The 61,495-nt window shown below is 43.3% G+C and overlaps 2 protein-coding genes across 3 annotated transcripts; one reads left to right on the top strand and one right to left on the bottom strand.

The window, feature by feature from the left end:
* Positions 1-23,803: 23,803 nt before the first annotated feature.
* On the bottom strand, positions 23,804-51,401 carry PRCP (prolylcarboxypeptidase). The gene is made up of 9 exons (XM_084226912.1): positions 51,201-51,401; positions 35,527-35,667; positions 34,313-34,414; positions 33,820-34,001; positions 32,984-33,141; positions 32,210-32,382; positions 30,685-30,849; positions 29,369-29,556; positions 23,804-25,039 (listed from the first exon to the last, which is right to left on the bottom strand). The coding sequence occupies exons 1-9, from the start codon at positions 51,324-51,326 to the stop codon at positions 24,835-24,837; spliced, it is 1,440 nt and encodes a 479-aa protein (XP_084083038.1). The 5' UTR covers positions 51,327-51,401; the 3' UTR covers positions 23,804-24,834.
* A 380-nt stretch (positions 51,402-51,781) lies between these two features.
* On the top strand, positions 51,782-60,717 carry DDIAS (DNA damage induced apoptosis suppressor). Of its 2 annotated transcripts, XM_084226175.1 has the most exons (7): positions 51,782-51,858; positions 51,961-52,061; positions 53,991-54,119; positions 54,873-55,034; positions 56,128-56,245; positions 58,005-58,673; positions 59,252-59,460. In XM_084226175.1, exons 3-7 carry the CDS (start codon positions 54,007-54,009, stop codon positions 59,315-59,317), a joined length of 1,128 nt encoding a protein of 375 aa, XP_084082301.1. In that variant the 5' UTR covers positions 51,782-51,858; positions 51,961-52,061; positions 53,991-54,006; the 3' UTR covers positions 59,318-59,460. The 2 variants fall into 2 exon arrangements, with proteins under 2 accessions (XP_084082301.1, XP_084082300.1); XM_084226174.1 differs by having other exon boundaries at positions 58,005-60,717.
* The last annotated feature ends 778 nt before the right edge of the window (positions 60,718-61,495 follow it).

Here is a 61,495-nt window from a genome sequence, read left to right on the forward strand (position 1 = left end):
GCTACGGTTTAGCGGGAGACTTTATTACCTCCTAAAACTTGGAGAGTATTAAAACAATTGTCAGGCATGCAAAGGAAAGTTTGCATTCAGTTGTGCTAAGCAGCTGAATTTACATATTCTCAACCAGATCTGGAGATTTAGAAAGCCTTCATAATTGCATTAAACATGCTTATTCTCCGTGTTCTCTCAGGCAGAGCTGATTACCCCGAGTTGGGCAATGCCTGGAGGGAAATTTGCTAAGCCACATGATGTCAACAACTTGTAAAGAAACTTGATTTTTTTTCAAGGAAATAGCAGTTTGGTTATTTATGAAAAACATCTCTTTTCTAGCAGCTGTATGAGACTGCTTGTCTTCTGCCTGTGCTCTTTCAGGATGCTGATGCTCAGTCCACTCGTGTTGACTCTCAGGCCCAGCTATCTACCTCAGGTCACTAGCAGCGTCTAATGTCCAAGAAATGCTGGGTTTAGACCCACAAAATAGCCCCAGTGCCGAGCAAAATTTTGGACCAGATGTCCTTTTCCCTGCACTTTTCCCCTTAAAGACTGGGGTGAGTGAAGTGGCTGCAGAATTGCTTCCACCACCCCAAACTTTCATCCCACAGGAGAGTACTCAGTGCTTAGCAATGGGCTCTGGGGGTTATACTGCTATTTTTTTGCCCACTTTTGCATAGGGAATTTATCTGATTTTGTTCATTTTCTTGCTTGTTATAGGGAGCAGCATCTCAACCACCTGTGGGGGTTGAACCAAGGCTTCTGAGAGCAACGCCCTTGGCATCCAGCTTGGCTTTTTTAGAATACCAGGGCAGAGTCACTCTGAGAATCAAAGGGAGTAGGAGCATGCCCTGATCACTAATGCTTTGCTCTGGCCATAAAATGAGCTCATGGCCACACCATCGAGCCCTTCACAAGAAGAACAATTTTTTATCCTTGCAGACCAGGCTGGACAGACAGGAGAGCAGTTTCCACAAGCGAGGAAGCCTTGCACAGCCAAGGGCTGCGTTACAGTGCCAGCACTTCTGTGGAGCAGCTGCTCACTGGAGCCAGTTGCAGAAGCTCTGTCTGCCCTCCTGAAGCTCATGGGGCGCCCACCTCAATGTCCAAGCGTCCCAGGGATGCTCTGCTGGTGCTGAATCCAGTAGGATTCAGCCTGAAGGAAACATCTCACGCTGTGCCTCATCACTAAAAGGAAATAGAATCAGGCTGATAGAAGGAAGAAATGTCTTATGATGAGAGTTGTGAAACACTGGCACAAGTTGCCCAAGGAGGTGGTTGATTCCCCATCCCTGGAAGTGTTCAAGGCCAGGCTGGATGAGGCTTTGAGCAAGCTGGTCTTGTTGAAGATGTCCCTGCTCACTGCAGGGAGTTTGGAACCAGGTGATCTTTGCAGTCCCAAACTGTTCCATGATTTTATGATCACTAGCAAAACCTTCTCCTAGGGAAGGCAAAGCAAATCCAGCGTTGAGCCCAGCTCTCACAATTCACAGCACCCATTTTCCTTTCATCATGGCATCAGGGGGGCAGCGTGAAAGTAAGAAAATCTCAGTGACAGGGGAGGGAGGGCTCTTTTTTTCTTTCCCCCCCCTTTCCTGGTTGGATGGCCCATATGGTTATCGAGTTCTGGGAAAATCTGGCTGCCCAAACAGGTGTCACCGCTCCCAACCTACAGACTCATTTCCTGATCGCGTCTTAATCGGCGAGTTGGTTGTGAAAGTTGATTTCTTGCACATTCTTATATCAGTGGGAATTTCTGCCCTTCCCTGACAAGTATTATAGGCAGCCTTTGACATACAGCCCTACAGGACCTAAATAGGCTGCTATTCTTTCCCTACACTGAAAGGGAGCTTTGTGCCAGGGATTCATTAAACTGCACTGCACAGCCCTTCATAAATGGGCTCAATAATGAACAGTCGATTTAACTGGAAAAGCTGCTGGAGCTGTTAAATTAAAGGGAAATAAAGTGCACTTCAGGCTCAGTCTGCCAGAAGAAAATGTTGACCTAAAAAAAAAAAAATCTTTATTTTACTCAATCTCTTGCAAACAGGCTAAAATCTTCAGGAAGTTTATACTCACAACAGTGGGAACAATTTTAAAACACACTGATTTGCTTTCCCACTAATAAAGAAAGAATTGCACTAAAATCCTCAGTAAAATCAGGAGAGATGAAAGGCATATTCCACTTAAGCCAAATTTAGTCCGCTTAACGTGAATTTAATATTTGTATGTAGATCCCTCATCCCATCAACTTTATATAGGCAAAGTTTCCACTGGAACTAAGCTCATAAAGTCATGAGGGAGACACTTCATTTCCAGTTTGCCAATATTTTCTGAAATTCGGCAGTGCAATGCAGTCCAGTCCTTCAGTGCCCAGGTCTGCCATCATGTTGCAGTGGTTGTTTTGCCCATGTGAGGTGTGCAGGACTCAGCTGAAAAACAGGCACACATGGGAGACTCCATTTAATCTTCTGAATGGATGCAAAAGTCCATCGTTCAGCTGAGCCTGACTCAACTCTTGGTTTTGGAGGAGTGAAATTCCTTACTTCAGTGAGGTTACTCCAGTACAAACCTAGAGCAGTGAATCAGCTCTTCCGTCACAGCCATCTCACTCTCCTTCGTCTGGACAGTTTAAATCCTGTTCCTCACCTGTGTTCTGTACTTTAGATATGAAATATTGTGAAGAGAATCTGTCTGTGTGAAGATAGACTGGAACCTTAAGGACGAGTAGATCAGAACAAGCATGCAGTGGGGAAGGGACCATGTCCAAATCTAACTCCTGGGGTAGTTCATCCAAAGGAACCTCAGGACCAGCTTAAAAAACTTAGTGTTGCTTTTACATTTCACATTGCAGCTATTTTTCCCTTATGTAAACTTCCTGATTGAAGAAACCCTCATCTTCTTCATACTGCTGTGATTTTTGTTCAAATCTTGTGTATATTATATAAGGTGGTGGCAGCAGGCTTTGAGCTCTTCACTGAAGCTACCTTCAGTGGGCTTAATATTTTTTCATACTCTGAAAACATGGAGCGTTCAGAAAGAATGCTGAAATAGCTGAAATAGGTCAGTCTTCCACCTAAATTTTCTATAATTATTTGAAGTTTGATTATTAATTACCTGGAGTAGATCAAAATCCCACAAGAATTGCAAAATCATGAACCTGTCTGTCAAAAAAATAGTGCATTTAATAAGTTGATAAGCCACCTCTTCTGCTGGTGACTCACCACTGCAAGAGCTGCGCAAGAAACACCACTGGCATCTTCAGGAAAGAGACTTGTGGCTTGAAATTGTAATTTTGTTTTTCATTAAGTCCTGCTCCTGGTAGAAATATCCTATGAGGAAACATTTACTAAAACATATAATTAATTAGAAAATAAAGCAGTTTCCATACTATTGAGAAATTTTTTCTTTTTGTTTTTTTTTTTTTTGTCCTCAATTCTTGTGTATTCCTTTCAATTTTCAGGGTTTTATCTTCACTCAGGGACATTTCTGAAGGTAAATGTGCAGGGATTAGGATTGAATTCCTTCCTTTATTTATCTAGTACTGCACGTTGCTGCTGGGAAGAAATGTGAAATGCTATCAGACAGCAAATAATGTCAAGCCCTGTCTTGTTTGCTGCAGACTATATTCCCTGAAATGTTTTGGGTTTTTTTGCTTGGCAGGAACCAGCTTGTTTGATCTCCTGGTCCCTGACAGGCTTTGAGGAGGTGCTACATGGCTGTGTGGCTTGGGGGAGGACAGGAGCTCCCCAAACCTTATCTGGTGCAAAGAGGGAGGATTTAAAAACGCTGCAAAGGATCCTTCATGTACCTGGGCATGGCCACTGACAGCACAGGCGCTGGTGTCCCCGCAGGTGTGGCTGTGCACCATCCTCAGCTCAGGGGACAGAGCGTGGCAGGGCCAGGCGCCCTGTGGGCTGTGATCCTGGCCACACGCTGCTTGGCAGCGCTGTTTCAGAGAGAAGCCTTCTCTCTCAGGATTAATGCTCTGAAGTAAGGACCTGGTCCCATTCCCAGTGAAGCCATTGCCTCTGGATGTCATTAGGGGATGGATAACTCTGCTGGGTGGATCTAGCGTTCACTACTGCTGGCCATCAGCAATTCTCCTGACTCTGGTCAGCCACTCCCTGTCCCTGCCCTCTTTGGGAATAATCCGTGTTCTTGAGCCAGGACACCCCATATCAAAATCCCTGTATGATTTGTAGCATCTTTGCTCCATGTAGCTATGAGCTGAGCTCTGCTTGTCCTTCCAGCTCTCCCGTGGCCTGGGATCAGCGCTCTCCCCGCACTCTCTGCCCCTCTGGGCAGCTCTCAAATGGCACTTCAGCCAGGCTGGCTTGGAGGTGACTTCTCTCTGACTTGAAGGTGATTTTCAGGTACCTCTGACCACAGCAGTGTTATCATAACTTTTCCCACTCCTTTGTGTCTCTCAGACAACACGGTGCAGCTCAGCTGATGGATCAGCCTGGAGAGGAGAAGGCTCTGGGGAAATCTTCAAGCACCTTGCAGTACCTAAAGAGGCGACCAGAGAGACAGAGAGGGGCTTTTCACAAGTGCCTGGAGTGACAAGACAAGGGGGAATGGCTTTAGACTGAAAGAAGATAGGTTTAGGTTAGATGTAAGAAAGAAATCCTTTATTGTGGGTAAAGGGTGGTGAGGCTCTGGAATAGATTGTCCAGAGAGGCTGTGGATGTCCCAGCCCGGGAAGTGTTCTAAGCCAGGTTGCATGTGGCTCTGGTCTAGTGGAAGGTGTCCCTGCCCATGGTAGGGGTTTGGAATTAGACTTTTAAGGTCCCTGCAACCCAAACCATTCTGTGTGACCCCATGACAGACAAGAAGAGAGCCCAATCCTTACAGATATTTACCCTCAGGGAAGCTTTTCCTGGTGTGTTACAATTGTTAAGAGGTATTTGCAGTGCAAGTTCATCTGTAAAAATACTGTTCAGCAACATGTTCCAGTATTTAAATAAAAATAATTAGTTAATCAACTCACATAAATGAAAGCTGGTTAAACCTCATTTCTTTACAAGAATCTTTTTCTCATAAAAAGAAAAACAACTGTGGGAATTTTAATTGTTTTACTTTTAACTTACAAATCTATCAAACCTATGTCCAGTTTTGCCTATCAAAAATTGCCTATTAGGAAATCTCAAATCATCTTTAACTCAACAGGCAAATGTGATTTTCTATTCCCAGCCTTGCCACCCATCCACTGCAGCACTGGGCTGCTCTGAGGCGCCCTCCAAGATCTGAAGCCCGACCAGGAATACATTTTTGCCAGGGTGACATGAAGATCCATGTGAAAAATTAGCAGGTGCAGGACAGCTGATGTTCCTTGTCTGAGCTGCTGCAGGGAAATCAAAATCCCAAATTAATTTCACAGTCTTCAAATACCAGGATCAATTTTATTAACTGGTTGGTTTTTTTTCCCCCTATTTATTTTTCTCCCTTGCTGGGGTATGTCTGCAGGGAGTTTAATCTCATCAGGAGCAGGAATTGGTCCCAAGACCCTTTTCTTACAGCAAAGAGAATGTTCTCAGTGGTGCAGCACTGGTCTGCAGGACGTGGGCACGGCAGGAGATTCTGTTCTGCACAAAGAGCTCCCTTGGCCCACGAGATGTGGCCACAATGTGTTCTCCCATGGAAGCCCCAGGCCCTAAATCACCCCAAGACCAGGCCAAGCTCTGGGTTTCAGTGGGCTTGCTCTCCTGCTAGATTTGGGCATGTCTTGCAGGAGGAAAGGCTTTGCTCACAGCAAGAGGGGTCAGAACCAGTTCGTGGGGCACAGCTGCCTTTTAAATGGTACCTGTCATAGGCTTCATTAGGAGTTTAGATTCTAATATCTTATTTGCCTATAAATTGTCTAGATAGACATATAATAAAGACATATATACCCAGAGTGGGAGTATACTGTGGTTAGGAGCTTTGCATACAGCCAATACTGTATATAGACTAAAATATAGACTAAAAATGCTGTTAAGAAAAGGCCTCTTTTTTAAAGCTATAGCTGATGTAAATATTGGATTCTTGGTTACCAGAAATGTTTTCTTAACCAGATGTTTCAGTCTTTTCTTAAAAGAGCCACTCACAGATTGTTCCCTGAATTATTTCATGTTTAGAAATGGTGTCTGGTTAAAAGAGAGAGGGAGACTCGCACAAACTGCCATTATCATGCAAATTGCTCCAGAGGAAAAAGGACAGTGAAAATGATAGCACTGATCTAATTATCTGCAGGCCAATATAGCTAAGTCACTGAAAGAGGCCCACAGAAAAGGCTGCCACAGAAACACAAAAAACAGCCAGAAAACAATAAGGAACTTAGCAACAGTATAAAAACGGACTTCTTTCTGTGCACAAAGACTAGTTTTATGAGCATTTTTCTTGCTTTCAGTTTGCAGAAAAGGTTAGAGCACATTTTAAATTCTATGCCAGGATATTCCCCCCCTCCAGCTCCCAAAGATCCTTTGGCACGCCGTCATATCGCGCCCGGCGGTGGGAACGTCCTGCTCCTGCCCGGCGTGTCCGGAGCGCCAGGCGGGATGGGGCAGTGGGGTCCCTGCCAGGTGGGGCCTGGCAGCACCATCCTCCATCCCTGGCGCCTCCATCCCCAGGTTCAAGCCTTGCCCTTCCATGTGTTGATGCTCTCACCTTCCCTCCTGCGCTCTCAGGGGGTCCCAGCTGGAGGATGCAGGGTTTCTTTGCTTCCCACTGTCCTGGTTTAGGGCAAATTTGGGAGAAAACCTCCAAAAGGAGGCCCCTCCAGAAAGCAGACCCACACGGCCCCTTCCCCCAACCTGTTCAGGAAGAATTCCTCGGAGAGAAGTGGAAAGAACCTGTTTATTTAACAGGCACAGCACCCCCAGCACACAAAATGAACAATACCAGATGACACCATTCTTTCACCACTCTGAAAAAGATGACAAATTCAGAACGTCTCTCTTGGGGATGGTCGCTCTGGTATCACTCCCTCCGGCGCTGGGGCAGCTGCTGCAGCTACAGGGTGCAAACTCTTGGTGTTCCCAGGTCCCAGTCCGGAGCAGGTTTGAGTGGTTCCAAGAAAAGGGAAAGGAAAAGCAGTCCAGGGAAAATTCAGACTGTTTAGCTAAACTAGCTAATGAACAGAAGCAAAAAGCAAGAGCAAGCAGAAGCGAAGCAGAAGCAAGAGCAAAGCCAAAAGCCAGGCAAAAAGCAAAAGCAGCACTATGTACTGTCCGTCTGTATGTCCCGCCAGCCGTGGGGGAGCAGCTGATAGCAAAACCAAAACAAAATATTCACTCTTCAGAGGCAGTCTTGAAGGCACAGAACATAATATCCAGCACAGACAGAAGACATGAGTGGGAATACAAGCATCCCAACGTCAGCCCAGGACAGCCGCCCTCCCTGGGGTGAGCTGTGCGAGGGTTTCTGGTCGTCCCCTCCGTGCGGTGCCAGCCTGAGCGGGCACAGCCATCGCCACAGCCCTCCTCCAGCTCAGCAAGCACCTCCACAAGGACCACAAGGCCCTGCCCACCAGATTGCCACATGACAACCAAACAAGAAATACTCAGAAGCCATTGACTGTGGCTGTCAAAGAGGACCCTACGTGATCTCACCCCAAATCTCTCAGTCATGGGGAGAAACAGGCAGCTCCAGAGTAACTTCCCTGCCCTATTTCAGTGATGCTGCTGACCTTGTTTTCCTGCTGACCATGAAAAGGGCCCCATTATCAACCTAATCAAACTAATCTCAACCACATCTGGAGAACTGCCAGACTTGTCCCAACATCCACTTGAGCTACAAGTGTCAAATCAGTGCAGGCAGTTGCCCAATACGTCCTGAAAATAGTTTTTAGAAATCCAGAGGTCACCATGCTCCTTTTTGAGGGGGACACTCCCATCCAGTAACTACTTTTGTTCATTGCAGGTTTAAACTGGACTGGGAACAAAGCTGGAAAGGGAAGAAACAGAGAGCACCTCTCTCCAAAATCTCCAAGTCATCTAATCCCTCCTACTCCCATTTTTAGGTTTAGAAAGTCTACTAGTATATCAAAATATCCATAATTACCTCACGCCAAGAATGCACAGACACTACAACAAATAGTTGCTAGATGTAGTAAGCCTTGTTCATAGGACTGAATGCTCAGGAAGATGAAAGTGAGGAAAGGCATTATCTTCCAAACAACTTCTAATTATTTCTTGTGGGTCTATGAAAGGGACTTTTAAGAAGGATCTGAAAGGGGATATGGAGCTGTCATTCAGCTTGGATGGGGAGACTCACCAATATCGACAAAATTCAGTCTCCTAGTGGTATCACAAGGAGGAAGAATAGAATCCACTGGAAAACCCTGAGGGATGAGAGGATTCAGACTATGTCCTCAGACACAGACAGGGTGGGCCCTTTTGCCAATGACTCAGGCCAGTTCTGAGCCTGTCACCCTCACAAGCAGCCAGACCTGAAGGTATGGAAATACAAACATGATGCACTCAATGTTGCCAGAGGAAATTATGTATACCTGTTTTGAGTACATCTGGTGATATTTTTTGTGCAAGGTACCATCTTTGAGCCATCTCTGCAGTTTGGAGCCTTCATCTCTGATCTTCAGGTGGGGACCACGAGGTGTGGACCGCTGCAGAGGTAACTCATGGCCTAGATGCACTGTTTAAAGTGCATGATTCTGGTTCATGGGATGGTATGGGCTTCAAGGAGGAAGAATCAGGAGAAGGAGGGCAGAAGGACTGTTAACAGAATTTTGGAAGGGTGGGCAGATTCACTTGAAGAATTTCGTTCTTGATAAAGACAACTTAATCAGGTGCTCAAAAAATCATTGTGGATGAAGTGTTCCAATATCTATCCAGCCATGGCTCCTTGAGATCCTGCCCAGTCTGTGTCCCAGAGGACAGACTGGGGATTTGTCATGCACATGACTTGAGAGGAGACCTATGGAAACTTGGGTCCCTTTCAGAGGAAATTGGTCAAGGCAGCAGAAACTTGTTTAGAATCTTGATTAGAAATCTGCTAATGAGCCACCGGCAGACCTGTGCACATCTGTTGTGGTGCTTCCTTTTTCCCTGTCTCAACCCCAGCTCCCACCACTGTCTGTAGCCAGCATCACACACAGCCCCATGGTGAACAGCCCAGATTGCTGCTAAAAGATAAACCTGTCCTTTATCAATCTTGACAGGTTCACCTGAGCCCTGATTGGGCCCCCAGAGCCCTTCACTGCATTGCCAAACCCTTGTACCAGCTTTTCCGACCTTACAGACCTCCTGGAAATACAGAAAATCACAGAGGGAGGAAGCCCAGAAGTCAAGCTGGCATGAAGAGCATGGCAAGCAGCTCATTCTCCAGCGTGGCCATGTACCTGCACAAGGTCTCCCTGTGTCTGAAGATACAACAGACAACAGCAGAACAAACAAATCTGATGAAGGAAACCACCACTAAGACAGAGAAATAACAGGCACTCAGCCCCTCCATCCAGCTCTCTGGCATTCATTACATCTTATTTTGATTTTGCAGTGCTCACAAAACCAATATATTTTCTAGGAGAGCTTTGTTAGCATTTATGCTATTGTGGGGGGAGCTGTCATGTTTGTGAATAGTCAGCTAAGGTCAGAAAACAGATTTTGGTGGCAAAATTGGCTGTGTCAGATAAATGTTAGTCATGGCAATTATCTGCCAGGGAATGTGAGCAGGCTACAAAATGATAAGAGGAGCTGCTGACACCAGAGATCCAGTTTAATTTTTTTTCCATGGAATTTAATTTATGCTGTCTTTGCAAACAATACCTGACTTCTGGGTGAGATGGTCCAGCAGCAGAACAGCAGCCACCAAACTGGTACCCAGCTGAATTGACCTCCTTGTTTGCTGCACCAGAGAGAGATTGGAGGGGGTCTGAGCCTTCTTCCTCACAATTCTGTGCATTCTCTGATCTTCCACATCAAAGTCTCTCCCCACCTTATACTTCAGGGAGGAATTAGATCGAGCACTGCTTAGGTTAACAAGGGCCATGCAAATGAGACTTTACTGTCAATGTCCAAACCACCCCCTTAACATTTCAGGAAGTGATGGGTTTAATTCCTTTCTGTGTTTCCCAGCTGCAGAATACACACCAGTAATCAGCTTGATGGAGGTGTGCAGACAAGCCTCACAATGATGCCCACCATCCATGATTTTCTCCATGACAGGAAGGGCAGTGTAGAGAGGTCCAGCAATAACCCAGTGGGGTATCAGTCTTTAGGGCTCTGAGACCAGAAGCATTTGGGAGGATGCGCCAGGTCAGGCACCATCATTAAGAGCTGTCTGTCAAAGCACTCTTCCCATCACCAAGGAAAAAAATATGGCCTTTTTAAAAGTGTCTGGGATACACAGATCCCTTTCTGAGAGCATGGAAGATACGTTTGTGTTGGCAGCCCAGGGAAGCAGTTTCCAGCTACTTTGATAGTCTGATGTCTGACTTGCCCCAGCTGATCCTGCTGGCCCTGGTCCACAGCTGCTTGCCAAGGAGGTGATGGTTACACCTCTATAGTGTTAGTCAAAGTTGGGCACTTGGGCCACAGAGGCTGCCTGGGATGTTCAGACTGATGCTTAAGGAAACATTTCCAAGTCACCATTACTTGCTTTCCTCTGGGGATGGCTGAATACTTGCCTGCCCATAGGAAAGTGGGGAACAAATTCCTTATTTTGTTCTGCTTGCGTGTGCAGCTTTTTCTTCACCTATTAAACTGTCATTATTTCTCACTTCTACTCGTCCCATTCTCTTCCCTGAGCTGCAGTGGGGGTGGAGGGAATGACTGCATGGCTGTGTGGGGCTGAGCTGCTGGCTGGGGTTAAGCCACAACAAAATGCTAATTTCAGAACACAGTGCAGAAGAAGTTGACTTGCACCCCTCACACTGGTGTCCAGTAATTGAGGACCCATTGGGACAGCAAGATGAAGAGCTCCTGTAGCTTTGTGCCAAAGGCTCCTGCTTGGAGCTGGGGGTTCAGGTATTGGCTCCCAGTGCTGCTTTGGTGTTTAACCTGACAGATGAAACTGCTGCCCACTTTCCCTTCCATCCTCTCCATTTCCTCCTCGATTAGCAAAGACCGATGTGCATCTTTGTATCTCCAGGAAGGACCACCATGTTCCCTTTATTGTCACAGCAACCCTCTGCCTTGAGGATGAGCCCCAAAGACAAGGATGTTTCATACACTGGGGTCTTGGCTGTAGAGAAGATGCAATTTGCTGCATTTGCAGGGACTTTCCTTGCTAGGCTAAATCTTGAGGCTCAGTCTCTAAAGGTGTCTAATCCCTACCAAATTTTAGCACAACTCAGGGAATATTGCCTAAGGCCGAAGATGATCTGTGGTGGTAACTCTCCAGAGTTGTGAGACTTTAGGGAGAGAATGTGACACTTGGTCAGGTTCAAGCCAGCTATACTTTGTGAACTTTAGAATTTTATTCGCATTTCCCAGTTTTCCTTTTCCTTTTTCCCAGTTTCCAGTCTATCCACCACACACATCACTGTACTTTTGCTTTTGAAAAAGAGAAAGAAAAATAGAAAAGAATGAAAAAATAGGGAAACAGCAACCCCAGCATAAAGAGTCAAAATGTTTTATTTTAAGAACACTTGGCAAAACAAATCTCATTTAGCAATCTCAGCCAACTCTTGGTAAGAAGTTGCCCTAAGAGCAGTGCCATTTTCCTGGTTCTATTCCTGTGGCAGGCACATGGGCACACCATTCACACTGCCACTGCTGCCTTCCTCCACTGGCCACGGCCTTCTCTGGTCAGGGCCATCATGGAATTACAGAATCATGGAATACTTTGGGTTGGAAGACACCATTAAGGCCATCTGGCCCAACCACCCTGCAATGAGCAGCAACTCCTTCAACTACATCAGGCTGGTCAGAGCCCCATCCAAACTGGCCTTGAATGTTTCCAAGGATGGGGCATCCACCTCCTCTCTGGGCAACCTGTGTCTCTATACCTCATTGCAAAAAACTTCTTTCTCATACCTGATCTGAACCAACACTCCTTCAACCCTTGGCTGCATGCTCTCAGCACGTGTGTGCTGCAGTTGCATTTTCTCTCAAGATGTGCCCACCTCCCAGCTTGCTGCTGTCACTCTCCTCTTTTTTTTTTGATATAAAACCTTGCCCAAAAGCAGTTGTGTAAAGATTTAATCAGACAAGTGCCTGTAATTAGGGTAACTTGGAAGGAGAAAGGCTGGAGGACTGGTAATGTGGGACCCTTACCCACCTTGAGGACACAGCCTACTCATGGAGCCCGAAGCCACCAGCAGATTTTCAGGACTCAATCATTTCCTGACAGGAGTTACCTGAGAGTAAGAGCACAGCAGTCACTGTGCTAAAATCCTGTTCTTCCTGCTGGATTTAAGCCATGGGTGCCAGCCCCAAAGCAGCAGACACCTCCAGAGTCACCCTCCCAGGCTCTCAGGGCTGTTTCTCCAGGAGCCACTTATTGACTCGCCTCAACCCAAAACAACCACGTCCATCATCGTTCCTCTTCCCAGCCCGGTGCCCCGCCCCGGAGCAAGGAAAAGTGTCAAACAATCCTCCTCCTCCTCCTGCTCCGTTCGGTGTGTGGTCTGCTGCTCGGTGTCGTCATGCAGACAGTGCAGAGACAGGGGGTCAGGCGGGTCATCAGAATGCTAATAAGAAATCTGATTGATGAGCCGGTGCCTCGGGGATGAATGGGATACTTAATTAATGACTTCTGCTCTGTTTAAGAAAAAGTTTCCCTTAACTTCCATCCCTCTTTTTCTAAGGGGGAAAAAAAGAAGGAAAAGAAAAAAAGGAAAAAAAAAAAGAAAGAAAAAAATCTCTATAATCCCAAGTTTTCCAAACAACATAAAGGGAACTTCAAAGACAGACGTGGTCAGTTTTTATGTGTTGGGTTGGTTCAGTGATTCTTTCCTTTCTTTGTTTACAAGGGCAGCCAGGCTTGATTCCAAGGCTGAAAAATAAAAGGCCACATTGTTCAACCAGATTCTGGATTTTTACAAGAAATTTCCTCCTTCCCAGTAGGGCAATTAACTGCTTCATTTCTGGCTCTGCCAGTACCAAAACATGCCGCCAGGCCTGTGAAACTCAGCAGAGGTTGGTGCCTGCCAAAACACTGCTCTGCTTCGGAAACAAGATGTACTATGGAGATGCTATTGTCCCATTAAATCCAACCAGTGATCCAGGACTGGTTGTTTGTGGGGTTTTTTGCAAGGAAATAAAAGCCCATCGGGAAAAATACCTGGTAGGCACTTAGCTTAGGAACACTGGACTGTGTATTCAGGGCGATTTGAATGGGATTTCAAACCAGCAATTAGCAATGGGAAAACAGCAACAGTTGCAAATTATCTCTTCCGGATTGATTTGGAGGGTTATTTCATGCTAAATGAATAGCAGCAGGAAAGAAGATGAAAAGAAAAGAAGGAAACCCACACAAATTATTTTTTTCCCTTTGAGTTTTTTTTTTTTTTAGGAACAAGCTCAGCTGCAGCTTTGAGGGCAGAACAAACTGCCTGGTGTCAGCACCTGGGAAATGGGAACCGGCAATGAAGGGATGCAGGGGGTCATATTGGTTCCCACATGTTTCCCACAAATTCATTCACCCCCAGCAGATAGCTCCTGCTCTCCCTGGGTCCCAACACCACAACATGAAACCACAGGCTCAGCAGATTTGTGGGATCTTGAGCCTCTTCTGTGGACCCAAGCAGAGAAGGAAGCTGCATCCCTCAGCCTCACCCAGGCTTCACCAGCCCTTTGCTGGGGTTTAAGGGTGTCCCAAATGCTAGGCCCATTGCAAGAACATTTTGGTAGGCAGGAGCTGCTCATGCACCACTAGTCAGCGTGTATTTAAGTGCTTGGTTGATCTGAAACCCGTGGGAGGAAGGTGAGGATCCTGACCAAGTCCATGGCTGCCCCTGGCAGTGATGCTCAGCTAAGGATCACAGCACCTGCAGGCTGCCTTTGGCTGGATTGTTAGAGCTGAATTTTGATGCTGGTATCCCATTTTTAACTTCTCCCTGTAGTAATCCTCTACATATCAAACATAACCTGTAAATATGTTCAGCTGTAGCTTTAAATAAAATTAAAAGCAATTTCTTTCAAAATAAGCAAGAGATGCTGACGATACAGAGAGTCGGCATCAGACCGAAATTTGGCCACATAATGCAATGTGCCAACTGCAGAAAAAGAAAGGGCAGGCATGGCTTTAACCTGGCAGCCCAGTCTACTATTTGTCCTTTTTAAAAAATTGTGCATGAATTTTCTAAGTGAGTAGGCACTTGCTTTGGCCCAAGGGGTTTAGAGCACTGGTTACTCTCAGCAGCCTCCCTAGTTTAAATCCCCCTTTTTCAAATCCCACTTGGGGGATATAGGAGTCACTCATTTAGGTAGTTTATTACCTAAAAATCCTGACTTATTTAAAGCAATGGGAAAGTTCAGAGTCCTTCCTCCCTCTGATTTTGGGTCCCCAGAGCTGATTTCCTACTCAATTTTGTCCAAGGGATGAGCAACAACAGAGCAGGAACATAATGGCTCAGCTGTTCTCATCTGGAAACAGTGTGGGCCACCTGACTGTTATTTTAGGGAATTTGAGTGAGTTCTGGTTTATTTTTAGCCCTTCAGATCTTTCTTCACAAAGGGTTAATAAAGACACAAGTTGGGCAACAGGAAGATGAGGAGGAAGAGGAGGGCAGAGGGGTGGGAATGAAGCAGGTCTCTGACCCTCCTGGGGACCTCACTTTGGACACACAAACTAAAGGAAAGGGAGGAAAAGAAACAAGTGAGAAAAGGCCTGCCAAGCAATGCTGGCCAGACAGAGGGAAAAAAAACCCCAAAACAAAACCAACAACAAACCAATGGCCCAGAGCTGATTTGCATTTGTATTGGGCACTTGGGGAATATGGATAAAACACTCTTTATTTTTCAGGGGAATTCAGCGAATATCAGTAGCAACATCCGTGCATGAGCACAAAGGGGGAAATAGAGGAAATAGAAGAATTTTGGTAATCCTGTTCTTAGGCAGCCACAATGATAAAATCACAATAACATATCTCTCACCCCTTTTTCCTGGGTCTCATCAGGAGAAGCAGCATAAGCACAAAATTGAAGTCACTTCTGGGAGGGCTGTGTAGGAAAAGTCAAGGAGAGAGGTTAGATGGTTAAGCAATGTATTGCTAAACTGTGAACAAAAGGAAGGGCCCAGAGTCTAAAACTAATGTCAGAATGCCCCCATACCTCCTGTCATCAATGCCTGCAGTGCTCTGCAGACCTCCTGTCTGCCTGATAGGCACTGGCAGCACAAAAGCAAAGCAGAACTGAAAACTTAAAAAAAGTGATCTCTATTCAAATATTCTAATATTGGAAAAGATCACAGGAAGAAGTCATTTGTGGCCAGTGTAAGAATTTGTATGGCTGAGCTCCTTCTTAAACTTCAGGCTGTGACTGCTCGCCATGGGTGTAGGACACACTCATCTATCCTACTTCCCCCTGGTTCCCAGCCAGAAATCCTATCACCACATTTCCTTAGATCATTTCCTTAGATTTAAAGACCATCTAGTCCATTCTCCTTGCCATGGATAAGGGCATCTTTCTCTAAAATGGCTCCCCCCACCCAATCCAACCTTGAACATTTCTAGGAATGAAGCATCCACACAGTTAAAGGCTTGTCCTTCCCTGCATTGTCCAAGTCATAAAATGCCTGCCTGCTGGGATTCTCCCCAAGCCTGGTGGTTTTGCAGGTTCCTGGGCACTTCTCCTTGGCAGGTGAACATTTATCAGCTGCTGGACTTCTGCTTAATTCTGATTTAGTTACACAGACATCTGGATTCTACCCAGCCTATGAAAAAGCAGTGAATTGGCCGTGTTCACTCCTCACATGCCAGGTGTGCCCAGTGGAGGATGAACTTGCCCACCGGTGCATGGTACTGCCTACCGCTGGGCAGCTCCACATGGCCAGCTTCTGTTTACCACAAAATTTTGTGGAGATTTACTCATTTTGCACTTTTAAGTGGCAAAAAGAACTGCTGAGTTCATCTCATACCCCAAGTCCTGTAACAGCCTGACCCCGTGGCCGGAGATGCTCCGGGAGGGCTCTCTGCAGAGCAGGGCACCTCAGGCATGATGGTCACTTCTGGTCACTGGTGGTGGCCTATTCCTCACACACGTGGTGGGTGGATCAAGCAAGCACATGGATCCACCACCTCAAGGAATGCCTGAGGTAACAGCCCTGGGGCTAAGGATCTTCTGCTATAGGCCAATGTCTGCTATTTTATCCCTGACGTAACGGCCAGGAACAGCTCTCATGCTCTAAAAGCGCTGGAGAATCACTTGCCCTCATGTTTAAATAAAACTGTGTGCTCCTCTGCATGAGGAAGGATCAGAACCAGGAGGGCTCTCTTTATTTGCAATGTGCACCAGATCAAAGCAAAGCAGCAAGTAGCCCTCTGCTGTCACTTCCCAGCTGAGAAACAACTCAGGTTACTTCAGCCTTGGTTCCCTTCAGGCTTTGCCCACATAATTCCTTATTGTGCATTTGCAGTCACCTTTAGAGCACACAGAACTTTGAGTGGGACAGAAAAGTTCAGCAAACCCAAAGCTGTGTTGTAAAATGATTTAAAAGCGCAGCTGTGCCAACGCCACCCTGTTGGCACTTCATCTCCTGGCACCCACATGCCAGGGTCCACATACGTTGCAGAAGGCGCTGCCCTCTACACCCACTTGCAGGTTTCCTTTACATCCTTTCTATCCAGAAATTCTCCATTCACCAAAAGGTATTTTTGCTGCCATTTCTTGATGTTCTGGAGGATGGGGGGTAGGAAAGGACAGGAGGAACTGAGGTAGCAGAGGTCGGGCCCCTGGCTATTCTGCTGATCAAATCCCGGGCTGTAGCACTACCTTCCCTTTAGGCTGACCCAGTCCGAGTGCTGTGACTGCCTATTCCCACGCCGCGTCAAAGGGAAGGTTTACATTGTTCACTGGATATTAATTTAAATTATTCTGGGGCGCTTGGAAACCACCTCCTCCCCCGCTCCTCTTCAGTCTCCATGGGGACTATCGCAGGGGCTGGGCGATAGAAATGAGCAGCACGGACACACCGATCTTCCTCCCCTTCTGTTGCAAACTGCCATCAGCCACTGCCACAGGGGACACATTCATATTTCGCTGAATGACTCGCTAGGACAAGATAGATCAGTTTCTGGAGTCTGGTACAATATCCTACTAATACCATTTCCCATTTGTTCCTTAGGTTCACACGCTTGTGCTGTGGCTCTTTTCTTCACACCAACATCCTGCTGCTCGTTGATGGTATTAATAACACCCGCGGCAGGAGGCTGCGCCCCCCGGGGCCCGGGCTGGAGGAGTAATTATTGAATGACATTGGGGTTGTTCTGTAAATTACTTTGTGACCCAGGAATTCAGCAGGTTACCGCTATAACTCAGGCTCTCACAGTTGATTGCACTCACCTCCTGCTGCCCCGACATTTATTAGTCTCGTTTGCCTAGCAAGCACTGGCCTCATCTGTGTGCTCACACATGGATACGTGTCCCGTGGAGGGGAGCGCGCTGTCCTCCCCTTAGACCAAAGGAATGGGGCTCACATCACCAGAGCCTGCCTCAGACAAGGAGTTGAGCACAGCGCGTGGATCCGTGAGAAGCTTGGAGGAGCACCAAGAGATATTAGACACTGCAAAAAGTGGGGTTCTTTCATATCAGACTGATGCAGGTATGCAGGTGTGGAAGCAGAGCTCTGGGAAGCCAGTCCTGGAAATAGCGACACCCTGAGCAGTGCCATCACTCCTGCTGACTCCTCAGCATGTACTGGATAGCTTCCCGGGGAATGCCGAGCAGCCCTGGAGCACTGCTCAAGATTTGGACAGAGATGCACATTAAAATGTTTATAATTCCTTCTGAAGAAAAACGGTCTAGACCTGATTGATCTTATTCTGGTTCAAATTTCCCACTTATGAGATAGTTATATAACACCTGTGATGAAACACTGGTGATCCCATACACAGCCCTCTCAGACTTGTTTGACCCTATGAGCCACCCTCCAAAAGAAATCCCTTACCCTTGTATGGATGCAGCCCAGGCTGCTCCTCTTCCTCATCCCAATTGCATGGACAGTGATTAACTGTCAAACCTGTCTCACAGTCCCTCTCAGAAATGACTGGGCCCTGTTTTCATTGCAACACGGAGGCTGTGAGGACTGAACATCACTTCTAAAGCTCAGTGCAGCCAAAGCTTTTCCTCCCTTGTCCTGGCAGTTGGTCAGATCTCAGCTGAGAATCTATGACAGGATTGTTGTAGGGATGCAGACAGCAGGAAGGTGGTCAGCCTTTCAGTGCTGCCAAACTTTTAGAGAAAAAGTGTTTTCAAAACTAGTCCAAGCATATCTTCTACAAGAAAGACAATGAAGGAGCTATGCTGTTCTCAGATTTCAAGTTCTTTGGAATGTCTTAGCCTTGCAGATGACACTAAGTCAGAGGGAAGAACTGAAGGAAGGGTGGCCGTTCATACAGGGGCTGAAAGAAGGAGACAAGAACTTCATGGCATTCAGTGAGACCAAACACAATATTCTGTTCCTTTGGGAAGGAAGGACTCATTGCAGTGGTGCAGAGTGCTTTTCCCTCCTTCAGAATATCCAGTCTGATACAATCTGGGACTGGTTTTTATGTGGTGCACTAAGTTCTTGAGCACTGTCTCTCTCTCCACAGCAGAGAACCCTGCACCAAGTCCACAGTCAAGGCAGGTAGATGAGATATAGAAGTATAGCTGAGTGTCTGTCTTCATGAGGAAGACACACTGATGTTGAGGTACCTCCTTTTCCTGTGTTGCTCTACTGGGTGGTGAGAGGAGATTGTGTTTCATTCCAACTGGGAAAGGCAATAGTCAATATCCTTTTCCTCCTGATGTGCTGTTTTGAGGATGCTCAGAAAACAAATTAGAAAATGCAACGTTTGTCTCTGCTGTAAAGCCAAATCCATTTGCCAAAGAGTCCCAGAGCCACTGCTTGCTTTGTTAAATGCTTCAGCAACATGGGGGGTTCTACCTATCTTGCTAACTGTTCCCAACAAGATTTCCTTATGTGTCTAAAGCCTGTGCCTTCAGATGGACATGGGGAAACCAAAGAATCACAAGCACAGGCCTATGAACAGCAGAGAAGCTGAACACCACCAGGCTGGTGCCAGACAAGGTCCAGCTGTGGCTGCATCCCACAGTATCACACTTTGGTGCTGTCCTCCCTCCCCTGCTCAGGCACCACCCTGCAAAAACTTATCAGAAGGTGCAAATCTTTCCAAGGGGTTGATATGGAAAACTGGACCTTAGGGTCTAAAGCCTTGGATCTGCACAGGTAGGGCTGCTCTCCCAAAGCACAAAATCAGACAGGGTCTTATCATCCAAGGAACTACAGACAACTTCACCACATGCTCAGAAAGGAGAATGCATTCTTGCATTCCATGTTGCAGGGAGTGTGGTTTTACAGGAGGGCAAAAAAGGAGGACCCTCTATTCAGGTGGCAGTCAAAGGGAGCAGAGAGTGCTCAGCCTCCTGCCGGAATTGGCCCTGTATTGGTTACACCCCCAGCTATTTGAGGTAAAACTTGGCCTCTCAAAGCTCTCTGCCTCTCTCCTGTGCCTTTGTATTCTCTAGAAGGTGAAGCGTAAGGGTATAAAAAGCTGCAAACAAGTTCCTACCTCTGGAGACCAGGCATTTACTCTAAGAAAGAAAGACCAATTGCTTCCCAGAGCATTGTCCACCCACATTAGAGAAAGGATTAAGCAGATACATTCAGCTATTCTAACAGATTTTCTTTAAACCTTGAATACGCCTCTCACACTTGGTAAGATAATCACATTAGTTTTGTCATTAAAAGATCCCTTTTATAGAAAGTACCTAAACCGCTTAAACCACCCAGAGAGGTCGCATACATTAGAAAACAACAAGACAAACGGAAGGGATTTGCTATTCCCGGCCTCAGTGTTTCACTGCCCCTACTTTCTAAACTGGGGGATGGAACCAAAAGATTTTTCAAATCACCAGCGGAGGGAAAAGCCCCTGAGAGCTGGGCAGGCCCCACATGCAGGAAACACTTGGGTACAGCACTGAGGACTTTGGAGAGAACATTGTCACACATGGAGATGCCACGGTTACACCCAGAGCACCCCCACAGCTGATTTTCCTCTGCTGAATATCCAACTGCAGGGCCAGCCACAGCTGAGGCTGAGCTGATGACTGCCTTGCAGAGCACTGCTGTGAGGTGCTCCGTGCTGAAGGAGCACATCCTCCCTCCTCCCTGGTGTGGGTGCTGAGGGCATTGCTGTCTCTGCATCACACCCCACGGGGGTGCAGCAAGGAGAGAGCAGGTCCCCATCTCAGCAGGGCTCATGGAGGGGAGCACTATCAGCTGCCAGCAATCTAACTCTGCTGGAAAGCAATTTCTTCATTGGGCTTGCATTGAAAGGATACACTGCCTTAAGGCATGTGGATGAAATGGTTTCAGAGTTGCTGGTAAAATAAAGTTGGGCTGGGGGGTAAAACAAGAAAGGGTTATGTTCCTGCTGGAGGCTGTACTGGGAAATCAAGGAATGCAAACAATACAGGAGCACAAGTCTACTCAGACCAGTGGAAGCTCTAATGCCCAGCATCTTTAGATGATAAATCTGGATTTTTTTAACAATAGAAGGGAAATTAAAAAGCACTTAAGCACTGTTAATTTACTGCAGATATCTTAAGTTCATATTTTTTGCCACTGCTTCACTGCACATTTTCTGCTAACCTGCACTGCCAAAACAAACCATTTAAGGTTTTTTGACATGGACAGTCTTAAAAAAAGACAGATTTGCAGTCATCTTTGTAAGACCAAGGCTTTGGTTTAAAAACACACAGAGATTTAGATTATTAAAAAAAAAAACAAACCAAAACCTAGAGGCTACAGTAGAAACACTCAGTAAGATGCCAGTTACAGCATAACATTGATGCTCTGAATCAACAGGGGAGAGCTAAAACTGGAGGCTTGGAGTACACAATCCCCTGTATTCTTTCATCCCATTTTTAGTGGTTTCATAGCATCCTCCTGACTGCCAGAAAGGCACAATGATTCCACCACTAGTCCTGCAAGGAGCTAAAATATCCAAGAGTCTCTGTGCTGTCTTTAACCTACATAAAGCTCTTTAGGTTACTCATTATTCCTTAGAGATTCTATTCACAACAGCTAAATACTCCTTTTAAGAGCAGAGGTAGAAAAAGAAATCCCTTTATTTAAAGCATAATGACATTTTTTGCAACATCCTTGGTGGGCAGACAGCATGGGAGACAAAACTTCTTACTCTTCCTGTGATTTAGAATCCATGCTCCAGGAGGGAGTTTCCTTTCTATACTCGCTTTTGATGATGAAATATTTGATCATCTTCAAAATTAAAACTATCCTACAAACAAAATGAGTGGCAGAACCTATTTAGCTCCTTCCCAAGAGTCTGCAGCCTTAACTCTGCCCTGTTAACTATTTGTTTAAAACCTCCCCTTGCCAGGGGAGGTTACAGATCTGTCCTCACAACTTTCCTCAGTATGGACATGTGGGAAGTGCATGTTTGCCTGGGAAAGCTTTCAAAAGGAAAATGGACTTTTCCCATTATAGGTAGCTTGACTGCATTCAGTGTGGTCACCTACAGAGAGCAACCAGCTCATACACCTGCTCCTCACCACAGCCAAAGCTCTGAAGTGAGAAACTCCCAAAGGGATGCAGACTCACCATCTGTCACATCCTGACTGCCATGTGTGTGACTTGAGGATTCCTGTAACCAGCTCTACCCCCACTCCTCAAGAGCTCAAGAGTCAAGTACAAACCAGACAATGTCACTTGCAGAACTTGGAATCTGCCAAAGGACAAAAACTGATGTCCCTGCAAAACAAAAGCCAGTTTCAGAAACTCATCATTATTTTAATGCATTTTTATTGATACAAACTGCAGGTTCACCACTAGTATTCGTGCTTTGGGGAAAACATTAACTCTTTTTCCTTCTGCATTTTTCCCAGTGAGTAAGAAACATACAGTCCTAAATTCCAGTAATTTCTGACACAAGCCAAGGACTTACATAAGCCTGAGATGAAGTATGGCCCATCATCATATGCCTGGAAGGATACATCAGCCATTTGTTATGGCCCGACTCGTTCTCACCTGCATGAAGCACACAGGAAAGCTAACATTTAGATGAGGTAGCCAAACCACAAGGCAGTCCCTTGGTAGCATTCAGAGATGTGTACATGGATTTTAAGATGAAGTCTGAATGTTTGAGATAAGTAAGACCTACTTGAGATGAATGTTTGAGATAAATGGGACCTACTCAGCTTGACAGGAAAAAAAGGAAAATCAATTAAAAATACCATAAAAACCAATAAGAACCTGATCCAACGTGCCCTTGAATCAGTCTCACAGACAGAAACTGTATGGAACATTAAAGGGTATTAACATTCCCCCCAAACAAACAAAAAACACAAACAAAAGCCCTCTGAAAAAAAATTTTCTATGTGTCATTTTTACAGAACTTAAAACTGAAAAATTGCATGTTGTCCTAAATGTTGTTGAAGGTAACTATTTTTGCTTATGAAAGGAGTGAAAAGAGAAAGAAGAATGAAATTTTAAATTTCTTATGCAGCTTGAAACTAAAAAGTGTTTTCCATACAACAAAGCAGCAGCTGTTTCCTGAGACAGTAAGTTCACTGGCAGGGGAGAGAGAGGAGACACAAGCTGACTAACAATTTACAGTAGCTTTTAACTTGGGCTGTTCACATCTTTATCCATACATCATGGAAATGTTTATCCCAAAATTTTCACTTGCACCCTGAGCAATCAGTGGATTAGTGGCAGCCTAATTAATTAGAGCCCTCCTAATTAGTGGTGACTAATTGGACCAGGGATATAGTTTGCTCAGGTAAATAATTTCTGATCCCCAAATTTATACTAAGTCTTACAGGTTTCACCCCGCAGTAAACCAGGACATTACCACATATCAATTAACGTGTAAGAAGATACAACAGTATTTCTAAAAACTTTGCTGTAACATAATTGATTAAAAACCAATACATTTTGTTTCAAAAGAATCAAGAATATGTTATTCTAAAGCACATGAGTGAGAGTCTGGAGTATATTTACAGCAAAAACTGGAACTATTGCAAAAGGGGAACACCAACAGGTTTCAGACAAATCCTGCACAGCTCATCCTTTAGCCCTGGCCTTGTTCTCTGGAGTCTCTAAATTACCTTGCTCAAAAGCACAGGAATGTTCAGACTGCAGAGTCTGAACATAAATGCCATGTTTAACACAAGATGAGGAAAAAGACAATATATTGGAAAGAAGAAACACAGGAGTGTTTGAAAAAATAAAAATTCAGTGTTGGGTTCTCTTTGTTCCAGAGGACAGGAAGAGCCTGGAAACAGAAAAGGTCACCTGGAATCTTAGGAATATACTCAACTGTCAGGCATATCACCAAAGCTGAGAAAACTTTTTAAGAGAGATGAAATTTTAAGAGTCTGGGGACATGAAGACTTGCCTGAGTCATTCTAAAATGGAGCTGTCCTTTAAACTGCAAAGAATCCTTTCTGAAGAAGGGCTGCAGTGTGAATGAAGCCAAAGCTGGAAAACAAGGGGACTGCCCCAGCCATTTATTAATGTCAAATATGCTGTCTCATGAATCAGGGCAGTTTGTCTGGTTTGGAAGCCTTACAGAAAGCCCAGTGCACCTGGCTTGGTGAGCTCAGCATCAGGCTTTAGGCTGATCCAAGGGAATAGCGGCATTCTGTGTTTTCAATAGTTCGTCCAGCAAACAATTTTTTTTAAAAGGCTTTTATTGAAGAGCCATCAGCAAACAGATCATGCAGAATTTGAACAATACACAGAAAGGAGGGGAGGGAAGAACCCACACAAGGCACAGCCCCAATTATTTGTCACTTCATAAAATGTAGCCAGCACAAGTGTCACATTTGCTCTTCAAGAGAATAGCTTCAAAACCTTCCTGTTTTTAAAAAGCTAAGTATTTGTGAGGGATACACACACATACACACACAAAATATACTCAGTTTTCTTTGGTAACCATCAGCACAGACAGTGACAGACATCTGAGAATTAGGACTCATAGCAAAAGAAGTAGTAAAATCTTGATGCAGATTCTGCATGCTCAGCCAGTTATCAGCAGAGTGAGTCTGGGCCCAGCCCTGACCATTCAGTACAGCACAGAATACAAAAATCCATCGATTAATAAGCAGCTGGAAAACTAGGTACGAAAAAAGTTGTATATTTATTTCTTTTCCAACATTGATTCCAAAGGATAAGGGCTGGGAAGGGTTTAGTTTCCTTACAAACAGCACAGCCACTTTCCCGAGGCCTTCCCTACATCTCCACCAAACATCACAGTAAGATGTGACTTCTGTTCCCTCATTATCTCCACCAGCAGAGGATGTCTGAAATTCAAACACACTGGAGGCAGCAAGAGTTTCACCAGCAACAGCACTCCCAGGTAATCCACTGTTGGATACACCAGCAGTTGGAACAATCACTCAGTGCAGTGAGGAGAAGAGCAACAGGATAGAACAGGAACCCATTACTGTGCAGTAAGGTACAGCATTTCAGAAGAGCAGAAGAGGAAAGCAAACCAGAGCAGGCAGCTCAATCCATGCACTTTGACTGGAGTTTATCATCTGAGCATGCTCTCCATCCATCTGCAGCCTGCCTCTCTCATGGACACAAGCCATGGTGACCACTGGGGTGCAGGTGAGGAAGGAAATGCTCCAATGACCGTATCACAAGGCCTGGCCCTACTCCCAGCAAAGCCGAGAGAGGTGTAATGGCCACAGTTGTTGCAGTACCACTTCAGTGGCTGTGCCTGGCCTTTTCAATCCACTCCTTCATGAGGCAGATCTCCATGGCTCGAGCTTGCTGCACAGACTTGGGGTCCAAAGGGTTGCGGCTGCGTAGGTCCAGGTGATGGGCTCCATCCGGGATCACAACTGCCACCAGGGAATTGGTGATGTTCTGGGTCACCCCACCTGCAGACCACGGATCCAGGCCACCATTGCTGTAAGGAAAGACTATTTCATTAGGGTATGTGTGCACAGCAGTCAGCAGCAAGGCTGCAGCTCACATCAACATTTCTACTAGCTTTGCATGTGCAGTGACAGAAACAGAGCTCAGTCCTGTCTTAATGTCTTGTGCCCACCCCTCTGCTAAGAAGCAACTTGTTGACAGAGGTATGGAGCTACCAGCAGCCTAAGCAAGTCTACACTTTTCATTAATTATCTACTAATTCAGATAATAACCTATAAAAGTGCAAAAGCCTCTGAAATCTGCTGCCACCTGTAATTGTCATTAAAGTCTCAGGTTTCCCTCTACCAAAACATGCCCAAACTCCCAAACCAAAGCACTTCCCTTTCCTTCTTCACAGTCTGCCATAAACAAATTACTCACTGGACCCTTTAGAGCTGAATTTTTAGGAAGTTCTACCTTTTGCTGTTTCAGCTGAGTGCCAACCTGGTTTTGCAAAGAAATGTTTGGATGGTTTGTTAGTGCACTGACTTTAATAACAACCATATGAAAATGAAGATTATATGCCTTAAAAACTGTCTAAACTGATTCTTCCTCTGTGACAGGACAACTTAATACCATTTACTCCCTCTCCTCCCTCATCCTAGATCAATTTTAAAAATTCCTTACAATACAGATATGGTTCCAAATAATAGTCCATAGAGCAGGCCAATGGCTCAGCTGGGAGAGAGCTTTCCATCTCTCATTCGTAGCTTTGGACTTGACCCAATAACCCCTACTACATCTTATTTTCCTTTACTGCAATGACCTTCCCACACATGGCCCATCTTTCTGCACAAAGAAAGCAACATCCATATACTTGTGGAACTACACAAAACTAGATCTATTTCTCACTTAAAACACTGGACCTGCCCACAAAAGGAAATGTCAGAGATGGGCTGAGGTACGAGAGGGTAAATTTCTAGAGGAAGCTAAGGAATTAAAACATCCTTGACACAGAGATATGCACCTAGAAAAATACCACAATGGTAGCAACAGAAAATAACAGTAAAATAATGAATGTTTTAAAAAGCTTTTCTAGAAACAACCAGAAGTCAAAACCTGGGGTCTAAACGACTATTTTACTTTTTTCACCACTGAAAAAAAAATGAAACAACTAAGTATCTTGAGTCTCTGTAGTTCTTTACTTTCAGTGATTCTAAATATGACTTAGGACAAGAGAAACATTTTGTATCTGCAAAAAAAAAAAAAAAAAGCATTGAGAGCTTCCCAATAAGCCAAAAGCATTAGATTTAAAAGGTCACCTGAATCAGTAGAGCACCTTGGCAACAGGAGAATGAGTTGCTGAGAGACCCATGATGCACATGAACTTGGATCTTTTGGTCCCAGTCATGTGGAAGCTAAGCATGCCACAGGCTTTTCTGTGAGGTTCTGGCTACATCCTCTGCATCTCCTTCCAAAGGATGGCACCAGAGGCACTGATGCAGTTTGAAAAGTGAAACTTGAAGGGAGGGGGGATGGAGGGCTCACCACAAAATCATAAACCTTTATAGTTTTTGCAGATTAAGATCATTCCAACTGGAATCAATTATTTATGTGTTAAAACTAAGCAAGCATTTAAGTACTCAGTTGTCCATGTCACAGGACAGGAATTTCCCAGTATAAACCAAAGAAGGAAAAGAAGAGAAAGAATAAGTCGGCCATTACTTTCCAGCAGTGGCCAGGCAAGCAGGACTTCGGAAAAAAGACTAATGCAAAAATCAGCATGCTAGTCCTGTTTTCAATTCATATACTTCCTTGACAGCATCCATAGGGTTCTGCCTATCCCACAACACACAGTTCCGTTTCCTATATTTTCTTCAGGACTCCTGTCCTGCCCAGAAGTTTTACACAATTGTAGCAGCACTGTCTGTGCATCCTTTTTTAACACGACCACCCTCCACAATTCTCATGTTTCCTGTAAACTTTTTTCTCTAACCTTTTCTCTTCAGAAACACATTGTTCTGCCTTCTCTTCTCTGCCTCCATTCCTTCCTTTAGCGCTAACAATTCTCCCTTCTGCACAGAGCACCAGAATCTCTTAAAACAGAGCCTTCACTTTCTGCCTCTCCTGTGCCAGTGCAGGACTGGATATGTGGGTGCCCTGACTTAGAAGCCTACAGCTTAGGTGTGATTCCCTGAGATTGAAAACCCCCATTTTTAGACTGTGCACACCAAATTTCATACTGTCTGATATAACCCTGGCTGATTTTGACTACCACAGTATACTGGTGACACTACAACTGCTACAAGCTCTCTGCCACCACATGTATGAACAGTGTTAAAATGTCAGTCCCCACCACTGTACAACACTTCCAAACCAAGTACACAGCATGTTCCCATAAAAGGATGGGAAATTGCTGGAAGGGAAAGGGGAAACAGTGTTCTGAAACCCCCAATTTCCTCAGACTAGTTTTAATAAAGATGTACTGCCTAGAAAAGGCAAATACCACCTGCCCACGGCCTAAGTAACCACTTGCACACTACATTACTCCAGGAAGGTACCAGAATGGCAGTGGAATTCCCTGCATAAATCCCACACAGTACAAACAACAGTGTGACTGTGCAGAATGATGTACTGCTCACAGAAGGAGAAGCAGCAGCACCAGTTTAAGCATCCTGGCCAAATCCCACTGTGTCTGGATAAATCCACCCTACAGTGGTTCTCTTCAGATGGAGTACTTTTCCCTTCCTGCTCTACACTGTTGTGCAAGTTGCCTGTCACTTGAAACACAGTCCTTTTCACCCCACAGGGAGCCACATCCCCTGGTAAACACTGGGATGTTTTTTGTAAAGCACTCTGCAGTGTTTGAGGATAAAAGGCTCTTATATAAAATGTACAGTGTTGACAATGTATTTGTTTGAAGAGAAACATCCCAGCTTGAGATCCAAAAGCTTTGTGTGTACAGCACTACTTTAACATTCATTTGGTTGCTTTCAGGCTTTTCTCATTTCCAGCTCCTTCAGCTGGCATAAATTCTTAAACACTTATTTAGATTTGTTTGTTTGTCTATCGCTTACAAAGCAGATTTCAACTGTACAGAGCTGTGCAGCCTTGGAAATAAGCAACACTCTGCAGAAACTAAGTGAAACCAACAAATTTTTTTTATTAAAAAGTTTTCCAAAAAAGGGTGGGATTTCTCCCTCCAGAGTAGATATCCTGCTGGGACAAAAACAGCAAGAGGCAAACAAGAGGAAAGCAAAAGGCCTTTGCAGCCAAACAGACCGACACTAACAGCTGCGATCCAGAAAATAATCCCCAATTCAAGTGAGAACTTTCTACTTTTAAAATGCATACCTGTCTACCACATTCAAAAGACTGATTCTGAGCTTGGTTTGTAGAAGTGGCAAGATGTTTTATGAAAAGGCCTTGCAAAATTTTAACCAGAGCACAGAGGAATACAAATTAGGAGCTTCCGACAGTGGGCAATGGGTACAGCAAGTCAGGACTCCTCAGGTCTCTATGGGTTTGTAGAACACCTCCCAGCCACATAAGATGGATAGACAATACTCACCTGGATCACCTCACAGCATAAGTAAAACCACATGAAACTTCTTTTAAAGACAGCAGAGTCTAATGTTAAAAGTCAGGGAAGTGAAGGCTGAATAGAGAGCAAGCAGCATGGACTAGTTTTTTGCACTAGACTGAAACATTTCTTTCACTTTTTGTCCACATACAAAGATGTTTCAGACAAACTTTTGTTGTATTACCAGTATTCCTTACAAAAATAGAAACATCTTTGTAACTGGATCTTACACAAGTTTGTTGAAACTTGCCTAAGTGCCACTAAAAGAAAAAGCTGTTGGCAGTAATAGAAAAACTCCCAAAGTTACTTCCCTCTCTTTTCTGCATGAAAGGGAAAAAGGAATGCCATGCCAGCCCCTTCACAAGGCTATCACTCAGAGCAGTAATTTTGGTGACCAAGATTCTGTGTTATAGCTAGAACTCATTTAGACTTTCCTTTTGTGTGTAAAGCAACAGGGCTTTGGGTTCATAAAAGTAGGAATTCACTGGCATGGGAAACCTGGAATTTGGCCACAAGGTAAGAAGGAATCCACATTGAAAGAAGATGTTTGGCAGAATCCCAGCTCAGATGCTTCTGTTAGAGTCACACAGGCAGTAGCAGAACAGTTGGCTTCTTTGGCCACTGCAGACTGACCATTTTACTCTCAACAGCAACACAAAGCATGCCCATCATTTATTCAGCTGGAGTGCTGGAGACAGATCCCTTTGCTATTATCCCTTTGCCATTTGGAGCAGATTCTCTACACTGGAAACCCAAACTGGTAGAAGACTCTACACCACCAGCTGAAACAAGGCTTACCTGAAGATGATATTGCTGTGTGAACTGATGTTTTTTCCTCCATACATAGAAAGAATCCAAGAGAGGCGAGGCCTCACTCCCCACATCCTGTAACACTCTTCTGAAAATGCATCAAAGTCCCACTTCTGAGGCTCAAACATGTCATGGACACCATCTGTGCACAAGGGCATCACCATCTCAGTGCAAGTCTGAAAGAAAGGGCAGGTCAATAAAGTATATTCTGAGGAGAACATCCAAGAGCTGTTACTGCAGTATTTAAAAAGGCAGGCTCAAAGAGCATTTGATCAATAATTACTACCTAACTAACAGAATAATTTAGATTGGAAAAGACCTTGTAAGACTGAGTTCAGCCACAAACCAAAAAGTGCCAAGTCCACCTCTAAACCATGTACCTAAGTGCATAGTATCTTTTAAAAAACTCCAGGATGGTGACTCTACCATTTCCCTTTGTAGCCTGTTTCAGTGCTTGACATTTTTCCTAATATTCAATCTACATCTCCCCTGGTACAGCTTGAGTCCATTTCTTCTCATTCTATTGCTTGTTACTTAAGAGACAGAAACCCACCTACCTACAATCTCCTTTCACAAAGTTGTACAGAGCATTAAGGTCTTTCTTCAGCCTCCTCCTTTTCTCCGGGCTAAACATCTCAGTTCCCTCAGCCACTCCTCATCTAACTTGTGCTCCAGACCCTTCCCCAGCTCCGTTGTCCTTCTCTGGACACACTCCAGCCCCTCAATGTCCTTCTTGCAGTGAGGGGCCCAGAACACAGGACTTGTTCATTTGAGGCCTCAGCAGTGCTGAGTACAGGGGGATGGTCACTGCCCTGCTCCTGCTGGCCACACCAGTGTTGATCCCACTGGCCTTCTCGGCACACTCTGGCTCATGTTCAGCTGCTGTCAGCCAGCACCCCCAGGGCCTTTTCCACCAGGCAGCTTTGCAGCCACTCTGCCCTCAGCCTCTAGCCCTGCACAGGATTGTTGTGACCCAAGTGCATGACCCACCACTTGGCCTTGTTAGACCTCATACAACTGACTGCCCTACAACTTACAATTGTACATCATTTTCCAGTCTATATGAACAGCTGAAACTCAACAAGTAGGTAGATAATGAAGATACAATCCAAACCTCCCAGGAAAGCTGCTTCTCTTTCCTGCCCTGCCTTCCCCCCTACAATCACACTTTGTGACTATGTTTGTCATCAGTACACATCAATACTTCTGGCACAATATATTGACAGCTAAATGACAATTCTCACCAGCTCTAGATTAAAAAAAAACACCTCTGACTTGCAATTTATAAAGATTAGTGAGCATACCTGGTAGAACCAACCTATTTCACCCAGACTCTTTGTTGCAGTCTGCGACACATCTAAGCATGAGGCCTCTCCTGTATAATTGTAATATAAATTTACTGCCTGGAAAACATTCTGTAGTAACAATTTGTCAGAGAGACTGGGATCCTTCAAGAACTTGCAGACTTCCTGCAATGAAGAGATAAGAAGTCATCTCAGTTGATAGGGATTAAATATTAATACATGACATCTGGTAGGATATTAATTTCTTTTCCAAGTACAATCAGACCATTCCAGAAAGTGTCCATGAAGTTACATACCCTGATTATCCCAAAATGCAGTATCATATATGTGTAGTGCATGCTACTATGAGGAACCTATAACTTTGTATTTCCTGACCAAAAAAATTTGTACAAAACCCAACAATGCCACGTTAATGTTTCATTCACCAAATTTTTCAATCCATTTCCCATACTTTAAAATAGATTATATTTAAAAAAATAGTATTTAGTACCTCTGTAATTAAAGACAGCACATACAAATATCTAACAGAGAAGCTCCAGTTATTGACTGGGCTTCCCTGCAGTTTGAAGTAGGTAGCTCACAAGAGAGAACAGATTAAGTAACATACAGACATATATATACATATATATATATATCTCCAACTACTCATTAACAATAGAAAAGACCTCCAAGATCATCAAGTCCACATTTCCCTCCCCTGTCTTGCCCTCAGAGTCCTAACAGAGCTAATGTTTCAGAAAATAAAGTATCTTAACAGCTTATATAAATCAGATTTCATACATTAGTATTGTCCAGACAGGCAGTGGCCTTTTCTGGGTTAGGTTTATAAGCAGAAATAATTGTTAAGGTGTTTATTCTGCTCTTTGAAGGAGAGATTAATTTCCCTCTCTCCTCCATCAGGCAGTTCTGGGAAAGATTTTTGGAAAGATTTTGTTTTAAAATTAACTACTGCCAAAAATACTTACCTGCCTTACATTGTAACCCAAAGTCCTGCAGGGAAATTCAGCCAGAGTCTTAAAAGAATAAGAACACTCCAAGGATAAACAGCACTGCACAAGCAAAGGCTTGCAAGTGTAAAAAGAGGTTCTGCTTTGAGAAGGGACCCTGCAAGGAACATATTTGTGGAGATCCACATTTTCTCTCTCACTGGTTTCCCACATCAAAAACTACAGACTCAAAACTTGTTTAGTTGCAAGCTCTGTCAGCTAAGTCTCACATCAGAAACTCTAATTGCATGTGCTTTTTGTCTAGCATTTTTGCTACTCAAGAACAGCTCTTTAGCACACCTGAGGTTTCTCAGTCATCCCTGGCACTTTTTTCTCCTGGGCTGTTGATATAACCTGTCAGACCTACAAGGGGCAGTTAGGCAACAAACCAAGGTATGCACAAGATATCTTGGCTGTCTTTTCTTAGCACATTGCTTCTATGGAGCCAAGAAAACAAAGGAAAAGGTGCAAGCTAGGAGAGGAGGAGAGAATTAATTAAACCAAATAGTCAATTCTACAAGATATTCATTCTAGATTACCTGTATAGGCCAAGCTGGCAGAGGCTGCAAGAAGTCAGCTTTATAGGGATAATTCACCATAGCCAAGTTTACCCATGTTTCACTCAGCCAATTTTTCAATACAGCAGCATCCTGAGGAGTTTTTAAGGGGCTGCACAAATGAAATGCATTGGAAAGCCACTGCAAACCTGCATCTTTAATAAAAACAAATGAATAAAACAATATTTAATGTATTGCACAATTAACACATACGTCAGTTGTGCTGCTACTAAAAAACATTTTCACTTAGCCTAACTAATTTGGTGAAACTATTCCACACACACACAAGCACAGCAGATCCAATTTTAGTCAGCACCTCACTACAACCTCTTTTCAGGTAGTTGTATAATCACAAAATCACTTAGGTTAGAAAAGATCCTCAAGTCCAACTGAATCCCTGTCATTGAGTTCATAGTGACTGCAGTAATTTTCTTTTCCTGAATGGCTCAGTCAGCAAAGTACTTTTTTTATAGTAATGACTATCTGGCCTATTTTGTCAGGCAGAATATTAGCCTCGAGGTTCTGATTTTAAGTCTGTCCTTATCTGACCTTAGGAATATTTGGGCCTGGATTCTGCATCCCACCAGGTCTGAAAGAAGTTTGTGATACAACAAAACGGGCATTTAAAAGTAGTGCTAGATTGAAGTTTTCATTATTAGCAGCAGAGTTTCAAAAAACCCAATATATTCACAGGTGAAAGTCACAACACACTCCTGATCTTTACTATCCTTTGAAAAAGCACTGGTGAGGTCTTACCTGTGGAGGAAAGGTGGTTAATAGCATTCCAGGAATTCCGGATGCTCTCTGAGCAGCCCTTGCCACTCTTTTTGAAATCATTGGTCACAATGCTGAAAAATGTGCCACACGGAACCAGATCACCAAACTGCCAGATTGGGGCAGAGGCTGCCAGAGCTCTGCAAAGGGACATAAAAAGATCCTGAAACCCCTGCAAAATGGACTTCCGTACCCTCCCAATAGCCACTATCTAGGTAGCATTTATAATTCAGCTTGGATACTGGGCTCTAGGTGAACCAACCATAATGCTGTAAAATTATTCCATGGGTGTGTATGCAAAAGGCTGCTGGAGGATATAAGTCTTGGACACTGGTACAACAATATCAGCAAACAAAAGGTAGAAATTCAGACTTCATTAATTTATTGTTTTTCATTCTCATCTATCAGTTAGGTCTTTCTCACTAGGCACTGTGTGAACTCAAACAAAGAGAGTCCCAGTCCATGAAAATATACTCTCTAGCTTGTTTCCAAGAGGGTAACTAGGGTATTGAAGAGACTAAAAACCTGCCTAACATCTGGAGACCCTAAAAAATTAGGTGCCAAGTCAGTGTTCACGTGTTGTCTTCACAAACCTAACCGATAACTCTGACAAAATACACCATCCAGTACCTGCTGACCGACAGTTGCCTTTGTTAGGCAAACAGCGCCTCTTCCCAAATTCAGAGTAACTTGAATCCTTCTCCCAGTACTGAAAAATTCAAGCCAGCCTGAATTATGGTACTTCTCCCAGAGCAATAATATTTATAGCACAGCAGTAACAAATGCCTGCTCTGTTTAAGCAGGAGGAACACACTCACCCAGCCACCACATGGGGATACTTCATCCTAAACCAGGCTGCAAGCATTCCTCCATAAGATCCTCCAATAGCTATCACTGGACTGTGCTTGGCTCCGGCAATGGTTGTCTTTAAGTACTCAACAAGTACTGCAAAATCTGCCAGAGCTTGTTCTGATGTCAGGTAATTGAGATGCTTGGAATCCTGAGAGAAAGAAGGTTATGGACAGCACGAGTGACTTCCAGGAACAGTCTTTCTAGTCCACACAACAGCTACAGCAAAAATCATAAGTCTAAATCTGTGCCTGAGAACAAATGAAATATTCTTTGCAGGTGTCCCTTGAAGCACTAAAAAGAACCTTCTAGTTTGGTTTTATTTCTTTACTCTAGAATTGATAGTTACAAAAGAGTTATATATTACTCAAGTTAACACTCAATGCCCTGGCAAGAACTAAAATATGCAGAATTATGTTTGTAGGGAATACATTTATTAGGAAGACAAAAGATGACACTTACACTGAAAGATTCATTCCCAAAGGGCAAAGATTCTCCATAATATCTATGTTCAGCAAATACCAACATGGCATTAAGTTCTTCAGCCACATCCCACATAAAACCCTGGTTGGAAGAGAACAGACACTGAAAACAATTGATTCAACTTGTTTAAATGTCTCTAGTTTCTGTCTAGTATATTCCAATTCTTTGATTAAAAAGATATCACTATCAAAATGCCACTAGAAAGACAGAGTGCAATTTGGTTTTAAGGTATCATTTAAGTAAGAAAACACACAAAACAGTTATCAACCCAGGGAAGCTGATATATGCAAAGACAGTATGTATAGTTCAATGCTGCAAAATATTAAGTATCCCTGTTTTCTGACTACACACAGGAAATTTAACAGAACCAGAACTCCTATGTCACAAGCTTAATACACAGCAAATAAAACAGGCTACAGGAGAAAAGCATGCATTTGAGCTAGGACTACATTACAGAAAACAGAAAATTTGTTTGGCAATAACCAGCAATCTAGAGCATTGCAAGAGTTATTTTCAACTAATAAATAAGTACAATTTGTTATTACTTGTTGATAAGAGTTTGTTGCTATGAGAAGAAGCAGACAGAGATCATCGGCTGGCAGCACAAAGCATGCAAGCAGTCCTTGGTGGCTTTGAGCTCAGCACATGCCACCACCTGTCATGTTACTGGACTTTGTATTGAAATGGCTGAAAAAAACCCCACACACTCCATTCTGCATTTGTATCAGTCAGGGATGCAAAACTTTCCACAGGTACTGTAGAGAACAAGAATTATCTGACTCTGATTTCCAGTTCTCGTCGTATTTTTCTTAATAGAGAAACAAAAATCCAAACATGAAAACCTTCCATTTTACTTGGGGAATCTAAAATACTAGGATAAGTTTAATTTGGTCCAAAATTCTGAACTGTTAGCTCAGGGCAACTACGGTGTTTCCTCTAGAAATTTTCTTCACTGCTCCAGGAATTTAATAGAAGTGTATCCCTTTATTTGTTTGGGCTTCAGATAGGACCGTGCACCCCCTTAAACTTTTTCTGTGCTTTTGTTCAGCTTCCTCTTCCTCCTATAACAATCACAGCAATCATTACAAACTTATTCTTCAACAACCTTCTGTGACTGTCTTTGTGCTCCTCCTCACTTTTCCAGGATGCCACGACTGGCAGGCAGGACTGTAATCCCACTGTTTCCCACCTACCGTGTTGTTGCAGAACCACTCGATGTCTCCTTCATTGCCTGTATAAAACAGTATTGGTCCATTTTCCTTCTTCCAGTACTGATCTGCTACCAGGTACCGCTGCTGGAATGTACGATTTTCATCAAATCCAAAGTGATCAATCTGTAAGAACAAGCATCAGCAACATGATCAGAAAGCTAGAACTGATCCTGAAGCACACTGGGAATGCTGACAGTTACTTAACAGATTAAAAAAAATATGTGATTAAATTAATTTATATTCCTAATTCATCATTATTTCTGCTTTGTGAAAAAAAACCAGTCAGAATTACAAGGGTATATACTGAAGGAGAAATGCTATCTTCAGACATTAAGAAAAAAATTCCATGCCCCTTTTATAGCATCCTACTTAATAGATATTCTAAACAAATTTAGGAAGTCAGACAAATCTGCTGAGAGGTCACAAAGTACCTCATGCAATAAAACTGTATCAGTAAGTAAAGAGTTATCATAGGAGGATGTTTTGAGTCTCAGGAAAACCTTACTAGCCTAGTTATTAAAAAAACCCAGCAAACTAAACAAAAAAGAACTCCAAAACTAAAACCAACAAAAATCCCACCTCTTCTTTCTCTCCTTCTGGCATAAGAATTAAATTTAAACAGATTCTTGTTAGAAAGTGGGTTTTTATTGTTTACCACTGCTCTACAAATATTGCCAGCCTACATACATCGTACTCCTGAATCCAAATCCCACAGTGTTAGACTTATTCTCTCATTAGAAATTCGATTCCTAAGGTAATTTTTTCCAGCTTTTACTCACACTGCTTTGTATTCACCATCCACTTCGACCCTTCCCCTAGAATTCATCCACACTGCAAAGTTGTGCTTTTACAAGTAACTCCCTGCATAGGCATAATCTTATTCTGGAATATCCATACAGGCTTTTACTATGAAATATTAAAAAAAAAAAAAAAATCAAAGCAAACCACAAAATTACTCCAGAAGACCTATCCTACTTAATAACCATGTATTCACAATTCTTTACTATTTTTAATCATCTGCTGAAGATGACCTGTAGCTTCCCAATTTTGACTTTTATTAGCACATCAATCCACCTTTTCCTGTCATAGTTCCTGCTGGTGGTAACAGCCTGACATCTGCTGGCTTAAGGATCTCTGCTCACCGATCCCTCTGCCTTCACAGCCAAACTCGGCCACACCTCTCAGCTGCTACAGGAAACAAACCTTCACATTCCCTGCTTTGGGAACATCTGCAAGTAAAAGATGAACAGCAGCAGATGGCACCCAAACCCAAGCACTTGCTGTTATCACAGTAACACATCCACTAGGCAGATTCTTTAGGCAGCCCAGAAAAGCCTAATGCTTGACCTGCAGGATCCAGCTACTCCACACCAGGTACTTTGATTTGCTTTGGGTCAAAGAGAGCACAGAAACTTATTTCAGATGTACAGTCTGCTGCAAAATGTCTTTTCTGAACTCCCTCAGAGGTTACTCACTCTTGGACTCAAGTGGGAGGATGTGTGTGCTGCAGCTCACTGCTACAACAGCAGGAGCAGATTTAGCTCTGTGCATGGTGTGGGCAGGTACAAGAGACAAAGTCTTTGCCTTCAATAAGTAACTTCAGTGACTGCTTCCAGACCCAAATAAAGCTATTTTATGTACTCTCACAGTTTTCCTCAAGGAGACCATTTGCTCCTTACTCATAAGTACATGGTGATGCTATATCATGTGCATATTTCAGGGCTCTTTCCCTGAACTTCAGTACTGACAGCACACAATGGGTTTGTTTAACACTTGACAACTCACCTGCACAGTTATTAATTTTAGTTTCACAAATTAAGAGTGATTAAATGCAGAAAGGCAGAACAAGGTCAGCAACTGAAAATGTGTCTGGTCATAAGACCTTGGGACAATTAAAGAGAACAATCAGTTAAGGCACATCTAAAAAGTCACTGTATAGTTTGATAAACTCCAACACTGTTAGAAAGTTAAAACTAACACATCTTTTGTTCCATGTCTGTTTGTAAATGGGAGAAATTTTTTTTCTATTTAAAATTTCTTGTTAGGTTGCTTGCCAGCAATAGGAAAAACAGGCCCATGTGTCCTGCTTGCCTTTTATGGAATCATCTAAAATTAAATATTTAGATTTAGAACTTGATTCTGCATCCTTCCTGCCTGAAGCCAGAGTGCCAGCTAGAGGACTACACCCCAAAAAGTATTCAACTTTCCTAACTACAAAGATATATACCAGTGCAGGCAACTTAACATGCAACAGACAAAAAAAAAAAAGTGCAGAGGGAAAACGAAGGAAAATTTAAAAAAATAAAACCAAGCAAACGAAAAAAAAACAGAGAGAAAATTTTTGATACCAGGCTGAGCTTATCCAATGGGGTATTGTGCAGAACAGATTCTAAAGCCCATCTTACTGTTTCAGGAGCCAGAAAATTAGGAGAGTGATACTCCAACATGCACATCTTTTCCCAAATTATGGCTAGTTTTCTTTAGAGATGTGATTTACTGGAATTTTCCTCTGATGTGATCTGCAAATCTACTTCCCCAAAACAAACCGCAAAATCACAATGCTCTAGTGAGTCTGTCTTTCGAAACCAAGAGGGAGAAAAACCCAGAAATTTAAGTTCCATTTTGGTGGTTTTAGTAACCATGTTGATCAAAGAGTCACAATCCTCTGTCGTGACTGACATGCTGTACACTCTCTCACGGCCATCAGCCACGTTATTCTTTCCTATTCCTCCCTCAATCTGTAGAAATTTGATACTCCCACAACAGCTAGATTGCCTCTGTTCATCACACTCACAGCACATCCAACCATGGACATATGTAAGATCTCAGGCAGAACAAACACAAATCCAGACTTCTCCAGAAAAAAAAATAAATCACAAGTAGCTATTCCTCGGCTGAAGAGAAGAAACCGAAGTTCTAGATGATGGGGCTTCATACCTTGTACTAGCTTGTCTTTGCAAGGGTTAGACATACAACATGAGTAAAAAAAAAAAAATACAAAACCTAATGTTTGTAAGGCAGTCAGAGAAGAAAGTGTCAAAAATGCTGGTTATTGCCAAGAAATTAAAAGAAATTCTAAATCACATCAAAACACAATGTAGTGGTATCCCAAAGAGTATCTTCTCACAAGAATAGAAACTGTGTTAAAATTTGTCAAGCCAGAGGGAAGAAGCCCAAGAATCAATGTAAAATTGTGAGGTGAAAGAGTTGGACACACAGGGAAAGCTGCATTTGAGGAACAGCAGATGGAGCTGTTGTGTAGCCGAAGTGTGCAGCAGGAGTGTGCAGGGCTGTGCACAGGGGCTGCTGGGTCTCAAACAATTTTTTTATCTCAGCAATCTTTATAGAACAGGCATGCAAACAGGTAATAAACCCCAGAAACTGTGTGATGCCTACTGTAGTACTCAAATTAACCTGGTATTTTTATAGCTTTTTTACATTAAGCAAATGTCATTAAAAAGTTGAACCAGAAAGCTTTTTTCCCACTCTTACGCAAATGAAATAAGAGAAAAGCAATGACTTTTACAAACAGACCACAAAAGCAAAAAGGAAAAAAAAAATCTGTTTAGTACACATTTAAAATACCTTAACTGCTGGTTAAAACAATGATAATGGTATACCTGCAGATATGTGGTTTTTCCAACTAAAATTTTCATAATTACAACCATGGCTAGGATGCCAGCAGTAAGCACAAGGTCCTGAGCAATCCTAAACAATTTTTAAATTGGCCGTGCTTTGTGGGGGAGGTTTGAAGAGATGATGGCACAGTTCACTTCTAAAACTAAACTATTCTAGAATTAATGCAAGCCAGTTACTCAGCCCAAAGTTCTAAGCTTCTGTAAACAGGGCTATGTGGCAAGTTTGATAAAAAATAACAACACAATCATCATCAGTGATGCAACAGAAATGTTTTACAGATGAAACTATAATCTACTGACACAAGAACAGTCATTCTGATACTAATAAGAGGAAGGATAAAATTAGAAAAAACAGCACTGAAACTCATAAGTTATGAATAAATTTTTAAGAGAAATTCTTGTCAGCTGAGGCAGGCAGGATGGGAAAGCGAACACTTAAATTTCAGTTCCACATACAAAACTTCATGAACACTGCTCAAGCAAGAAAGCCTTCCATTTTCCTGCACACCTTTGAGTCCAAAGACTCACCAAGCATTTGAGGAAAATAAAAGCAAACCTACAGCAGATAGCTTGTGAGGTAGGCAGCTCTGATGGAAGGTAGGTGCTACCCAAGGCAGGGCTGCTGAGAACTGCGCTCCCTCAGCTGAGGACAAACATCAGTGGGCAGTACAAGGCACTGAGCTCATGAGGATGATGAGAGCATCAGACTGAAGGCTCAAGTCAGCAGCTTTAATCCTTCAGCTCAGAGAAACTTTCTACAGAGAAGTGCAGCTGATCAGCTCAGGGTGAGGCACCTTCCCCAGACTGGTTTACCGAACAAACTCACACTGGGCAGGAATGGCCAAACCCCACCTTGGTGCCTTCTGTTTGAACTGTATAGCACCCTTCTGTATCTTTATCTTATAAGTGCACATGTACCATGTGCTTTTGTTAACCTCTCAAAGATTACTTATCTCAAGGTGGTTTTTTTGCAATGTGTTTTTTTGCTATTTTAAAAGTCCATTTAAAATAAAACAAGCCACTCTGCCACACATTTCCCCTGGGGAGGAGACAAAAAAAGGTTCAACAGATGTTAGTTATTGTACAGATGTTAGTCTGCTTAATGTACTTCTGGAAGTACTCAGGAACTCAGGCAATGAGTAGAGTACAAAGACAAAACAGGACATGTGGGCTAAAACCCACTTCCTTCTCAGCAGCACCTTAAGGTCATCAGTGACTACAGAGACAGGGCAGCACAGCCAAGCCTTTACCAAAAAAGACTATAATTCACAGGGCAGCTTTTAAAAAAAAACATCTAATACCATTCGAGGTGATAAATCAGCACCTGATGGTTTTATGCTTTTGGGTTTCTGGCAAGATCGTGAGCATCTGAAAGGCTTTCTGTGATGCCTTGAATTTCAATCCTCTATGTGATAGCTTTGTTTTCCCAAACTGGATATTCCATGTGAAATCAAGCCAGTTGTTTTACTGGTGAGAAGCCAGGGGATTTTAAGTTGTGCTTTACTCTCTCCACATGGTCATGGAGCTGTTTTGAGGGCTCATCCTGTCTGAATTATTTCCTGAGGACAGGAAGATACAGGATAGCCTGAGGATATCCTCCTGTGTGAACAGCAGTGTAGACCTTAGCCTCCTTGGGATTTCACTGATGTGTTTCTATTCCTGCTTTTACTCCTGATGGGTTGTGGGGGACTCCAGTTCAGTCAGCTGGCCCTATTAGTTTTGTTTCCTCTTATAACCTTTGCTTCCTCCATTCAAGTTTGAAGTTCATAAGGGCAGGGACTTTCTTGTCATGTCTGTATAAGAAAGGAGGAGGGGGTGGGGGACAGATTTTGTTGAGCCTGCCAGGACTGAAGTTTCATCCCACCAGTACCTGCTAAGATTCTCTGTTTGCCCCTGCTCAGTGCAGGGAAGGGAGGGGAAAAAAAGGCAAGAAAATCAAGCTTAGCTTTGTTTCATATTTTTAATTTGAAATGCAAGGAATGAGGCGTTTCCTTGCTTTCAAGGCTGATAGTTGTGCAAGGAACAGCAGAGATTGAAGATTTGCACCCCTCCGTTGAAATTCATAATCATTTGGTGCTCTGTGGAAGAGCAGGGTGATCTAAACTGCACCTTTTGCATCAGGCTGTGTAACCTACTAACCGGAAAGTCTTCACTGTAAATAATACCAGAAATTTAAAAGAGATAGGATCATAGGTTAGAATAACAGAACTGCTTGGGCTGGAACAACACCTTTAAGGCTGAGTCCACCCATTAACGCAGCACTGACAAGCCCACCCCAAAATCACATCCCCAAGAACCACAACCACACAGCTTTTGAACACATCCAGAGATGGCAATTCCACCACTGCCCTGGACATCCTGTTGCAGTGCCTGACAAGCCTTTCAGTGAAGATTTCCTACTATCCAATCTAAACCCCCCCTGTTGTAACTTGAGGCAATTTCTTCTCATTCTACTGCTTGTTACTTAAGAGATAGAACCCTCTCCCTACAAGCTCCTTTCACAAAGTTGGAGAGAACATTAAGGTGTCTCCTCAGCCTCCCTCTCACCAGACTAAACACCCCCAGCTCCCCCAGCTGTTCCTCATGAGTTTTGTGCTCCAGCCCCTTGCCCAGCTCCGTTGCCCTTCCCTGGACACGCTCCAGCCCCTCAATGTCTCTCTTGCAGTGAGGGGCCCAGAGCTGAGCACAGCATTGGAGCTGTGGCCTCAGCAGTGCTGAGTACAGGGGACAATCACTGCCCTGGTCCTGCTGGCCACACCACTGTTGATCCAGGCCAGGATGCCACTGCCCTTCTTGGCCACCTGGGCACTGCTGGCTCATGTTCAGCTGCTGTCAGCCAGCACTGCCAGATCCTTTTACCCTGGGCAGCTTTCCAGCTATTCTTCCCCCAGCCAGTAGCACTGCCTGGGGTTGTTGTGACCCAAGGGCAGGACTGAGCACTTTGCCTTGCTGAGCCTCATACAACTGGCTACAGACAATGGATTCAGCCTGTCCAGATCCCTCTGTTAGGCCCTCCTGCCCTCCAGAAGGCCAGCAGCTGGTTTTAACCCCACTCACCACCACTCTCTGGGCTTAGCCATCCAGCCAGTTTTCCACCCAGCAAAGAGTATCCAAGCCAAGACTGCCTCTGTCATTGTTCTTTTCCACAAACTCCATAATTCAGAGGTTTTGCTCACCAGATTTAATTTTATTTATTAATCCATCACATTCACCAAACCATATGGATAATAATAGACATACTTTTTGACTATTTCTAGTTTTCAATTTCTATTCAATTATGGAGATAGTTTAGGGCAACTGCTACGAAGTTTTTCTTGACTATAAGGACCTTCCAGACAAACATGCCCCCCAAAGGAAATTCAGGATCAGGATCCTTGTAATAGAAGGAATCTACCCTTGATTCCTTGTGAATACACTGGCCTTGATAATGCACGTAGGTCAGTGATAAACCTGGCAGTGTAACATTACAAATGGACTTGATGATCTTAAACGTCTTTTCCAGCCTAAATGTGTTTATGATTCTACATTTCATGTATCTTTCTGAAGCTTCTTTTATGATGCAGAAATCACAGCACCTGCTCTTGCAGTGCTGTTTAAGGAAGTCTGATTTTTAGCACTGATTTATCTCTTCGGTGATTAAAAGACATGAACAAGGAAAATTTCAGACAGGAACTCTACCCCTGCCCTGAGTCACACACTTTGGACAGGCACTTGAAAAGACCAAAGAAAATTTAAACAGCTACAGGATACGCTGTAGGAAAGCACCAGGGTACTCAGGTCAGCCCTTGTTATAAACAAACAGTACATGATGAAAGGTTATTTTTATGTCGGAAGCCCAACCAGCTAATGAGAACATAAACAAATTGATTTCAACTTCCACAATCTATTAATAGTTTTGTGTTGCAATTCAACCTCCAGATTCTGCTTACCATGTAAAGATGAAGTCCATAAACACATTTAGGCTTTAAAATCCTTCAGCAGACAGTGAAGATGCTATTCTCTGTTAAAACTCCTCCATTTGGAAGGAGAAGTACCACAGGCACTTTCATAATTTTCCATCCCAGACCTGAGAGCCACAAATCCACAGCACAACTGGCAGAATGGGTGACCAAGGCAGGAATCTCTTAATCAGCTTTACTGCTGTCACTCCTTAACCAGTCTCCATTCCCCTGCCACCTGGTTCTCTTCAGAGCAATGAAGAGGCTCATGCTGCCCAGACTCCACCAGCTACATAACTCTGCAACTAACTACTATGGCAGTAAATACCCCAAATGTTCACATCATTGATACTTCCCTTCAAGGTATTATTTTCATGGTGAAATTATTCCACAGGAGAAGGGGTGGGGCAAGGCATGGGGAACAACCAGCTCAGAGCCCTACTTCACAAGGTGTGATTCCTCAAGGCTGAAAAAAAGCACAAAGATGCAATGCACTAGCAAGAACAAAGTTACCCTTGTGCAAGGCCTCTTAGACCCCCAACAGGCAAAGGCCACTAATATTTTCCATGTGCCTTCCAGATTGAATTACAAATCCATCACATTCAGAGGATTAACTTCAGAGGAGAGGAAAAAATTGGATGTGAAACGTCAATATGTCACATATTAAGCAGCATAAAAGCATTCCAGGTTTTTTTAGGAGTGACCTAAAGTTCTGTGTAGGACTAATTGTTTATGCAAAAGAATTTGCAAAGTTTCATCTTCTCTGATGAACTCGGTTCTCATTTGAAAGACTTCCTCAATTTTTCTTTTTTTGTATAAAGACACAGGGAATAAAAGCATTTCAGATCGAAGAAAATTCTTTTATTTAGTCAAATTCAATATTTAAACCAGCTCCACCACTACCCCCAAAAAGGTCTAGAACAGTCTACTTTGCTAAACATTTTTAAAAGGTTTAGTCCAGGTTACAACTGTTTTATTTCCCAGGTTTTCACAACTAAAATAAATTTGCTTTATCATTCTCCCACACGTAGTTCAACCACTATTATTTGTATTATATTTTCTATTGCTAATCCTACAAAAGAGGATCCAAGGAAGTAGAGATGAACAATGACAGCAAACAGGAAAACTGTCCTGTCACCTATCCAGATAATCTTCTAATTAGGCAGAGCACAGACTAAATGACAAGAGTTCAGCACAGGGATGGCAGTTTATCAGCATTAAAAGGTGAAGTGTTTTACACATGCCACTGTGGATCATGCATTTAGTAGCCACCAATTCTGATCAGCATTGAAGTGGGGGGAGAGAAAATTTCACAAAACAAAGCAGGAAAGCAGCAATTACTTCTACAGCCCTGATGCAATAGCAAAAATACCACGTAGCGACTGCAACTTTGGCAAGCTTGCAACACCGAGGAACAACTTCTGCTTGCAGGACTGCAAGCAGAAGTTGGTAGACAGGATGATGGAGAAACCAGCAGCATTCAGGGAAATATCATCTGCAGCTCCCTGAAACATCAAGTGTGTCCATTCTGGTAATCAGAGGGAAAGGACATCACACAGTATCACGGCTCCATGGTATCCCATGCAGGCAGGATTTTCAGTGAGCCATCTCCTCTGCAGGAGAGAGACACACCTCAAATTTCACTCTACAAGCACCTTTTCCAGCTAATCTTCACATAACCACTTTGGCTTCAAGCCTGACACAACGGTGAACTTGTACATAAGCTTTGTGTCTTGGCTGCAGTGTCAATAATGGAAAAAGCTGTTACATCAATTTAACATTAGAAGCAACAGCCCACAAGGATCAGAAGTTTTGTTCTTTGCTCACTGTGTGTGTTTAAAGAACAACAACCACACACAGAACACCTGACAGCAGCACTATAACAGCACCAATTATCAGAATGCTACATGCATGCTAGAGCTGAACAAAAGCATATGAGACAGCAACTAGAAACTTAAAAAAAGAAAATTATCCCATTACACCACAGGCAATGGGTATTTCCTGACTGTGCTTAAAAGAAATGCAATCTCCATTCTTCTGTGCATGTTTAATTCTCTGAATTGACACACCTGGAAAACAAAGAAATTAACCATTTTGTGAATATTAGTAAGATGGCCCAACACAGCCTGGTTTACCCCTACTAAATTTCTTATAAGCCTCACAGCTTTAGATATGAAATCCAAATATTACAAGATGTATGAAATAAATTAAGGTATTTGGTTTTTGAAAGCTTAAAATTAAATAATCAAGTTTGACTTCTGGTCTCACCATCTTGGCAAAATGCTACAAATTATCTACACGATCTACAACAACTTATGCTGACGGCTGGTCTTGATCTTCTCAAAGTCAGATGAAGAAACAGATACAGAACTCATTAGCATAAAATTTCATTTTGAACTTCATTTTCCTCCATATCTCCACACACAAAAAAAAAACCCACAAAAAAAAAACCAAAAAAACCCACCAGCTCTAAGACTCTGCTTCAACTTGTAGAATCTCAAGCCAAATTTAATGGAGGTAACAGGAGTTCTCATGCACATCTGACTTGGGAACGGCTTGCTACTTCAGCCACAAGGCAGTTCTGCTTACTGTTTTGTTCTTTAGACTTTCTTTAATCTAGACAGTCTATCAGAAATCTCTCAGTGGCTTATTACAGCTTTTAACGATTAAAGCTAGTGAGATATGCTCATTTTCAGTGAGGGAGTAGTGATCATTGATGTTTTTTGAGTCACTAGTATTAACTGCTCACTTGAAGGAAGAGGCTGCAAGTTGTGAGGAAATTGTTTCCTGATTAATTTGAGAAGCTGATGTCTGCATTGTGACCCCAGAGATAAGTAGTGCATAAAAATAAAATTTCACTGACAAGCTTTAACAAGTACTTCCCCGTTTTCCTGTTCACTGAGTAAGAGCTATTGTTCCTGGTTTATAGCTTACAGTTCCCATTTTAAATCATGCTATGAAATCACAGAGTAAGAGCTGCCAAGTACCCCTGTACTACTTGATGAGTAAAACACATATTCCAAGTTAATTCACCTCAGAGACAAACATCAGCATCACTTCTTCTCTAAACACCAGCATAACTTTTAATTGGTACCAAGGGGCTCTGTAAAAAGCACTTTGTTTTTTCCTTCACCAGAAGCCAAAAGTGCTATTGTGTTATGGTGCCAGGCATGAAAAACAAACCCATCTTAACCATTCCTGACATCTGTTACTATTCTGAGACACCAACCTGAGTCACAATAAGATGTCAACCACAATTAAAAATTATAACCTCAACCCATCTCAATGTCTTCCTAAGCAAGTTATAGACCTATGATTGAGAACTACTTCATTAGGTTTAAAAAAAAAAACATTTCTATTCATTCTAATGTTCACATTTTCAATCAGGGCTTTTATTTTCTATATATCAGAATTTCAGTCTGTAATAAAAAAATAGGGTATTAAAGACCCCTGACAAAGCCAGAAAGGATCAAATTGCATTACTTTTTAGACTTCATCACTTTGAAGCTTCAACACATCATCCTTTTATGTACACACAATATGAAGTGTGGGTGCATTTCAGAGCACAAAGACTTGCATGTGAATTTATTATGAGATACTGACATAGGTGTGAAACCTAGGAAGTTATGAAATGTAATCAGAATCCTTCTTTTGGAAGGGGTGACACAACTGACATGTATTCATTCAAAAGACAATCTGATTGAAGGACTAGGCTCAGTAAGTTGTTGAACAAAAATTAATTTGTGCTTGTAACATTGGTTCTTAGACAAATTCATAGCAGTTCACCAACTGTGATTGAGGTGAAGGGTTCCTCAGCACAGAGTCTCACACAGCCACCAATTATCAAATTGAGTGAAGAGACACCATGTCCACTCTCCTTTCTAAGATGAGATTATCACTGAGAAGCCTGCAAATATCAGCAATTTTAAGGCATCATGCTCTCAGCAGTACTGCATATAAAGCACAACAAGTCCTCAGGCTGTGGTTTTTGTAACACTGGTATGTGTGCCAAAGACAGAGACACAAAGGTACAAGACAAGGCTCCCCAAGGGTCAGAACTGACTGACTCCAGACCCTCCTCAGTATGCTATAAGGTTATTTCTGCTTAGGTAAAGAGAACTAGATGGATCCTGGATGCCTCACGAAGTGATTCCAATGAATTTGACCTGTGGTCACAGACCCAGCTGATTACAAAGAAGCCATCGCAACAGTGGTGATCCTGATACAGCTCTATACATTCTACACATCATTCTCCCGGTTAAGTCCCATTTTAGATGGATTAATTTAACACACAAATCACGACCAACTGCTTAGCAGGAAAACAAATTACCACAGACTTGCCTACAAAAGCCACATTAATATGTCAGAAAAGCTAAAAAGGAGATAATCATCCCATAAACACACAAAATTTGTTAAGTAAGTGGCTGCTGGCAGAGTTTCACCTTCAAGGGCAATCTCCTCTTCTAGGTCTGCATGAGGTACCTTTTTACTGGGGTAAAAACTTTGTATTTCACTCATACATAGGAGGAGTAGAGGGCTGAAAGACATCAGTTACTTTTGAAGGGAGAGGAAAAGAAAAAAAAATCACACCTCCAAGACAAAATAATAAGTTATTAAATACATACATAGGTCAGCAAACAAGCTAAGATACTAGTCACACTGACACAGACACTGCTTGACTGATTTCTCAATATTCTAGACTTTAGCCCCATCATCACAGATGTCTGACACTTAAAGTGGTAAACAGGAGGAAGTTTAATGCAATGAGAATTGAGCTTAACTCTGACCCTGTTATTTCCCCATTTTTATGAAAACAGACTTATTTGTCACTGATTCACAGTAAAAGTTGACACTAGAAACTCAAACAATGTTACCTGTCTATAGACTGTCATGCCCTGAGGTTCCAATAAGCTATTCACAGTTATCAAAAAGTAACTTTTTAGGCAACAAATCGTGTATAGAATCTATTTACACTTTTGAAGCTTTCTTCTGTAGAAGTATTAAGTATTTAAAGACTCTATTTAAAGGTATTTTTAATATTAATAGATATAAAACCATTTCCTTTGTAACAGCATAGTATTTTGCCATATTATGAAGTATTTTTTTATATTGAATGCTTTTAGATAAATAATTTCAACTTGTGATGAAAATCACCTAAGAGAGAAACAAGAATCAAAACAGGAACCTTAGCTAAGAAGAAAGACTTGGCAGCAAGGAACACAAGCAGATAATTCATGTCATAAGAAATATAATGTAAGCAATTAAACTTCAACAATCCTGAGAGGTGGCAAAGTATCACTGCACCTCGTTTAACACGTTAATCATAGCTTTTATGTTGCACTATAGAATAATAATGCCATTACAAATTCCCAGACAACAGCACTGAGTGCATGCTTCATCAGGGCTATCAGTTCTACACTGATAGTGCTACTGATAGCATGCCCTGTGCTCTCCATGTGATTAGACCTCTCCTGCTACCCCTGTATCTTTCAAGTGCCATGCAGCAGAATTCAAATCTTTGATGATCACACCTCTCCCACTCTGTTCAACAATATTAGTAAATCTTTGGACAAGGAAAGCAAGGATTTCCAGGCCCATGGATGGGCTCCCTCCTTCCTGCAGCAGCCACTCTCAGCCAACATGACTGTGCTTGAGGCATGAGAGGAAGAGACAGAAGGGTGAACAAGATGTGGCATCAATATTTACAATAGGTAGTTACTGTGACTCTTCCCTCCATCTCTCAGTACCTAAAAATCCACAGGTCTCAACCACAGTGCAGCCCTGCCGCTTTGCTGGTGGCTGAATGGCACCCAGGCTGTCAGTGCCAGAGCTGAGGAGAACAGCAGGGTGACAGCACAGCCCTGGGAGGAGGTGAGGACAGAAGTGTAACAGAGGGTGACAAAGGGCGGCTCAGACCACAGCACAGAATTAGTATCACTGATACTATGATAGCAATGTGCAACAACCGGTGTGCCACAACAATTGGGGTTAATTACACCACTGCTGCAGGAGTGATATCCTGGCCAGCGCCAGCCACACACCACAGAAGCTATCTGCAGTATGCTCACAGTACAAGCTCCAGGGCTGTTAGAGGAGTTAATGCAGGACACAAATCTCAAATCATTACCCGAGTGAACATGAGGCAGAGATGTTGTCAAGACATGGGAATTCCCTGATTTATTTATTTCCCTGGAAAAGGAGCATTCCCAAACCATTAACACTATCTGCAGAAAACTGTAATCTCAGAGGATGGATTTATCACTAAAAAAATTCCAAATCTATCTTATACCTCAAATGTCAGGGACCTTGATCCTAAAATTATTCCGTAGCTATTTAGTATAATCTTACAAAGATTATCTGTTTTCTGTGAGTGTAATCTTCCCATTTTGCTCACACCACCATAACTTCAACTGTACAAAGCTGAAACAGGAGATATTCAATCCACGTATTATCCAAGATGCCCAGCCCTAAGTTGCACCAAGAGACATTTAGATAAGATATTTAAAAAAAAAATCACCAACACAGTTACCAAGGATTGGAACAGGCTTTCCAGAGAAGTGGTTGAATCAACAACCCTGGAGATTTTTAAAAGAGGCGTAGACATGGCACTTGGGGACATTGTTCAGTGGTGCATTTGGCAGTACTGGGTTAATGGATGATCTGAAAGGTCTTTTCCAACCTAAATGATTCTATTCTATAATTCCATTCAACCTAAACTATTCTATTCTTATTATTACCTTCGCCTTCCCACCACTCCCTATGCAGACCAGGGCATGAGATTCAGATGCATGCTGCAAGCCTGATTCTGAACAAACCAAGAGAGTACTAGGAGTAGGAAAACATCCTCCTCCATTACTGTGCCTCCCAGCAAAAAGAACCACTGCCTCTCCTAGGAAACCCAGGTATGGAACAGGGGACGCTGCAGACACTGCTCAACACACCCAAGGAACTGCTGACTGTTTTTATGAAAGCCTGTGAACAAGCTGGGTTTCAAGTCTGATTCAACAAAACCACACCAACACTTAAAGACACTGCAGAGCCCTCTATTCTATCCACATGTCATGGATTTCACCAACAAATTGCTGGAGGAGAGAGGATGACAAAGCTCAAGTTAGTAACAGAAATCTCTTCCATGTTCCATTTTTGCCTTTTTTTATAACTTGGAAATTAAACTCGAGATAATTTTACTAAGGAGGTAACATAAAAGTGGACCTTTACTGAAGGTTTTCAGAGGCAGGTATGGAAAGATGTCCACAAAAGCCCAGCCCCACAGGGCTGGGTACACTTTTATACATTTTCAGAAATCATTATAATTGATAAAAAGCACCAATTAGGAGGACAAGTGGTGATGCAATTCCCCCCCCCACCAGGTCAAGCCCCTTCTCTGGAGTCTCCCCTTTGGCACTAGCTGTACTTTGTCCATGAAATGTATCTCAAAGAGCTGTTCTCAACCTTGGTTCCCAAAAGAACCAAGACAGGAGAGGGACCTTGTGCCCCCTGGGGCTGGTAGCTCTGGAATTTGTTTTATCTTTTTGCCTAGGGAAACGCCATGGAAAATTACTGGGATAACTAACCACTAATACAACAGGCTACAGAGCTACAAACACATGTGCGAAGAATACAGAGACCGTATAAAAGAAAAAAAAAAAAAAAGGTAAAAACTAAATGGATATCACCATTCAGGGAAAAGCATCCCTGCCCATGGCTGGGAAGAAGGCAGAATTAGACGGACCTTTAGGGTCCCTCCCAACCCAAACCGTTCTGTGATTAAACAAACAAACCAACCTCCGCACGCAACTGCTGTTCGCAAGTACGATCTGCGGGCAGCCGCGGAGCGCAGCCCCTCGCTGTGTGCGGGAATACGGGCACGAAAGAGAGCAGACCCTCGACACTTTAAAAACCTGCACTTAACCGGAGTACTCACGGCTTGCAACGTTTTACCAAAGAGAACCGGCACTCGGCGCTTTTTTAAAAGCCTGAAGCGAACAGCCGTGTCCCGCCCGCGGCTCGAGTGAGGCTAAAGGCAGAGGAGAGTGCCCTCGTTCCCCAAGGAACTCCCTCCCCCGCAGCCGGCTCCCACCTGCTGGCTCAGGTAGCGCCTCAGGTAGGGCCCGGCCGGCAGCGAGGCGCTCCGGCGGCGGCGGAGCGGGGCGGGCAGGGCGCCGGCCGCGCCGAGGAGCGGCAGGAGCAGGAGGAGCCGCAGCATCGCCGCGGGCGGCAGGGGCGGCAGGAGGAGGAGCGGGAGCGGGCTCGGCCCCGCCGCTTTATACGGGCCCGGCTCCCCCGCCCGGGGCTGCCCCGCGCGGCCCCACGGGGAGCGGCGGGGCCCTGGGGGCGGGGCCCACCTACACGTGCAGGGGTGGCCCCGAACCAGCGGCGCCTTCCGATTGGCTGCAGGTCGGCGGTTAGCTCGCGCACGCCTTTGCGGTTGGCCGGGGCGGCTGCCATATGTGTTTCGGCCGCGATTGGCTGCCCTGAAGCACGTGATCCACCCGTCTCGCCGGTGCGCTCCTTGCGGGGGCTCAGCCGGCGTTCTCGCTTTGTGATTGGGCGAAAAGAGCCGCTCTCCCCTCAGAGTGCGTCGCGATTGGCTGGGCACCGCCTCGTCCCGCCCCCGTGGCGGCGCTCAGCAGTCGCACTTCCGCCCTTCCGCCCTTCCGCTCTGCCCTCAGGCCCCGGGACCGCTCGGGCTCCGCTGCTGCCCCGGCCCGGCGGCTCCGAGCGCGACCCGCGCCCGGGTGAGTCGAACCGGACCGGCCGCTCGCTGTCGGCCTCGGGGAGGCTCAGGGGGTCAAACGGGAGCGAGATGTGTTAACGAGCCGTGCTTTGGTTTTCCTTAGGGAGAGAGCGAGGCAGCGGGATCACCAGAGGGCACCAGGGACCGCGCTGGAGCCGCGCAGCGAGGGCAGCAGGGCTCTGTGCTTCCCCGGCCGGGCCTGAGGTTTGGGTCGTTTGGTTTGTTACAAAAAGTTGAAGTAAAACAGATTCATTCGTGCCGACCCCTTTCAGTCTGCGTCCGGGTAGTGAGTGCTGTATTTCTTCCAAAGCAAAATAGAGCCGGAGATCTTGAGTGTTTGCTCTAGACAGAACCTGTGTGAGCACTTACACGCTGTGCTTTGTCTCCCGTATTTCAGTTTAATACTTGCAGTGTTCTCTGTTTTCTGGGGTGTGCTTTAGTGGGTTTTTTGGTTTTGTTGTGTGTTTTGTAATGTCCCGTAAAAGTGCACGTAACAAGAACTGTGTAAACTTTGTTTCTGGAGTTCTGAGTTGAAAACAGGTGGGAATGAAGCGCCTGCTAGTTTTTCCAAGCCCGCCTTTTTGGGCAGTAAAAAATCAGGCTTAACTTTATTTCTCCTTTCCTGCATATTGATGTATTTTCCATGTACTTTTTACTGTTATCTTGTACTAAAACAAAGTATTTCCCTTTTGGTAAGAGTTGAAGGCATTCACCATTCAATATACTGAGTCAAATTAGTTTCTGTTAATATGTATGTTCTGAAGAGATGGGGTTTTTCTTATTTCATTTGGCCCCCTCTTACAGCTTTTCCCTACCTCTTTTCCAGATGTAGGGAATATTGGGATTTTATTTTTTTTTAATCTGAACCTACTCAGAAGCAATGAGTTGAGTCACTCACATTTTTCTAGTACTCAGTGTTACAGAACTCGTTCTTACCAGGATGCTGAGAAAGGTGTTCCAAAGGGCAAAGGAACAGCCTGTAAGTTTAACTTTCTGGTGGCAAAACACAAACAAAACATCATTGTTGATTACAGAATGTGGGATTTATTTTTTTTTTTTTTTTACCTGCAAATGCCATATTTGAGTCTCTTCTATGTTTTTGGTCTTTTGCCTCAAGACAGTTTTGGGATGAAGATGTGGAATTCCCTTCCTATTCTGCAGTTTATATCATAGAGAGATTTATATTTAGCTATGGCTGTGATAGAAGAGCTTCTGCACATACAGACTTTTAAGGACTTGTTTGATTCAGCTGTAGAGAACATTTTGGCCATTCAAGTTGGAACTCTGTGATCTGAGGTATTGGATGAGGCTCCAAGTGACTTGGTCTAGTGGAAGGTGTCCCTGTCCATGGCATAGGGGCTGGAACTAGGGGGTGTTTAAGTCCCATCCAACCCAAACCATTCCAGGATTCTGTGGTTATTGTCTACATTTTTTTAACATTTACTAAGAAAAATAAATTCTGTCTGTCTAAAATACTGGAAGTTTCCTAAAACTTGATGTTCTGTGCAGTATAGTATAATGAAGCCAAAATAAATCTGCAGGAAAGTAATACTGAATAAAAATAAAATCATTCCTATTTATTTAAATGTTTAGTTCATAATTTATTTGTCAAATCTGTGCAGCCTCTGTTGACCAGAAGCTGCCCTTTTAGCTCAAAGAGCATGATATAGGAGCAAATATAGTTGCTGTTGTGAGCCTTTTTCAGGGTTTTCTGAGTAACCTCTCCAAGTCATTGGTGTTGAAACGTTTGTAGAGTTACAAGTGCAGAATCATTTCACTTTTTAACCCCATATTGCGACTTCACTCTAAATTGAGGAAAAGAATTAGAAAGCTATTTACTGCAGTGCTGTGCCCAAGGATAATTCTGATAAAGATCCCTAAATGCAAGTAAGAATTTGCATGATCTGTGTGCAGTGGTGTGCAAATGCCATCAACAGCTCCTTCATATTGCATAACTTAATCTTTTTTATTATTATTATTTTTTAAGCGTTAATTAATAGAATTTCTGTTTTCAAAGAGAGATCATAATTTCCTGAAGGCTACTGTTCAAAATGTTAAAATAACCCAATTGAAAGCAGTTAATATTGACATCTCGTGAGAACTCTTCTAACCATTTCAATTTACTCGTTTCAGGTGATGCTCTGAGCACATGAATAGTGTGCAGGGCCTCTTGGCTGCCTCAGTGATTTCCATCCAGAATTCCTGCTTCATCTATCCTGCCTGTCAAAACTGCTTTTCTAGGCTGATACTGGATTCCAGGAGGTATGTCCTGTTTTGGGGATCATGTACTGATTTCCATTAACTTGGGGATCTCTGTTAGCTGAATGCTAAACAAAGTAGTGAAAATCCAGCCCCTGCAGATCAAATCCTGATTTTATTTTTTTTTCATCTCATTCTACATATGCAGTGCACCTGGTAGTCCTGTATGACTCTTCACTGAGTGCATGTCCAGAAAGGGATGAGCTTTCTTTTTTAATTGCAGTGGTGGGTGAAATCTCTGACACACAGAAGAAGAGTAAATCAATGAATGCCAGCACTAAATAGAAGAAGCTGACTTTGTAAAACAAGGATATCTGTTGTTTCAAATGCTGAAGTACAAAATAACAGTGCTGTTTCCTGGTTATTTTTTAAACCTTGGTATTTATACTCAAGCTGCAGGAGGAAAGATCCCAAGCCAGAATGAAATGAGAGAAAAATTAGTGCAGGAAATTCAAAATTGCACCCCAACAGTCTCTGAAAACCCACTGTCCCTTCAATTTCACAACAGGCTAGCATTTAATAAATCAGCGAAAGAAACCAGAGGCTTCTGTCATAATACACAGATCTTGCTCTGAGCCTTTGGTAAGATTAATGCCTCAAGGAGTAAAGAAAAAGAAAAAAATCTTAAGTTTTTAATGGAATATTTGATACATTACAGTAGTAATATCTACAGCTGCAGATAAATTCTTACCTCAGCAGTGATTAACAGACGTTCATATATTCAATCTTTTTTATGCTTTTACTGTCTTTTGTCAGGTTCAACTGTCTAAAATGTGGCTGCACAGGTGAAGCTAAAGATGCAAGCTACAGATATAGATTGTCCCTAAAGATTGCTGACACTAATGATTTGTTTGACATCACTGTTTTTGGAAGTTGCTTAGATCCATTCTTTGGGGTCACCGCAGAGAATCTGCAGAGGTAAGGAATAGACTGTCTGACCATATAGCTGCTGCTGTTTATTCACCCTAAAAAAACTGCAATGAGCCTAGATGGTGGGAAGATGAGTGGGAAGTAACTGCTAAAGTGCTCCCTTCCAGCATTTCCTTGGTACCCATCACCTTGAGAAAGTGTGGAAGTTTCTTTCTTCCTGAAGTCTTGATGTTTTGAGATGGATTACTTTTAGGTAGTAAAAGAAATCCTTCACTTGTCTATTGAAGGTTGCTCCTGCCTGTTAAGTGAGCCTCAGTGCTTGGTTGATTTGGCTTCTTCCTTGTGTCCTTTCTCCTTTTTTTGAGATGATTGAATTTCCTTTGTTTAAATAAGTTGGCTTTTCCAGATAGAGCCTCTGGCTTTTCTTTTTTAAAGGTTTGAATGCACCTTGTGACTATTTGGCAGTATGACCAAATTTCCCTGAAGAAAGAAGGGATTTCTAAGAAAGTCTGTTAGTCCTCAGAGCCTGACCACCCACATTGTAGGCTTCTGATTTTCTGAAATGTGAAACTGCCAGGATGGGATATTCAGATAGATTGCCTGCTTCTTTCTCTCGTCTGTTATTTTCCCAATGCCTTGTGTTATCAAGGCTCAAAGGTGAATTGTTTGTAATGGCATGTTAGCAGCATTAATAACATGCTCGTGACAGGCATTCTGCCCTACACTGCTGTACTGCTGTCAGCTGTGAAAAGCAGTTATCTCCATGTCTTACATGGATACTGCTGTGCTGTAAAGGCTGGGCAGGAAGGATGTGTAAGAAATGGCAGCATCTTGACCAGCGTTGTACAGTCACTGTGTTGGCAGAAAAATCACAACCACGTGGGGAACACCTGAAAGTTGTGTGTGTATTGAACTTGTTCAGAGTGGTTGTTTCGTTTACTTTATCTCACTAAGAAGTTAGGTGAACTAATGAATTTAATTTATAGGTTCATGCTTTTCCTGTTTTCATTCTGAGTTTAGTTGAAGCTAGCACAAAATCTTTTCCTTAACATGTGTCCTCATTAGCACTATACTACAGCTAAAATGCTGTGTAAGGCTTCTTCCTCTGCTGGTCCAATACTTCCATGTGTTTTTATTCTAGGTATATTCAAGACTTCAATCAGCTATCAGGAGAAACAAACACAGAGTCAACTGCAAGAGCATTAGTTCAAGCAGTGGAAACCTGTTTCATTGGAAAAAGGTTTATATTTGGAGTAAAGGTAACTTTTAATCTACATTATGGCCTTTTAGTGAGTTTCTGTAGCCAGTTACGGATATAGACTGACTTATCAAAGCTTCATGTACAACTTCTTTTTGAGAAAATGTAAGGCTAGGACATGAGAAGGATTCTGCTTCTTTTCCCCTAGATTCCTGTGATTTGTTGGGTTTTTTTTTGAATGAGTCACATCCAAAAATCATCTTGAATGGCAGTAGTCAGCTTAACAGCTTGTCAGGGTGCTTTTTGGAGAGCCTGAGCAATGCCAGCTCCTGTGCATATCAGTAACAGCTTGGAGCCTGTAAAAAAACCATGTATGGTTGGAGCAAGGAACAGACTCTCTTTCCAAGCACTGCCCTACCTTTCCCATGCCGTGTATTCTCATTTCCAGTCTAAAATGTAAGGAGAAGCACATCTCCCTGTAGCGTTTTAATATTTCTGGATTTAAGAGCATTTTCAAAATGTTGTTAAAGTACAGCTGTTCAGCATCTGCATTGGTGGCTCTTTTAAGTGTTTAACACATTTTGAAATATTAGTTCTTAGCAATATTTCTATAGAAACAGTCTTCAAGGTTCTCTTCAAGTGGTGCTTATGAGTCATTCATATTATGCAATCTGTGAACTAAATCCTCCCTGGCAGGTGTTTTGCCTCTCCCACAGGTTGTATCTGATCTGAAATTTTTCCTGGTGGACAGCATCTTAAGTAATGGAAGTTGGAGGACTTAATGGATTAACTTTACTTACCTGCAACCCTTGAGCAGGTCTCTGGGCCTGATGCCTTGACAGATATAACTGCTCCTAGATAACACCAGCCTTGTGGCTGCTCCTGCACACACAAGAGCTGAACACACGTTCAAAGACTTTATTGAGCCCTTGGCTGTGGACATTTCTGTGTAGTTGTGTTCAGCTGTGTATATGTCCCAGATAATTCTCAGAATCAGCATAACATACTTTTTAAAGACTTACCTACAAGGGTGTTATCCTTGGCTAGCAGCCTTCACCCTTAAACTGCGCACAGACTCAGGGAGGAGAAGGGTTGTTGGAGATAACTATATCTGTTTTTTAGCTTCTCTGGCTTTGCCAGACCTTGAGGGGTAGATGAGAAAGCTCTTATTTTAAGAAGTGGATAAACCCTAATTCCCTCTCTGTTTAATGTCATTTTTCACCTGTAATTTCAGTGTAGAGAGAAGCAGGTTTTACAAAGAATTGCAGTTGAAGCTCCTTTAAAACACTGCTCTCTAAAAAAATCTGAGCAGATAAAGGTTGTAGCTTTTTTCCCTTTCACGGATGTAGTGCACAGAAAGTACCACGCTGGCTTTGGCAGCTGAGCTGCCAAGTCAAGTGTCTGGTAGCAGAGTGCTTTGTTTCAAGTGCTGCCCAGTGCCTCCTGGATAAAAGCAAAGCACTGGCCTTAGGCTGCCAGCCATTCACACTGAACTGCACTAGAGGAGGCCCGGAAGCATTCAGTGCCCTAAAGGGAGGAAGAAATTTTCTGTGAAGTCCTTTCTCAGAGTTCTTGGTTGTTTTTCCAGCTCCAAAACTCTGTAATTGCAACAAGCAAAGAACCTCTCACTGAGATGCCCTTTACAGCCCTTGCCAGGGTTTATTTCCCAGGGAGGGCCTTGTGTGACAGACTGTTTTGTATTCTCTCCCCTGCAGATCTTGACAAAAAGGGAGATCTAAATTTACGCCTCGCTTAAAAGACGTGTGCTAATATTTTTTTCTCTAAGTCGATTGTTTTTTTGTTTTGTTCCCCCTGCCCAGGTTTGTGCAAGGGAAGATGGAGGGCATTCTGCTGCCAGCAGCATCGTGCAGAAGTGTTCCAGAATTAATAGACGTACGAAAAACCTTGTGGCGTGCCAGATCTTCCCGCCAAATGCTGCTGTTACTGGCTTCACTGTTATCAGCTACTTAGATCGTCTCCTGCAGTCGGCAAAATTCAGGAGCTGCAAGAACAGCTCATATTTACCTGATGCGTCATCAGCTCCCATAGATGAACCTCTCAGTGAGCTCAGCAGCTTGTCTAGCCTGAGCAGGAGCTCCTGTTCTGTTCAGTCTAGTGGCAGGGAAAGTTTTTTAGGGTGCTGGCAGCAATCCTTAAGTCTGACTTCATCTGTTGCTTGGGTAACAGCGGAAGACTTTCCCACTCTGGAAGTGAGAAAGCTGGTGAGTGAACAGCATGAACAAGAGGAGAAGCCTGTCTCTGCAGAATTGGGCAGTGTAAGCCTCAACAATCAAACTCCTTGGGACTCACAGTTTCTGATCTCTTCTGTGAAGGAGGGGGATAATGAGAAGGATAATGAATCCAGTTCACAGCTTAGTCGAACTGACAGTATCTCTGCGACTGATAAATTGGAGAGAGTTTCCTCTTCAAACACCAAATGTTCATATGGAAACAGTTCCAAGTTGTTACAACATCCCTTGGAATCTGAGGTAAAAAACAATTACCCAAAAACTAATAGTAGAAATTATTCTTATGCAGAAAAATCCCGTAAATCCCTTGTTTGCAAGAGAGATACCTCAGCTCCTAATCATGTAAATGTAGCTGGAGTGTCTCAGATGGAGTCTATGCTTTGGGAAGAGCTCCAATTCTCAGAAAGCCTAAATGAATTGTTAGCTAGAATAGAGGAAGGCAGGAGCATTGTCACATCACCCAGCCTTGATGCAGGTAAACTTGTCCATCTTGAGAGCAGCGAGTTGGGTGTAAATCTTAAATCGTATTCCAGGCAAGCTGTAGGTGATTTGCCTGCAGCCAGTGTCTCAGGGAGGCTCTTGCCACCAACAGGGAATGACAGTTGGGAGGCCGCAGTGTTTGCTTGTCTTCAGTCAAAGGCAAACCCTCCAGGTGATGTGTCACAATATGAGTCTTCCCCTAGTGATTTATCTTCAACCCTCAAGGAAGGTGGAGCATCCTCACCAGTTACACCAGAGCCTTCTGTTTCTCAGAGCAGATGTGTGTGGTCCAAAGAAGCAAATAATGACCCTGCAAATTCCTCTTGGTCTTTTATTAGGCTGCATGGAGAAACCTCCTGTTCAGAAAAGAGCAAGACAGCCACCTGTGTGCATTCTGCATATGAAAGCTGTTTGGCTTCTTGTGAAAATAAAGAAAACTATTCTACACCGAGCCAAAAAACAGATCTTACACTCACAGGGGCCCAGGTCTCTGATCCACCAACTCCCAGCAATGCAAAAAGTACATATAAAAGAGAATTTAAACCATTGACAGAACTGTCAGATAATACCTTCAAAAGTGTTAGTAGGAAAGAGCTGCAGTGGAACAACATCTTCCCTGAAGGCAGCTACAATGCTTCTGCTGATCTCTTTGATGCAAGTGTAAGAGATGTAGCAAAACCTATGGAATTCTTAAATAAATCATGTAGTTCTTCAATACAGGAAGATACTTTGACAGAGAAGGTCACAGCTGAATCAGTGCTTTCTCCTGGAGGTGTTCCTTGTAACGGTTCAAAACTGAGCTCATCCCTACCCAGGTCCCCTCATGCTTTTAGCAAGCACAGTACACCTGTAACTTACTCCTTTTGGGATTCAGAATGCAGTTCAGTTTGTGCTCAGGACTTCGTTCCTTATTCACAGTCAACTCCTATGACAAAACCTCTGCAGAAACTATGGCCTGTTGGGGAAAGAAGCTCTTTGATCACCTTCTTCACCCCTAAAAATCCCACTAAAATCCATTCCAAAGGCAAGCGATCCAGGTCTTCCTTTCAGAACACTCTGCTGCAGGAACTTACTGGCAAGTTAGTGAAACGTGAGAGACAAAGGAACAGGAAAGACAAAGAAAGTGGTAGCTCTGCTTCCCAGAAGTTCCTGAACAGCCAACTGCCTGCCAGCTTGGAGGAGTCGATCCCTCCATCTTCAAACAAAGGGCTGAAACCAACTGCATCTTTAAATTTAAAAGCAGTTAGCTGGGCTGCTGACTTGCAATCCACCTGTGGGCACATCGGCAGGAGCCCTATTTCTGAAAGCAGAAAGAGCAGTGAAAATGATGAAAATCTCATCCAAAATGAGAGAATAAATCCTGGGGATAGAGCCAGGATTCTAAGTACTCCTTCATCTGCAAATGTCACCAAGACCTCATTTTTAAATGATCCTGTCCTGAAAACTTGTTCCCCTTCAGAAGGTGAGAATCACCTCTCAGGTGGAAATTATTCAGGGGTTGTGTTGGAAAGGCCAACTGTCTGGTCACCTGAGCTGTTCTTCCAAGCACGGACCCCTTTTTCCAAGAAGCCAAAATACTAGGAAAGATACCTTTCTATGCTGTGTTCTTTTTAATTTTTTTTTAAACTTTAGGGAATGATCTGGTGGAAAAAAAGTTAAACTATTTAAAAGTTAAATTGCTTATACACCTGTCAGCATATGTCTTGCAAAGAGGAGTTAGGTTTCTTTTCAGACCTTTGTACCACAGAGATGAGGGAAATTAGAATTTGTAGTTACTATATTCTCTTGAAAATGAATGAGGCTGTGCAATAAACACTTTTGTAAATGTGTGAGTATTAAATAGATCTCACTTCATAAAGTACAAGTAGGTGAAGTGCTTTAATGTTCACTGCTGTCTTTTCATCACAAGAGAAGCACTGGAATCCATGTCCACTCCACATTTTTGCCTGATGACTCTTGAGAGAAGGGCCAAGTTTTCATCAAAGATTTGATGGTGCCTTTTATCTGAGCCCATTGGAATCCTGTGACAGCCTTGAGTTGGGTGGAGGGGGCTGTCTTGAGGGCTTGGGAGCAGCTCCCACTTTTCCTACAGGCTTTTTCAAGTTAAAGACTGACTGCTAGTGGCAGGTTCCTGACAGTGTCTTCCCTCTACTTGCTTTAAGGTCTTCTGTATCCCAAATCCAAACCAGCTGCATTTAGGATCATTGAACAGAGAAGTCTTGGATTTGCTGCTTTTAAGCTTGTAGGTCAGGTCCTGCAGAAGGATGTAGGAATCTGGTGGCACAGGATCTGAGCAGCCTGAAAATGCTGACATTTTGTTGTGAGCGAGTGTTTTAAGGTCCTGCTGTGGCCCAAGGGGGTGAAGGGGATGCACCACACTTGTAGAACCAGAAACAGACCTGAAAGTACTTGCTGTGACTTTTAAGGTATAAAATGAATATGAACCATTTACATTGTGACTGGTGACAGGGAGGGGTTACTTGGTTCTTTCTCAGCTGCAAGGCAGATGTTTTTATCTTCCTATGTTTGAGGCCTCACAATTTCTACAGCATTGACTTAAGCCTCCCTCTTTGTTCAGAAGA

This window comes from Fringilla coelebs (assembly GCF_963513975.1).
Source record: "Fringilla coelebs genome assembly, chromosome: 2".
Classification (NCBI taxonomy): domain Eukaryota; kingdom Metazoa; phylum Chordata; class Aves; order Passeriformes; family Fringillidae; genus Fringilla; species Fringilla coelebs.

Coding starts and splice junctions, on each gene's coding strand:
- PRCP (XM_084226912.1), bottom strand. CDS start 51,326: ATGCTGCGGCTCCTCCTGCTCCTGCCGCTCCTCGGCGCGGCCGGCGCC. Junction 35,668..51,200: donor GGCGCTACCTGAGCCAGCAG/GTGGGAGCCGGC, acceptor TTGTTCTTACAG/ATTGATCACTTTGGATTTGA. Junction 34,002..34,312: donor TTGGGAATGAATCTTTCAGT/GTAAGTGTCATC, acceptor TCTTTCTCTCAG/GATTCCAAGCATCTCAATTA.
- DDIAS (XM_084226174.1), top strand. CDS start 54,007: ATGAATAGTGTGCAGGGCCTCTTGGCTGCCTCAGTGATTTCCATCCAG. Junction 55,035..56,127: donor ACCGCAGAGAATCTGCAGAG/GTAAGGAATAGA, acceptor TTTTTATTCTAG/GTATATTCAAGACTTCAATC. Junction 56,246..58,004: donor GGTTTATATTTGGAGTAAAG/GTAACTTTTAAT, acceptor CCCCCTGCCCAG/GTTTGTGCAAGGGAAGATGG.